General features: G+C 47.0%; 3 protein-coding genes across 5 annotated transcripts; 1 reads left to right on the plus strand and 2 right to left on the minus strand.

Annotated features, from left to right (window-relative positions):
• Positions 1-30,885: 30,885 nt before the first annotated feature.
• LOC123051544 (uncharacterized) lies at positions 30,886-35,184 on the minus strand. The gene is made up of 3 exons (XM_044474444.1): positions 34,832-35,184; positions 34,387-34,524; positions 30,886-31,207 (listed from the first exon to the last, which is right to left on the minus strand). Exons 1-3 carry the CDS (start codon positions 34,849-34,851, stop codon positions 31,027-31,029), a joined length of 339 nt encoding a protein of 112 aa, XP_044330379.1. The 5' UTR covers positions 34,852-35,184; the 3' UTR covers positions 30,886-31,026.
• A 2,187-nt stretch (positions 35,185-37,371) lies between these two features.
• On the minus strand, positions 37,372-50,567 carry LOC123051545 (serine/threonine-protein kinase AtPK2/AtPK19). Of its 3 annotated transcripts, XR_006424198.1 has the most exons (9): positions 50,357-50,567; positions 48,355-49,303; positions 48,190-48,272; positions 47,989-48,109; positions 47,730-47,903; positions 47,532-47,636; positions 47,057-47,386; positions 46,342-46,491; positions 45,604-46,268 (listed from the first exon to the last, which is right to left on the minus strand). XR_006424198.1 is itself a non-coding variant. In XM_044474446.1 (7 exons), exons 2-7 carry the CDS (start codon positions 49,012-49,014, stop codon positions 37,385-37,387), a joined length of 1,419 nt encoding a protein of 472 aa, XP_044330381.1. In that variant the 5' UTR covers positions 49,015-49,303; positions 50,357-50,567; the 3' UTR covers positions 37,372-37,384. The 3 variants fall into 3 exon arrangements, 2 of the variants coding, with proteins under 2 accessions (XP_044330381.1, XP_044330380.1); XM_044474446.1 differs by lacking the exons at positions 45,604-46,268; positions 46,342-46,491; positions 47,057-47,386 and adding an exon at positions 37,372-37,660; XM_044474445.1 differs by lacking the exons at positions 45,604-46,268; positions 46,342-46,491 and having other exon boundaries at positions 46,895-47,386.
• On the plus strand, positions 39,115-42,181 carry LOC123051546 (uncharacterized). The gene is made up of 2 exons (XM_044474447.1): positions 39,115-40,456; positions 41,778-42,181. The coding sequence occupies exons 1-2, from the start codon at positions 39,205-39,207 to the stop codon at positions 41,786-41,788; spliced, it is 1,263 nt and encodes a 420-aa protein (XP_044330382.1). The 5' UTR covers positions 39,115-39,204; the 3' UTR covers positions 41,789-42,181.
• Positions 50,568-71,845: the final 21,278 nt, after the last annotated feature.

The following is a 71,845-nucleotide window of genomic DNA, read 5'->3' on the forward strand; positions in this document are numbered from 1 at the left end:
CGGTGTCGAGGATTCAATCAATCCCGTATGCAATTCCCTTTGTCAATCGGTATGTTACTTGCCCGAGATTCGATCGTCGGTATCCCAATACCTTGTTCAATCTCGTTACCGGCAAGTCTCTTTACTCGTACCACAATGCATGATCCCGTGACTAACTCCTTAGTCACATTGAGCTCATTATGATGATGCATTACCGAGTGGGCCCAGAGATACCTCTCCGTCACACGGAGTGACAAATCCCAGTCTCGATCCGTGCCAACCCAACAGACACTTTCGGAGATACCCGTAGTGCACCTTTATAGTCACCCAGTTACGTTGTGACGTTTGGCACACCCAAAGCACTCCTACGGTATCCGGGAGTTGCACGATCTCATGGTCTAAGGAAAAGATACTTGACATTGGAAAAGCTCTAGCAAACGAAACTACACGATCTTTTATGCTATGCTTAGGATTGGGTCCTGTCCATCACATCATTCTCCTAATGATGTGATCCCGTTATCAACGACATCCAATGTCCATAGTCAGGAAACCATGACTATCTTTTGATCAACGAGCTAGTCAACTAGAGGCTTACTAGGGACACGTTGTGGTCTATGTATTCACACATGTATTACGATTTCCGGACAATACAATTATAGCATGAACAATAGACGATTACCATGAACAAAGAAATATAATAATAACCATTTTTTATTGCCTCTAGGGCATATTTCCAACAAGGACACCAGCCGATTCTTCTGGAGGTCGAAGGTGTTGCCTACAACGAGGCCTATCCAACGCAGGACTTCTTTGTCATTACCAAAGTCTACAGTAACGAATTTGACTAGGTTGCTCTCGAGGAAGTCCTTAAAGTCCTGGCACTCAACGTCGGCATGGCATATGTGGTAGACCAAGCATAAGTCATGCACGCAAACCTGGATCACGGCGGGCTTCTTCCTCTCTTCATCCTTTAGATCCTTCTCTCGTCCCAGGACTGTGGTGTACTCAACATCTAGCCCAGCGACCCACTCATCATCTGAGTCTTCGAACATGCGTCTGAAGCGAGAAAGGCATCCTTTCACCGTCGCGGAAGAATGGGTGTAGATGACGTCGAACTCATCGCCGGTGATGATTTAACCTTGTACTCACCGCCGATTGGGGAGATTTGGGACGCCATGGATTTGGGAGGAGGGTTAGGATTAGTGGAACTGCCGTAATGTGAATGGACGGGACGACTAGGAGCGAACCGCCGTAGTATTGAAGGACGTGCGGGGATGAGTAGGTGCAAACTGCCAGCATGCGAACGGCAGGGTAGTGGCTTTCCATTCTCCCATGATACGGGCTTCCGAGAGCCCTTGGATCTGAGATCGAACGGTTGCATGGCGTGATTCTAGACCTATGGGTGAATATCCGATCCTGGAGGGTTATTCTGCAAATTTTCAACAACTTAGCATGCGGCCGTTTGATCTCAGATCCAAGGGCTGCCAGCAGCCCGTATCGTGGTCGCGCCTACCACGACCGTCGCGTCGCTCGTGCAGTCGCGCCCTTGGAGATTTAACACGGTGCGTTAGGCTATCTGATGTTGGCATGTCATACATAGTCATCACTTAGTCACTCATACTACAACAAGGTTTTGGCTATAAGGTTGGCTATAAGTGTATTTTTTTTACTTCTCTCTATCTCTTTCTTCGTACTCCCTCCGTCCCATAATATAAGAACGTTTTTGACACTAGTGTAGTGCCAAAAATGTTCTTATATTATGGGACACAGGGAGTACTAGTATTTATTGCATTTGCGAAGGAGTGACCTCTTCCGATGAAATGGTGTTGCTAAGTTTGCTTCATTTAATTAGCTATAGACTCAAAATTGTCTTTTCACCTAGGTACACGCGCTTAGCACCGTTTCTTCCTTGGGTCACCAAATTAGTCTCTCTCTTCTTGATTAACTTGCCACATCAGATTTTATGCGTATGTGGCAAGCTTAAGCACCTGTAGGAGCAAGTAAGTACAATAGTGCGCTTTACATGGCATTTTTGCATATGTGGAGGAAAGAGAGGCAAGGAAAAAGTGGAGAAGTGGGCTCTCATGCAAGAGCCAGCCTCTAATACATGGTGGAGCATTGGGAGAGGCACCTGTATGGAGGTGGTCAGGAATCAGGAGACTCACGCCGGTCGTAGCGCCGCAGTTAAAATGATAATGGCAAGTCAAATCACGGGGCCCCACCTGTCCAGCAGTAACTCGCTATCGAGTCACACAGCCCTACGTTTGCAGCAGCATACTCCCTCGTCTTCTCGCGTCTCTGTCGAACCGACTAGGCGGAACTGCCCCGCCTACCGCGCAGGAAAAGCCCGCGCAGTATACTCCCTCCGTCTAGGTGACCAAGGTGGAGAGGAAAACGAGAGAACTTAATGTTTAGTATTTGCTAAGGCTGGTTGTAATGGTACTAGCCTTAGCAATTTTGATGAGGTGTCATAGAATTAAATGAAGAAAGAGAGAGAGTTGAGTACTATGTGTCATACATGGCAATAAATAAAGTACTACATGATACTAATATATGATACATGGCGCAGGAGTACTAAGTATTATTAATACAGTTTTGCTAGAACTCATCTAGATGAGATATAATTTGGTCTCATTCATCTTTTATAGCCATTGGATGTGATGCTATATAAGATGCGTGTGTGCTGACGTGGGTTGTATTTGTTCTTGTGCAACGAACTGACCACTGCATGTCATGTTTGATAGTCTCAAGTCATTAAAAGCATACAAGCCCCACATCTCTTCTTGGTTGATTCCTCTATTTATGTCAAAAAATAAGAAACAACGTGAGAGTTAATGCACCACGCCTATGTGTTTACTATTTGGTTTTCGTAAGATGACTTAATACTCACCTAGACGGAGGGAGTATTCGATTTGACAGCGGGCGGCGCAGTTCCCGATACGGCTTTAATGCAGACGAGGGAGGGAGTAGCGGTTCCCGATATGTTGAACGGCCAATGCATCCTCCTTCAATTAATGCATGAGGGAAGTAATGGGAGGAGGTCCGGGAAAAGAGGCTGCACGATGTGAATGCAACGCAGTTTGCCCTCATTGCCCTCATATAAAGGCGCCCCTCCATTCCAATGCATCTACCACATCGTACGCACCTAAGCATTTGCCTAAGCACCTACACTAAGCGCAAAAGAGCTCACTCCAGACCCATGGCGGCGATGCGCGTGAGCGGCCAGCGGCTGCGCCAGATGGTCCACGACGCCGGCCTGCGGCATGGCGCCGAGGATCGTCTCCAGACGGTGTTGGAGACCGGCTGGTGGATGGCCACCGTCGACGCCAACTACGACTCTCAGTTGGACCAGATGATCGTTGCCACCAGCAACAAGTTCACCGTCCTCAAGAAGCTCGCGGACGACATCGCCGTACTCCTCCAGCCCGCGCGCCCGGGCTCCTCATTGCCTGCCACCCTAATCGGCCTCCATGGCCGGAACCTCTTTCAAGCACTGGTGGCCCTGCGACTGCCCGCCGACGCCACGAAGAATGTCCACCTGGAGGTCGCGCTCGCCGCGAGGCGCCTCGCCCTGCAAGAATTCGTCGACCTACACATCCACGTGTACGAGCAAATCGTGTACATAGGTATCTACAAGGCCAGTGAGGACGCTACGACGTTGGCCTTCCTCAACCGGCTGGAAGCCTTGGATGCCTTTGCTGAGAAGCACCTCGACCTCGCCACAAAAGCCGCCGCTCCTTAGCCGCCGGTCGGTGGCCCGGCGCACTAAGTTGAGGAGGAGGAGGTCGTACGTTCGTGGATCCATCTTTCTTCTTGCCTTCTGTAACCACCACTGCGATCGCATCATCGTGGCCTTAATTCTTATTGTGCTGTTGCATTCTCGTTCCAGTCAATACCGACATGTGCGATCCCTTTGCTTAATTATATGCATCACTGTAACTAGTACTCCATCCGTCAATTTATAAGTTGTGCTTACCTTTTCCATCAACTTCGTGCAACGCGCGGGCATCTTGCTAGAAACACTAGAATATGTCTATATAATCCGTATGTGATAGTCCATTTGAAATCTCAAAAAAGACAAATATTTAGGTACGGAGGGAGTAATATATTAGGAGTATATCAAAACAATAGTGATTTCTTTCAAGTTTGTGAACAAATACTACTATTCTACTACTTTGGATCCGTCGCAACGCACGGGCACATTGCTGGTAAAAGGAAAAGGCCTGCCGCGTTCGCGTCGCACCCCCACACGCCCGGGAATCGGGAGTACAACACGGCCCGTCCGGCATGACACATAGCTTAGGGAAGGCGTGTTGCCTAGCATTTTCACTTTCATGTGGGACCGCCGTTGAGCAAACCGACACCCCGCCCGCCGCCGGGTTGGAAAACAGAAACGAGGGGAAGATCTAGCTGTAGCACGGAAGCCAAGAAATTTGGTGTCAGACGGGGCTCGTTGATAGAGTAGGAGCATTCCGTACTAGTACTACTCCTACTAGTACCAAGTTTGTACTCCTAATACTATATTACTAGTACTACCACTATACAACTAGTAGGTACGTGCACGGCACAACATCGTAGGAACAAAAAACGGGAAGATCTTGTTTTGGGTGATTTATCTTTTTTTCAATCAACGTAGTATGAATAATATGATGTGGGGGGCACCCATGAAGCTTATGTGGCTTGGTTGCATGGCTACGGAAGGTTAGAGAAAAATAAATAGATAATGTGTTTAGAGTGCACTCCACTAAATAGATATACTTTGGATCCATTGCAACGGACCGGCACATCTATATCTATACCCCCTATATAGTGTGTGAAAAACTTTGAAAGTTGGTCGTTGGATGAAGCCAATCCGACGGTACAAAGATGGCAAATCCGAGCACTACTGGCCGTTGGATATCATCCACCAGATTCTGCCACATGTATAATCTAGAAGACTCCATGGTTGAACTTAATTCATGACTAACTTTGCCACAACTAAGCTTAGGCAAAGTTATTAGTTCTTCAAAATGAGAGCCACAAGTTGGCAAGCCTAAGGGAATCTTGCCACATTTTTGTGTGTATGTCATGTGGGGCCTTAGTGTGGCTTGCCTAAGGTGTGGCTTGAACCAAACACTCACCTAAGTTAATCAAACTTGCCTAACCTTACATTCCACCAGATTTTGCCACATGTTAGAATCCAGAAAGCTCCACATGTAGAAGCATAATGCACAAACCACCAGAATCTCATGCGTGCAATGCACGTGTACCTTACTAGTACTAGTTGGTAGTAGTAAGAAACAAATTCCAGTTTTGGCACGAGCTCGTACTGCGGGAGCACCACAAGGCCTGCCGCAGGAGTTACATTTCCCTCTCGGGGCCCACGGGACCGAACTTCAGTGGCTTAGTGCCCGGCCTATGAGTCAATGACATGCGGACCTTAAATGCGGCTGGCCCACATGTCATTCTCATGGTGGTGGCGTGGTTCGCGACTCACTCGTTCGAGATGAACCGGCCGGTGGTGGCGTGGCCGTGGCGAGGGTGCCACAGCTGGGCGTCGGGGCGTTACGAGGCGTAGATGGCCACACCGGCGGGTACTACCTGTAGTACATAAGTACTCCAGCTGAGGATTGATGCCCGGGACGAAATGTGTCACAGCCGCTGGATGAAAATTCGATGGTGCGGGAGTACGGATCGGAGCACAGCAGCGGAGCAGGCAAACCGCGTCCAATCGGGTGTGTCTGTGGTAGAAAGTTGATGGTCGCCGCAGTTCAGCTGGCCCGCATGTCATGCACACAAAGGCAGAGGAGCGGTGGGGCCGAGAGGGATGAGGGGCACGTCGGGGGGATGAGGATCCCCTGACGCGAACAATCCTACCATTCTGTCACTGACATGTGGGACCCATAAGCGTGGGTCCCACCTGTCAGCGAAGGAAAGGCAGGGCAAGGCAGTGATAGCCACGTCAGAGGATCCATGTCCACGTCGGGGGACGTCGTGCCGTGGGTTGGAGCGGCGTCGTGGGAATCGCGTGTGGGTGTGGCAGTGGTAGAAACAAGAAACGTGATGGTCGCCGTGGTTCAACTTCCATGGACAAGCTGTCATGTCTGCTGACACATGTATATCAAAACTAGAGTGTTTATATTTCAAGCACGTGAACAAGTATTATTCTACTACTTTGGATCCATTGCAACGCACGGGCCAGCACATTGGTAGTAGTAGTGTCCATCTCTATCTCTAGAGGCCTTCCCTCGTTCATCCTTTTCTCTCACAAGATAAACTACTCATACAAATGCATCTTGATGTTCCGTGGAACGCACGAGGATGTTTCCTTGGGGGTCTCTCCAGCGCGGCGTGGCCGTAGTTGCAAGTTGACGCCCCTTGAGATGCCGACGTTGAGGGGCACTCGGATTTCCTCCGATGAGCAGGTAAGATGAGTTTGATCACGTAGTAAATGCATTCTAAAGACTACTTCCGTGTCCATTTCCTAATTCTCCCCCTGCCCACTGTTTCACAGGTTAGGCTCGGTGCGAGTGGAGATTGGCTTGCATATGTACGGGAGGGTACCAACATCAATTTGCACAACATTTACAACGGTGACACCGTTCCCGTAGAACCTTTGTCCAACATTGGGATCAGCCATGCAACGGGCCACCGCATGAATTGGTACGATGGAACCACGGTGAGATTGAATAAGATAGCACGAACCTTGCACATGGCGGTCAAAGGCGGACCATGCTGTCTGCGGCCGATTTGTTGCCGTACGAGTAGGAAGACGCTGTGCTCCTTTCTAACCGCATCTTCGCGGTGACAAACCAGGGGACTTATTTTGTATGGGACACATCCTACGATATACTCCCTCTCTCCCAGTTTATTTGTTTTGAATCTTTTCGTTTTATAAGTTTCAAATTCAAATTTAGAGCTCCCCATCACATGTTGAGATTACAATGTCCATTAAATCGTTGCGTGCATGTATAGTAAAGAAACAAATCTCGAGTTTGGCACGAGTTCGTGCTGCGGGAGCACCACAAGCCCTGGCGCAGGAGTTACATTTCCCTCTCAGGGCCGTCGGGACTGAGCTTCAGCGCCTTACTACACCTACCTTTGAGTCAATAACATGTGGACCCGATAGGTGACTGGTCCACATGTAATGCTCCCGTAGGCAGAGGGGCAGTGGGGCCAAGAGGGGTGAGCCGCAGGTCGGGGGACGTGTGGTTTCATGGGTTCGAGCGGCGTCGTGGGAATCGCGGGTGGCTGTGGTAGAAACTTGATGCTCGCCGCATTTTAGGTGGCCCACATGTCATGCACACAAAGGCAGAGGGGCGGTGCGGCCGAGAGGGGTGAGGCGCACGTCGGGGGGCGTGGTGCCGTGGGTTGGAGAGGCGTCGTGGGAATCGCGAGATGAAACGTGATGGTCGCCGTAGTTGAACTTCCATGGACAAGCTGTCATGTCTACGGACACATGCACTGCATACCGATCACTGGAAGGAGTAGCAGAGAAAGCTATATATGCGGATAAATAGTTCCTTATAGTCAAGCGGACCCATGCTACTACTCTGTTCCAAAGACATGCACACCATCGAAATAGTCCATCTATATCAATATACACCGAGAGGGAATAATTTTTTTACAAGAGAGGAAATAGTTCATCCATCCATAATGCCCTCCTGCTGGTGCAGCCTTTTCTTCTTCTTCTTCTTCTTCTTGTTCTCATTCTCTGTGGGAGACGGCTTCGCAACAAGCTCTTTGGACCTTGCAGCTATCTCGAAACTCACACGGGCATCGAGGGCAGCATATTTTATCCGCTCGTACGTCAAGGGATAATTCTCCCATCCAGACGACCTTAATGCCACCGTCTCGTCACCCTTCTGAAGATTTGTACCGAGCACAAAATTTGCTACGTCGAATAGGGATGGTGTCTGTTTATCACAATCTTCTACAGGAATTTTGATTCTGGTTTGTAGGTCAGCGATGCTTTTCAAATCAAGGTTGTACGGCTCCAGCTTCTGTTTGTCCCCTTCGATGGCTGCCCCACAGAAGTATACGTCCTCCCGAGACAAGAAATCGTGAAGCTCACCTGGTATGGAGGGCGAGTGTATGATGTGGTACACCAAAACATCATCTTCGAGGCACAGCTGAAGGACGGCGGCGCGCTGGATCTTCCCAGGGGCACGCTCCGTGTACTCTGCGTCGAGACCGATGACCCTCGTCTCTACCTTTTCGAGGGAGTTGGATACATTGTTGATCCACTGCCGAACAACCCTTGGGTGGACGGTGACGGTGGCAACTATGCGCATCGAGCCTTCGACGAGGACATGTTGGACGCTAAAAACCTGCATCTCGATCTCTTTCGCCATTTGGAACCGCTGGAACGGAGGGCTATGGTTTGGAGAATTAGGATTAGATGGCTAGTCTAACTGAAGTAGTAGATGATTATTAAAGAGGTTAAAACAATGTGAACGCAGTGGGGTTTGGATGCAAATGAAGACGAAGGGGAGGTGAAGAAGCCGAGGAGAATCGGTTCCCGATGGAGAAGTAAATGGGAGAAGTGGCGTGCAGGCAGTTGATTAGACGGCTAGGTAGACTAAACGAAAAGGCTATGCGGGTAGACTGATGAGTCGTACCTGTTCGTGTACGTGCCCATCCTTCCTGATAGGTGGGACCTATGCAAACAGATAAAAAATGTGTCGTAGTTTTTTTTGAGCGCGTGAGTGGGAGACACAACATTCTCTGGTTAAGGAATACTCCCTCCGTTTAGGTGAGTATAAGTCACCTTATGAAAATCAGGTTTTCCCAAAACCTTTAGGCGTGGAGCATTAACTTCCTGCTCGATCCCCTCCCAGCCTCGTTAGCCAGCGTTCTCTTCCTCTGCTGCCGCGTTCTACCTTTCCATTTTTCCTCTTCTCAAGTGTGGAACGATCTGCATGCCGTCCTTGATGCACCAGAACGACCACTGCATGCATCGCGGCAGGGCGTTGATTGGGCATGCACGAGAATTTGGTTCTGCTCGCAATATGGATGATACCTGAACGATGAAGTGAACAGGCATGCTAGCACGGGAGACCTATTTCCGCTATACAATACTGGAGTACTCATGTTCCTACTACTAGTAGTAGTAGTAGTACAACTGTGGTACACTTGATGGTCAAAATACTATTCATCCGGTCCTCACAGTGAAGTGACAACACCCTGCGCCTGACACTAGTCCAGGCGGCGTGTTCGGGTTACCAAAGTCAGCCTCACCCTGTGCACTGTGCAGTCTGTCACCGCCGCTGTACAGCACATTGGCGCCTCGCCTCGTCTCCCTCTCCGCTCCCATAGCACCACTCCATCTCCATCTCCTTCTCCGTCTCCGTCTCCATCTCACTGTGCCCCCGTGTACCGTCGCCTCACTCGCCTCCCCCAGTACCACTATTCCCTCGCTAGCCGCTCCAGCACCGACATCCTTCTCCCCCGTAAATCAAGCCCCCTTCCAAACTCCACCATGGCCGAACGCGAACCGCGCAGCATCCATATGAGCCGCGATTGGAGCAATCTCCCCAGTGACATCCTCGACCTCTGTTGTTCGTGTATGGATATGTTGAGCGCCCTGCGGCTGGCTGCATGCTCGAGGGACATGCACACGGCCATCGTCGAAGCGAGGCCTAAGCTTTTCAAGACACCCTGCTTGCTGCTATCTGGTCTTGCGAGATTGGCTCACCATGATACGGAGGCGTGCATGATGCCCCTCGACTTCAATCCGATCTCCATTAGCCGAAACTTCTTTGCAGGTATGTAGTGGGTCGCCGTACATCATTTCCCTCGACATCGATCCGATCACCATCGCCCGAAACTTCTTGGCAGGTATGTACTGGGTCGGCATGAACTCCCACTGGATGGCTGCCTTCAGAGAAGACGGTAAAAAGTTGGTGCTCGTGAACTTCCAGACCTCCCATGAGATTATCCTTCCTCCGTTGGATTATATAGAGTATTACCATCGCGGTCCAAGTCATCTAGATTACTACGTCAGTTGGACGGACCTTGTTTTGCAGAAGATTGTAATCTGCCAAGTGCCCACACGACATGCGAATTACGCAGACTTCAAGCTAATTGCCTTGTTCGACCGCGGACTCGCCTATCTTTACGCCGGTGCCTTCTTTAGCTGGAGACAACTCGGCTCGCAGTGGATCATCGTCAAAGCTGATACACACTTCTGTGATGCTATTGAACACAATGGCATCATCTACGCGATCGACAAAGCAGATGGCACCACGTATTGCTGGGACGGCGCGTGTAAGTTGTTTCCGTCTCATGTTAATGATGACGCCATGACACTGTTTGAACTTTTTGTGATGATTGGCATATCCCTGTTTGAGCAGAATTTGAGTAGAACTATGGCAATGTATTAGAGACGCCGTAAATCAGCTATATTTGGAATGAGTTAATTCATGCGATTGTGACCATGTCATTACAGCCAATTTGTACCCTGAATAATCAAACGGTTAGGAATATATGGATATTATCCTTATTTTACAGTAATCTATATACTACTACTAAATATGAGTGTGTATCAATGGCCATGTTAGTTTCCTCATTTTCATGATGTAGAAACATGCACCACACTGTTGGTTTCATCTAACCATACATTAGGGAAGTAAATGTGCATATGGAGAACTCTATATTTGGAAGTAGTGAAATCCTGCAATGCTTACCATGTGTACATACCTATATTCGCCCTTCAGCAATCAATGGCTAGAATAATATCCTCACAAAATTTTTGCCCACAGAACACGAGTATATAACAATGCATGGTCTGTTAGTTACCTTGAAGAATTTGTTTGTGAGGACAGAACATGATTACTCCCTCCGTTCCCAAATATTTGTCTTTCTAGAGATTTTAACAAGTGACTACATACGGAGCAAAATGAGTGAATCTACACTCTAAAATATGTCTACATACATCCGTATGTTGTGTCTATTTGAAATGCCTAGAAAGACAAATATTTGGGAACGGAGGGAGTACATAACATGCATGACATGGTAGTTTCCTGTGAAGAATCGATTGCGAGATAACATGAGTATAACCATGCATGGCACTTCTATATTTTCGAACCCAGTATACATTTCCCTGTATTTTCCTCCCAGTTCCAACAGGGACATATCAATGATGTTTCTTGCATTATCCTACTCATACTCTGAACAATGCTGATCTTACATTAACAATGCCTGTCCTTTTTGATATGATGCAGTGTCCCTACAGTTACTGCCCTTTGTAATCACACCACCTTTGCCAAAAACAGGGAAGCACAACTGGTTCCTCGCTCGATCAGACGACGGCAAAAGACTGATGATCATTCGGACACATGAGCCGGAAAAGTTATATTGCAAAAACCCCACTGTATACAAGCACCGTGTAATACGTGAGTATCCGGACAGTGGCTGTTACGTCTATGAGCAGGATACCAGCTTGTTGGGGCCTTTAGGATTTTTTAGTTGGAGGCGGGTAAACAGCCTTGGTTCACACTCTCTGTTTCTCGGACTCAATTATCCGATTAACCAGGAGATCACCGTTGGCAAGGACCTTGATGGCAGAGAGGCTCTGTTTGCTATGGAAAACTGTGTCTACACGGCGAGCCCTAGGAGTTCGGGAGCAAACTCCCCTGATTGTCAACGATACAGCCTGCAGCCAAAAGAAGGTGAGAATGACAAAGGCATCCGGATTAACTTTGATCCTTGGATGTCTCAATTACGACAGGCAGTGATGTGGTTCAAGCCTTCAGGTTGATAGGTAATTGGGCTGTTGCATCGAAAGGGTGGAGTACTGGTGTCTCCGGATCACTGGTCGCTGAAGCGGGGCTGCAAATTATGATGGTGTTGGATCATCTCTTCGAATGACTTTGTTGTCTTTGCTGCTGGTTCTGGATGGGTAGTTCTTTCTTTTGTTATGCATATTCCTTGTCATTTGGTCATCCTCGTCTATGTCACTCTTACTATGTAATAGTTGCTTCTGTTTAGAATGTCATTCTCGTCTGGATCACGAGAGTCTGAGCGCTGCAGATGGGTGCGTTTTGGTGGTGTAGCAAGACTTCTTATGAACTATCATGTCTTGCTGTTTATGTCAGTAGTAGTCACTAGTCAGTGTTTGAATGTTGTATATATCGTTGTTTCGAACTGTTTATTGTCTCGAACTACTGGTGGGCTAAATGAGGGCATCACCATTCTCCAGTGTTCAGAGTATATCTCCTTTTTTCAAGTTATATAATTTGAGCTCAGTGTCTTTTCGATGATGTACACTTGTTTGGGCCAGTGAGGTGTCGTTGAATATGGGCCGAGTAGTAACGCAATGCCAAACAGGTCAATTATGACTCTCAGGCCGGGCTCTCAAAAGATCCTGAAAAAAAGGCCGGGCTCTCCAAAAAAGAAAGAATAAGGACTCTTAGGCCGACATGTGGGCGCCACCGGTGTTTTCGTGCGCTTGCGCGCCGAGAGCATATTGGCGCGTGCTCGAAATTCATGCTACCTTTTCATCCCCAGTCTCCCGCCCCTCCCCCACCTCTGGAATCTCGATTCCTACTCCAGTTCCCCCAAATCCCCCTCCTGTACTCCCTGTACTCAAGCGCACTATCATGTCGCCGGTCAACGCGGATCTCCGAGCCGGAGATCCTGAGGTCCGTCCTGCCTTCGGTCGCTGCGTGCTGTCGCTCAACAGTGGCATGGCGGCGCTTGACGACCAGTTTGCCGGCAAAGTGCTGATGGTAACCATCAACGGCGACCGGCCTCCCGTCTCGCCGGACGACCTTGTCAAAGCTCTTGGCATTGCGCACGGCATCCAAATAAGTGACTTGCTCGTCGAAGTCTGTCCGCCACCGGCTGATTTCTTCGTCAGGTTCCGGACAACTTTCGACTGCAGTCGTGTGTTCGAATCTTCCCGGCGTTTGTTCTGCGATGGCGCGCTGGTGAGCTTTGATCGGTGGCACCCAGGATGGGGCTCGGTGCCCTCTGAGCTTGAGTTTTTAACAAAGCTTACCTTCCACGGCATGCCTCGACGTGCTTGGAACAGCGAGTCCATGAACGAGCTTATCAACGACCTTGGAGGTGAGCTCGTAAGTATGTTTGTTCCTCCAGACAGCTGGGCTCTGACGGTTATGGCATGGATGAAGAAGCCGTCCACCATACCGAAGGTGATTGGTGTTGAGATACCGGTGCAGGAACCGGGGTTGTACTATTCGTCGCCACCAAGGCCGCCGCGGACCACGTTAGGGATGTACCTGTATCGAGTGTTCGTGCATGTCGAAGAAGTGGTCAATCCATCAATCGAAGTCCTGCCGCCGCCGCTGGTGCCAGGGTCCGTCGACGACGTCCATTACAGGAGTCAACGTCAGACTTTCCCCGTGTTGCTCGGAACGATGGATGGCACAGGGCCTACTCCATCGCGCGGCGGAGGCCACTGCTTCTTTGGGAGAAGAGGCAGGGCTGGCTGCCTGGATGTGCTCTAATTTGAGGTAACAACTGAATCTTGTCAGATACTAGTTAAATCCGAGCTATGGGTGTGAAGCACTGATATGCCAGTACATTTGATTGTGACCTATTCTAATTTTGTACCTGAACTTTTTTTAGAAAGGGCTGTACGTCAACTTAATGTGCTAGCAGAACTTATTGTGTTATCTGTCTGTTTTCTTTGCACAACATTCAAGATATTTCCCCGTCATTGATAAAGACGATGAACCGTTATGTACGACTTCGTTGGTTTCAACATAGCCCTTCCCGTAGCGATCCACTGCTTCCATCCTGATTGTGCCGCCTGCGTGAAATTTTTGTATGCAAGTTCAGTGTGCTATGATGTTCATATGATTGTGTCAACTATATAAGTTTTTACTGAGCATCAGCAATGCATATGGCTGAAAGATGTATTTACGAGCATCGACCGATGGGTCTCTCTCTATCTCTCTCTCTCTCTCTCACACACACACACACGCACACACACGCGCACACGCACAAGTGGGACCCGTTGAATTATTTATTTGCTCGTGACAGCTTTTAATTAGGTTCCACTGTAATCTAACTTTTTTAAGTTATTAATTGAGCTCAGTGACTTCAAAAAGTTGTACAGAAGCCTTGTTTGGGCCTTTCCGGCGTCGCTGAATGTGGGCTGGGTAACCATGTTAGGTTGTACTGTACTACACAGGCCTTTTTTTCAACATCAGCAATGCAACTGGGCCGACAGTTGTACACAATATCCGGGTCAACTTGTTATTCTCCGCCCCGCTGGGCTGCAAACTTTCCTAGGAGGTATGCATTAGGCTTAACAAGAAAATGGGCTTTAAGAAATAATAAATGGGATGTAATTATAATAACTGGACAGTTACTATGCACCGAACACGTAACTAGTTTGAAAAATATATTATTTTTGGAATTTGAAAATTTTAATTTCATTACTTGTTGCACGCGTAATATTTCGTTGGATTTTAACGTAATACAACTTTATTTTGAAATTATATTTAACCTGACTAGAAATTTCGGATAAAAATATTTCGGATCCCATCAAAATGTGGGAATTTTTTTTGAATTCTGTTTTGAGCGGTTGTTTGAAATTATTAATCCTTGTCCTAGCTAGAAGTTGGGCTGTACTTTTAACAAACTGTAAATGGGCTGTAGTAAATTCCATTAGAATTAAAAAATGGGTCGTACATTCTTACAAATCGCAAATGGGCTATATGTTCTCTGCCAAATCCGAGTTGTGGGCCTACCAAGGGCTTTGTCAACTTAGTCAATATAAACGATTCTAGCTGCAGTGATCGTACGATGTCCATCCAACAGCCGTAGTGCTTCTTCAACCTCTGGTCTTCTTGCTCCAGCCGCCCAAAGCAGCGCCGGCCGTGTCGCGTGCTCCTGCCTCCCGTGGCCGGTTGTGATGCCGCGGAGGCCTCACCGCCCCATACTACTCCCACCGCTGGCCAGGCCATCCCTCTACTCGCCCACACCCCCTGTTATTCTGCGGCGACGGCAGCCTCACACCGCAGCCGAACCAGTGAACCCTCGTACTCCTCTCCGCGCGGGCTTCCACTGCTGCGTCTTCCCCGGCTCCGCGTCGTCCCCTTCCTAGGCCTCGCCGTCATCCAGACCGCCGCCCTGGTGCTCTCGGCGCGGCGTGGTCAACATGGTCAACGACCGACTTCCATCGGAAGAGTACTGTACATGGAGAGGCTGACAGCTGGGTCCAGGCGGCCTCAAGGAAGTGCCTCCTTATTACGCGCAAAATAATTATTCCTCCACCTGACAGCAGGGACCCACCGGACGGGCCACCTTATTTCGCGAAAAAAAATGTTTCCCCCTGACTGCTGGGACCCACCGGACGGGCCAGCGTATTTCGCGAAAAAAAACGTTCCCCCCGCTGTCAGCTCGGACCCACCGGAAGTGCCTCCTTATTACGCACAAAAAATGAATACTCCCCCTGCTAGCTGGGACCCACCATGGTGGGAGGCTGACTTGTGGGCCTACTAAGTTGACTGGGACGGGGGCCTTTGTCAACTTTAGTCAATATGAACGATTCTAGCTCCAGTGACCGTACGATGTCCATCCAACGGCCGTAGTGCTTCTTCAACCTCTGGTCTTCTTGCTCCAGCCGCCCAAAGCAGCGCCGGTCGTGCCGCATGCTCCTGCCTCCCGTGGCCGGCTGTGCTGCCGCGGAGGCCTCACCGGCCCCTACTATTCCCACCGCTGGCCAGGCCCTTGCGGCGACGGCAGCCTCACACCGCAGCCGAACCAGTGAACCCTCGTACTCCTCTCCGCGCGGGCTTCCACTGCCGCGTCTTCCCCGGCTCCCCGTCGTCCCCTTCCTAGGCCTCGCCGTCGTCCACCGCCCTGGTGCTCTCGGCGCGGCGTGGTCAACGTGGTCAAGGAACGACTTCCATCGGACGTGGACTGTACGTGGAGAGGCTGACAGCTGGGTCCACGGCCGCAGCAAGGAAGTGCCTCCTTATTACGCGGAAAATAATGATTCCTCCACCTGACAGCTGGGACCCACCGGACGGGCCACTGTATTTCGCGAAAAAAACGTTTCCCCCTGACTGCTGGGACCCACCAGCTACATCTTCGCACGCAAGGAAGTGCGTCCGGGCAAAAAAACATGATTCGCCCCCCTGACTGCTGGGACCCACCAGCTACATCTTCGCAGGCAAGGAAGTGCCTGACAGTCGGGACCCACCTGGTCGAAGCGTACGTAGCGTTGTCATTCTGGTCGCGAACGTGTACGTACATATATACTGGTGGATGTAGAGGCGCGCACGTGTCGTAGTAGAGGCGCGTACGTGTCGTAGTAGAGGCGCGCACGTAGCATGTACACGTACGTACAGCGGCCAGGGTGCAAGAAAGAAAATACGGCCACGTATGTGTACATACGGGCGGGGTCTCGAACGCCTACTCGCGCATACGTACGGCCAGGGCTCGTGTACATGGCTGGGTCGGAATGGAGAAACAGCGTCGTCGTCGTGTTCATGGGGAGGCAACGGAATGCGTCATGTTCATGGGGAGGCAACGGAATGCGTCGTGTTCATCGGGAGGCAACGGAACGCGTGGGAGCCAACCGGCTGGATCGGAACGGAATGCGTGGTCGTGTTCATCGAGAGGGCTTGGACGGAACAGGCGATGGAAACGAGGCTTGGCGTACCGCACAACGGAGGAAACGGACCTCCTACGTTCGGAACAGGGTCCTGTTGATCGGGAGGGGTCTGGCATACCGCAAAACGGAGGAAACGGACCTCCTACGGTCGAAACGGGGGTCCTGTTGATCGGGAGGGGTGTGGCGTACCGCAAAACGGACGAAACGGACCTCCTACGGTCGAAACGGGGGTCCTGTTGATCAGGAGAGGTGTGGCGTACCGCAAAACGTTCGAAACGGACCTCCTACGGTCGAAACGGGGGTCCTGTTCATCGGGAGGGGTGTGGCGTACCGCAAAACGGGACTCCACGGGATACTGTTCATCTCCACCGTCGACCTCCTCCGGCCTCCACGGGCTACCGTCGACCTCCTCCAGCCTCCACGGGCTCCTATTCATCCAGCCTCCACCGCGCGCTACTCCACCGGCTACTGTTCAACCACCCCTCCACGGGCACCCCTCCACCGTCTACTGTTCATCCAGCCCTCCACACCACGGGGTCCTGTTCAACCACCCCTCCACGGGCACCCCTCCACCGTCTAGTGTTCATCCAGCCCTCCACCACACCACGGGGTCCTGTTCATCCAGAGGCAACGCCACCGCTCACTGTTCATCCAACCCCCCCCCCCCCCCGCAACGCTCACTGTTCATCCAATCGATCGGCTTCAGTTAGCAGCAGTAGCGAAGGAATCGCTCGATCGGGTTCAGTTAACAGCCATCGATCGATCCCTCGGGTTCAGTAACGCGTAGCCTACAGTGCAATCGCTCGGGTTCAGTTAGAGCCCAACGCCTCACTCGGGTTCAGTTAGAGCCAACGCCTCACACACACGCGCGTACGTGTACGAGAGAAACGCGCATCGCTCGGCCCCCGACCGCCCACCGTAACCGGGAACTCCCCAAAATTTTCCTCCCCCTCGCTTCTACCATGGTTTTTTCCGTCATGGACGGCCCAAAGAATGTCATGCAGCTCCGGCCCGCCCAGGACGAAAAGCCCATTTTCTGTCATGATTTTTTGTCATAGAAGTAGGAGCCCACCACATCTATGATGATACCGGGTTTTGTCACAATTATCGTCATAGAAGTGTCATATGTATGACAGAAAAAAAATCCGTTCGGCCCAAAATGTCACAGATGTGTCTTTTTTTGTAGTTTTGTGTGCCAAATCTATGTGGATGACATTATCTTCGGCTGCACTGACAAGAAATACAGTGATGAATTTGGACATATGATGCAAAAGCAATATCAGATGTCCATGATGGGTGAGCTGAAATTCTTCCTCGGTCTTCAAATCCATCAGCAGAGCAACGGCATCTTCATATCACAAGAAAAATACCTCAAAGATTGCCTGAAGAAGTTTGGAATGCAAGACTGCAAAGGATACACGACGCCAATGCCAACCAAAAGTCATCTGGGCCCCGACGAGAATGGGAAAGAGTTTGATCAAAAGGTATACCGCTCCATGATTGGTTCTTTACTCTATTTATGTGCATCTAAGCCAGATATAATGCTTAGCGTTTGCATGTGTGCCTGATTCCAAGCGGCACTAAAGGAATCGCATCAGTTAGCTGTGAAGCGAATTCTTCGATATTTGGCTTACACCCCAAGACTAGGATTATGGTATCCAAAGGGCTTAGAGTTTGATCTAGTTGGATTCTTAGATGATGATTATGCTGGTGACAAGGTTGATCGCAAGTCTACATCAGGCACATGTCACTTTCTTGGATGATCTCTTGTCTGTTGGTCTTTAAAGAAGCAGAACTGTGTATCCCTCTCTACTGCTGAATCTAAATACATTGTTGTTGGGTCTTGCTGCGCTCAGCTTCTATGGATGAAGCAAACTCTCAAGGACTATGGCATCCACCTGAAGCATGTGCCTCTCTACTGCGACAATGAAAGCACCATCAAGATTGCCAACAATCCAGTTCAGCACTCGAAGACAAAGCACATTCAGATCCATCATCACTTTCTCAGAGATCATGTCATGAAGGAAGATATTGATATCATTCACGTCGACACTGAAGAGCAATTGGCAGATATCTTCACATAGCCTTTGGATGAGAAAAGGTTTTGCAAGTTGCGGTGTGAGCTAAATATCTTAGAATCCTCAAATGTCATGTAATTGGACACACATCCTAACGCTTATGCATGTTGATGACTTAGATGTGCAACACACAAAGTAACGTATATCTTCAATCAATGAAGACATACACTCTAAGTGTGAATACATTAACGCGAATTGACTTCGGAGCGCGACGATAATTGTGCGCCGTGTCTGGGTCTAATACTTCCTATACGATGGGTAACGCACCACCAAAATCGTTTTGAAGTGTTTCATTTGGCGTCATAATGGCATAGTCTTCGCATTTGAATTATCTTCAACATTGATTTGACTTCAAGGTTTATCTTCGCATATTGAGTATACACGCATGTTCTGCCCTCTACAACATTCACTTATAGCTATGTCTTCACACTTGAATTTTTTTGATCTAAGTGAATATGATCGGACCCTAACCCTCTCTGTGCTTCTACCCCAAATTCTATCTATCCAAGTCATTTGAACTCTGTTGAAACCTGTCAAATGTCTTCTCTGAGTCCTTGTCAGCAAAAGACACAGAGACAAACATTTAAATCTGTTTTAATGCCATATCCTCTTTGCCTGAATACCGGAGAAGCCGGAACGACCACCCGACAATCCAGGCGTGCGTGGGAACATGGAACAACTTCCAATAAGTTGCATGCAGGCCACGTGTCCTTCAGATGTGAACCGCCAGGGGCACCTGCGTAATTATGTTGTGTTGTCCCTTTCCTTATAAATACACACACCACGGTCATTATCTCTTCTTCCACCTCGCCACCTCTCGCACAAACCCTAACGCCTCCGCTAGTTCGCGTCGACCCCAGAGACCAAGCGCTTAGCTGTCGCGACTTCTTCGACGCTATCCTCACGCCGGCCGCGAACCTCGTCCTCTCCGCCGCAGCCGTAGGTGTCTTCCGCCACCGAGTTAGGGAGCGGGAGATTGAACTGCTCGGCTTCTAACTCTGCCTCGTCTAGCAGTTCGTCTGCGGTAATTAAATCTCACTTTTTACTGCCTTTTCAATCCGTCAAATCCATCCACTTCAACCAAAAGTGGTTTCTACACTTCCAAATCTGGATCTGTCTTTATCTGCATCTCATATCATGCTAAGAATATTCGCTTATGCTTCATAACTAGTTAGATTCCTCACTTGTACTTATTCATGGATTCGTACAAATCTGGAACCAACTCTCTTCAAATAAGTGAAAGTCTTCGCTGTATGAGGTCAATGTCTTCAAACTGATTTATCTTCAAAATCGTCTGAGAATGCATATGACCTCTTCCCCTTCCCTCGCACCTCTAATGCTGTCACAGGTACATGTCCGTGGGAGAATCCCTTGGTTCTCATAGTCTGTATTCATTTGCAGAGTTCTTACAACATCATATTCACTCTCCTAAAGCCAGTTCTTGTCTGACAAGTAGAAGGAAGCCTTTCACTGTTCTGAAGCCATTCAGTCTGAATATCATGGCCACAGAAAAATCTGTCAGGAAAGGTGGCAGGCAACGCAGAGGCAACACAGCTCTAGATTTGCCTCTGGATCTGTATGAATTGTACAAGTCAGACCCCGAGGAAGATTACGGTCAGCGCAAGACCCGAATCCAATTGGTTCGAAGATATTGGGCTAAACAGTGGTTCAAGTACAACTTCGTAACCCCTGAATATGCAGAGAAGAATGCTATCAAGCGCCCATGGGGAGACATTCTGTATAGGAATCTGCAGCCAAAGTCGAAGCCTGAAGCCATTGCCCAAGGCTTCTACCCATGCATGGTCCGAGGACCGAAGCCTGAGAATGCTGACCCATCATCTATGTTATGGTGTCGCGAAGACAATCTGTTCAAGCGCAATTATCAGTTTGCAAAGGAGTCAGCTGTGAAGAACAAGAATGAGCTTGGACTCAACTTCAACCCTGGTCCATCTGCTCCAAGGCCGGATGGCACGCGCGATGCCAATCCAAATGTCATCGGCCCCTTCACCAGCTTGGATGGGCTTCTCTCTCACATAGCTGCCCAGAGGGCCACTGTGGAGCAATCAGCTGACGACGCAGACTCCGAAGATGCGCCGGCTCCTCAGATGCAAAAGAAAAAGAAGTCAAAAGCTTCGAAGCATTCTGTCACACCAAAAGCTTCGACTGTGAAGCCGTTGACCACTGCACCTCCTGAACCCAGTGTCCAGTCTGAAGATTTGTCTCATGTCTCCAAGAAGGTCGAGAAGTCCAAGAAAACCAAGAAGCCCAAGAAGATTTCTGGGCATGAACTGACTCTTCCTGCCGTTCTGCGCAATGAGGAAGACACCATTGATCTGTCCAGTGATGAAGATCTTGGTGATGAAACACTTGAGATGCTGATCAAGAGCAAGCAAGAGACGGAGATCTTCAATGATCTACCCCTCTTTGATGTTAACATTCTAAACAACTTCATCGATGAGTGGTTCGATGACCAAAGCATCACTATTGATGATCTTCAGTTGCAAGCCATTGCCAATGAACTGGCCTTGGCTCAGAAAATCGTTGAGCTGAAAAACAAGATTGATTATGAGAAGGCTCATTTCAAGAAGAATAAGGTCAAGCTCAGTGTGGCTGATGTGCAGATCTTCAAGAAGATGATGCATGATCTTAAAGAAGAGTTCCACAAGAAGCGTGATGAAGCCAAAGGCTCACGCGAGCGCATGAAGTACTTCGCGGAGAAATGTGTTCAAGCCCACAATAAGGCTGAGAAGCGCAAAGCTCTTGGGCGTCCTGGCATCGACCCCAGGATGGCTGCCAAGCAAAAGAAGAAGTCTGATGCGGCCTAACCTAAAGAACCAAGGCAGGAAGAACCTCGCATTGTCTTCCCTGCCAGTATGACAGGCTCGAAGCCTAAGGTCACCTCAGCAGCTTCAGAGCTGAAGAAGGCAAGGGCAGCTGAAGCCGAAGCCAGGAAACGCAAGCACAAGGATGCATCTGATGATGCCCGTCCAAGAAGAAATTGAAGATAAAGTCTTCAAAGAAAGAGCGTGATACAGCCTCTGAGCCCCTCATTGTTGAACCCATTTCTGTTGCTCTTCCAGCCTCCACCAACCAAGAGCGTCGTCTTGTGATCCATGAGCCTGCTTCCACAGAGGCCCCTAAAGATGGAGAAGTTCCAGCTATTGACCCCATCACAACTGAAGACATTGGTCATGAAGACAATGTTAATGATGATGTAGTCCTTCCTCAGCTTGAGCCCCAGTCGGTATCATCGCCTGCTCCAACGAGCAGTGAACTTATCAGCATTGGTCGTCCATTGACGCCAATTGCTCAGGATGACTCATGGGCCGAGCGCCCACAACAAGACACCCCAGTACATGATGAGACACCAAGAACACCACCACCTCAAGTCACCACTCCGGTGCTTGACGATGACAACTACATGGTGCAGACCACTCCCTCACCAACAGCGTCGCCCACATTTCGCAGGCTTCGCAAAGGCCCCAGGCCACAGGTCGCCATGTCGAGCATTCCGAAAGGGGAAGTGCAACAAAGCTTAGTCGCACGTCAAGTGTTTCCTGAAGCCACCCCTACTATGAATGTCTCTGAGTCTGAAGCCAAACAGGTCCGAGTCAAATAGCAATGATTCAAAGCACTTCTTTTTCCATTGCACTATTTCAAAAACCTAAGGACTCGATCGTATGGATATGGAAAATACAGGAGTTCCGATCCTAGCGGGAAAAGGAGGGAAACGAATTGTTAGTTCGCCTCACCTTCCCGAAGCGTGGGTTTGTTTGCTTTACAAATTTGGTTCTCTCTATGCCAACCCCTTCTCTTTTTCGTAAGGCTGAGGTATAGGTAGGGCTAAAAAAGCTGCTGAAGACATTCCGGCTGCATCAACCGATGAAGATAAAAGAGAAAGAGAAGAAGAAAGAGTTGCCACACCCCCAGCTACAGATCAAGTCATTATCGAGGAGAATGTGATTGTGCCCGACCCTCCTGTTATTGATCAAAGGGAGGTAGAAAACACTGATGCTGCCACAAACAACGCCACTGAAGCCAATGACACACTCATGGCTGAAGACAATGTGGAGCCTGAAGCTCATGTAGATGCTGAAGCCACTGGTCCACCTCCAAGGCCTCACACCATTGAACAGGCCTATGATCGTGGTCAGCTTGTCACAGTTAGATGGCCTATTATGGTTCCTCCCACTGCTCCAGGACCACAATATTACTATCGTGTGGAGTAGAGGCCTCAAGTACAGAAGCCCAAGCCACGGCTGCCAAGGCTTCCAGGTGTTGCGACTACACCGGGTTCTTTCAGCGTGCACAGCTTCAGAGCCCACAACACCTTCTTTGACAGTGCCAAAAATCCCTACTCGAAGCCAAAGATCTCATCCGATCTTTTTTGGATCCATCAACAGTGAAGCTACTACTCCTGCATTTTGTACAATCAAGGGCGAATCTTTCCCCACATGCGTCTGGATAGTGAAGCTATTGCTGGGCTACCCTGTCTTGAAGAAGCTCTTGACTGCTTCAGGGATGTTGGTCTTCTGCCGTTTGTAACAGACAAAGAGCACTGGAATGAAGAGCTTTTGCTGCAGTTCTATGCCACACTTCATATTCGCAGCTACAACAGGGATCCAAAGACATGGATCCTTGAGTGGATGTCAGGTGATGTACATCACGAAGCCAAAGCTCAAGACATTATCGAGCTTACTTCCCTGCCCACTCCAAGTGAGTTATACAAGCCTGGTTGTCAGCGTCATCGAGATGAACTGCAGAGTATCTTTCAGAGGCCCGAACCCAATATGAGTCAGATGCTCAGTATGATGAAGCCATTTCCTCAAGATGCTGAATATCCAAAGGAATTCTTCGTCCAGGACCTTGAGTACTTGCCACGCACAGTATACCACATTCTGAGGCGTACTCTATGGTCAATCAAGGGACATTCTTCTGAAGCCAAACTTGAAGGAGCCATGAAGACTTTGGTATTTTATATCATCAATGGCATCAGATTCAACACCCAGGTTTTCTTCATCGGGACTCTAGCTGCTTCTGGGATTGATCTGTTTGGCCTGAAGTTCTATGCTCCATGGGTGATGCGCCTGATCAAGCTCCATTCTTCTGTTGACTATCAGCCCTCAGCACACAACCATCTTGTTTTTCTGCCTGAGGTTGATCTGTCCATTGAAGCCATCTACCTCGAGCCTGCCAAGAAGCCTCTACATTTTCAGAATGCTGAACACCAAAGCTTCTCGCAACCTATGGAGGGAATTCTTGTTCCCAATGCTGCTACACCCGCTTATCCTCTGGCTGGCAATATGAGAGTGCCACATCGTGCCAACGCCGAAGCCACTGCAAGTATGGTTGCCCAAAGGCCTCGAAAGCGTTCTCGTGTACTCAGTGACCGAGAGCTTCTTGTTGCCTTGCATCAGAAGCAGGATAAGCATCATGACTGGCTAAAGCGTCAGATGTAGAGTATCTTGGTGGATGTCAATCGCATTCGAAACTTGGGCACCAAGAACTCGTTTGTTGCCCATGAAGCCTGTCGGCGGTCCTAGAAAAGTCTCACACTGCTATGTCCTGAAGACGATCTTCGCGAAGATGGCTTCACTGAAGATTTCAAGTTTGATTCCAGGCCTCCACAAAATGCAAGCTAGCGTCACACGCCGTCTATTGAAGACTCTGAACATTCGTCTTCGGCTGCAACTGTTGTTGCGAGAGTCGTCGATGAAGAAGACGACGCCACTTCACCAACCATGGTTGCACTGCATCTCGACACTGCTCCAGGCCCGTCTACACCACCGAACTCCAACGTCGACAAAGCTCCATCATCTACTCCTGATGGGAACGAGTAGATACTCTATGTCTTCAAATCTTTTTTGGTCATTACTGACAAAAGGAGGAGAAGCTTATGAGTTGATAGTCTTCAAGCGGGTCCTTATGGGTGGTTGCACTATTTTTGCTAAGTCTACAACTCTCGTCTTTTGAAACATTTGGTTATTTGAGTTGTAACACTTAAACTCGATGGTCGTTTGCTACTTTTTCTGCTACCTTCTGATGCGATGATAAATTCCGCATGAAGCCATTCCGCAGACGTCCATTTATCATTTTGCATGTCATTATCTTTGTTATCTCCTTATATGCATGATGAATTGTCTTCATAAGCTGAAGAGGTACTCCACAAAGTAAAACCTGCCATGTGCATTTGCATTCAAAACCAAACTACTATATGCACATCTTCAGGGGGAGCCTTTTACTGCTTATGAAGACAAACCCTTAATCCTTAACTTTCACATACTTTTATTCCCGTTGAAAACTTCAACCAGTTTTTCATCAATCACCAAAAAGGGGGAGATTGTAAGTGCATCTAGTGCCACCCCTAGTTGGTTTTGGAGTACTGACGACAAACTTGATTGAGGGACTAATGTGTTTGTGAGAATTGTAGGATAACACAGGTAGTAGTCCCATATTGATTTGGTTTACCTACCAGAGATGACCCCTAAAAATGTGTGAAGACATTGAAGACAATGGTGGTCTGTGAAGATAATCACAGTGAAGATTATGACATGAGAAGACATTCACATGAAGACTATGGAGTACGAAGACATAGTTGTTTCGTATTTTTTCTTTTCTTCTTTGTTGAGTCATAGGAACCACCGTATTGTTAAGTGGGATCCAAGTGAACAAGGTTAGAGTGATTGATGTGATGCTCAACCAAATCCTATGTCTTCGAGTGAAGACAATGAGAGCAAATCTTATCCAGAGTTGGATGAGTCAGCTTTACTTGTAGCCCAAGTCAAGCTGCCGCGTGTGTTTAAAATCTGACCGTTGGACACGTGTCAGTTCCTTAGTGACCCAGGGTCATTTCGGACAAATCAGGTCGGGTTGCCTCCTGGCTATAAATAGCCCACCCCCTACACCATAAATTGGTGGCTGCTCAGAGTTAGTGCACGGCTTTTGTCGTTTGAGAGCAACCCACCTCCGAAGCATTTGAGAGAGAGATCCTTGCGAGGACAAAACCCAAAACACCCAGAGCCAAAGAGTGTTAGGCATCACTGAAGTCTTTCTGTCCGCGTGATCTGAAGACTTATTACACTTGAGGACTGTGAATCCTCCAGCCGGTTAGGCGTCACGTTCTGAGCATCCAAGAGCCATTGTGGATTGCCAGTGAACAAAGTCTGTGAATGTTTGGAAGTCTACCTTGAAGACTTGCCAGAGTGATTGGGCGAGGACTGTGTGTTCTTAGCTCAAGGGGAATAAGGTGAAGACGCGGTCTTCTGAGTTGAATCTCAGCCTCCCTAACCAGACGTACAGTTGTCACAACAACTGGAACTGGTCTACCAAATCCTTGTCCTCTCCAAGCAACTGGTTATATCATTCCCATCTCTTTACTTTACAGTTTGTCTTCGTGAAGTCATTGCCTGCTTGCATGATCTGATTATCTTCACTGTGTGAAGACTGTTGTTGTTTGGCTTTATACTATCTTCCATCCTGATCCATACTACCTAGCTGTTGATAGTCTTTGTACTTTCACTTCATTGCTTACTTGACTATGGCTTGTCTAGTGTAGTCTACCTTCCGCTGCATATCAATAGGTTCATTTCTACTGTTTGTCTTCAAAGCCCTCGTGTTTTGAAGACTTTCATAAAAATCGCCTATTCACCCCCCCCCCCTCTAGTCGATAACTAGCACTTTCAAGAAGGTGATCCATTTTGGTACTGGTTTCCCTTTGGAATCCCATATTTTTTGTGTATTAGTTTGGTTCTATCACCTGGTAATTAAGCATTGCATAGGTTGTATACTCACCATAGCATCTTTAGGCTCATGTATATATTCTGGAAAACCAAAATTGCTAAGAAAAGACATAAAAATGACAATAGTGAGTTTTTGCAGTCTGTATTAGTGGAGGAACTAACTTGGGGTGGACTTTGCCCTCCCGCCTTCCCAGACTGACCAAAATTTCCCATTTGTCCCTCCATAAATACAACCCCTAAAGCATCACATAGACCAGGTATTGTTTATTTAAATGTTTGTCATAGCAACAACTTTATGTACTTCGTTTGTATCCAATGACCGACCATGACCGCTTATAGAATCCCCAACTTCCGTCTATACTTCGTATATATTTGCAATATCTAGATTGCAAATCGTACTTCTTGCTTGTTCTTCGATTGATTGCAAAGAATAAACTTTGGTGGTCAGGTTGATCATTTCCGGCATGGTCAATAACAACTCTGGAGTTGGTTTAGTGACTGCATAGGCACAATGTCATTGCATGTTGTAGTCGGATCATCAAAGTCGACTCCACCTAAATCAAAAGAGCACCTCACATCATAAGATCGGGATGCCCTTATACCTACCATAACCCTTCTCCAAGGATACACATAGTTGATGTATCAAGCAACATCCCATTCTACCCTCAAAAGAAAAAGCAACATCCGATTCATATGTAGATTACCTGGAGACTCCAGTAGGAGAAGAACCATTTGTTGCTCAAGTTGTTTGGTATAACTCTCGTCAATGATCCTACTTGAGTTGGGGGCATGTCCTTATGGATATCATCGTCATTTGGGATTGAAAGCATGTCATTAGAGATGTATTCATCACTAATATATCGTACGATCAAACAACATGAGAATCATTGCTATCATGTTACTCCACAATCATGTGAGTCGCGCATGGGGTGGGGATGAGTTGTGGAAGCACCAAGGAGCGGCAATGGTAGAGAAAAAGATGATCGACACAACACACGATGTGCCTGAGAGAAGAATGGAGAAGATGGAAGTTGAGACGACACGAATCAAGATGAGGTTGGAGATTGTTTTGGCCGAGAAATTGATCATTAACTACATTCAAAAACACAATAACCGATGCAGAAGCAGTGGCGGAGACCAACAAATGGGAGGGGGTGCGCTCCATGTCAGATGAACAATTGACCATGTCATCAGTTCACAAATTGTCCATGTCATAGCACGGGGATTGGAGGGCGCACCACGTACGACTGTCGACACTACAAAGTCCCCTTTTGACAGTATAAACATATTCTTTACCTTCTGTCACCACGGTGACGAAACTTTTTTTTAGTCATGATATATAGTCCTCTCTTTCCTCTTTTTTTTAAGGGGTCCCCTTTTTCCTCTCGGCTGCATATGTTTTCCTGTTGTGTGTGATAGTCCAAAATGTAGTTACTGTCTGCCAAAAAGAAAAGAAAATGGTGGTTATTATTAACAAAAAAAGGTTTAAAAAAGAAAGAACCGGGTGTCTTGAAAAGAAAAACTACTACTAGAACGCAAGAAACCACCCCACCCTCCAGCACACCCCTGCTTCTTGTGTTTGGAGTCGGCGGAGGCGTAAAGCGAACGAGAGGAACCCTAAGCCTAAGGAAGAAGAACGCCCAGAATCGCAAGGTACGCTCACCAAATCTACCGAAATTTCCACACCCGGTAGTGCATGGGAGGAGTGCGCGGCGGTGGTGATTCCTGATAGACTTCTCCTAACCTAATCCCCAATTATTTGCAGGCCGGCGGCGATGGCAGCGGTTCGATGCGCGGCGGGGAGGCTCGGTGGCTCCCTGTTCCAGCGAGCTCAGACGGCGGTCACCTCACCTGCGATCGCGAAGGAGCGGCGCCGGCTCGTGCCACGGCTCATGCACACCAAGGCGCGATATCTTAAACCAAAATTGTCATCTCTTACCTCTTTTTCGCAGCACAAATACCTCACGACATCAAGGATCTAGTGAGCGATAATCGTACTATTATTTGCAATCAAAACAGAAACTTGTTCTAATTGGGTCTGTCTTCTATCAGACACGAAGAGAGAAAGATTAGTTACCCAAAGTAGCATCAATGCATCATACTTATTTAACCTGATCTTTGGCTAGCAGGCAACATATATATCTAAGCGGAGTAGCATGTTTTATTTCATCTACCACTTAACTTGTAGCAAGAGGACTGCAAAGCATATAATTAAGCAACCTTACTTCCTGGTTGATCTGAGGATGGCTTTTGCTCATCCCTGTAGAAATTAATAGCAACACATAATCTTCTTAATTTGCCTCTGCTCTCTTGCTATCTTGAACCATCCCCTCTTCTGCTTGCTCCACTTCGTTGTATACTACTCCCTCCGTTCCGAAATACCTGACGCTGGGGTTTTTTTCCGACCAGGTGAAAAAGCAGCAAAATGACCAGGTTACCCTTCAGTTTTGAATTCTCTCCTCGTCTTCACCCAGGTCGTCTTCCAGATCCGCCCGCCTCCGTTGCCCCCCACCTCTGGATCCTCCACCTCCATCGCCCCCACCTCCGTCGCCCCCCACCTCCAGATCCTCCACCTCCACCTCCATCGCCTCCCATCTCGCCCAACAGATCCCCTTCCATCCTCCCCATCTTCCTGGGCCAGCAGATCCCCCACCTCGTCATCCCAAGGCCAGCGCCCTGCTGCAGATTGCCGCCACCCTCCCAGGGCCTCGCCAGCTCCACCGCCAGGTACTGCAGATCGCCGCTGACTTCAGGTCCTGGTCGTTCAACAGGTCCAAAAAGGGGCAATTCAGTTGCAAATTTAGCATGACAAAATTCAGTACTGGAGCATGATGTTGCATGATGTTGGGAGGATTCAAAAAATCAGCACTGCATTGGAGTAAAAGTGCAGTACTCCAATGATGTTGGAGTATCATTAACAAAAAATCAATAGTACTGAAACAATTGCATGATGTTGGAGTATCATTAACAAAATAACATGATGTTGGAGTACAGCTGCATGATGAAGTACTACAGGGGCAGAATCACTTTTACAACATCATGCAACATCATTTTCATGACAAGAGTACTATTGCATGATGTTGGAGTACTATAGTGCTTGATGTTGCATGAACTTATACCGTGGCAGTACCTGAACAGGCTCCAGGTCCAGCAGGTGGAGCTCCAAGCTCCATTGCACCAACTTCAGAACAGGCAGCAACTGAAAAAGGAAATAGACATAGTCAGGGCAGAGGCATGGATTTTGATCTCAACTGCACTCCAGCCGAAGAAGAAGACATACTCCAAGATGATATGAACATGGAAGAGGAAGAGGGCATCCATCCCAGTCAAGATGCAGTTGGTGAGCTCCAGTACTCCCGCCATGAACAATCAATAGTTCATTTGTACCCCTATAATGGAGTAGCTAGCAAGTGTTGAGCAATTAAAAAATCCATTTGGCATTAACAATGTTTAACAACAAAGTTTGGTATTAAACGTGTGTGAAAATTGATTTTCTAAACCCACACATTCCCTGGGACTTGATGCCATATTCAAGTTCTAAGATCAGGTCATAAATTGTTTCCTAGACCATGGCTAATGTTGATAAAAAAGGCCAATGAATGAATTTCATGTCTTAAAATAAGAGTATTAGCTAACGGAGCACTTGATCACGTCAGGTCTTCCTCTGGGATTTGCCGGTCATAAGACTGAACTTCAAATATATACCGGTGATCACACAAATATTGCAGTAAGCACCTTACTCATCTGTAGCAGCAGCAGATGAGTGAAGCACATTTTATTACACCAAGCACCCTATTATCCTGTGAGAACTTGGCTTATTATGTTGTACCAACAGATGAACGAAGCACATTTTATCTACCTCGGCAGTCGGCACTCATCTTCTCCAACGCTACGGCTGCTTCGCTGTCCGAAGAGAGCTTAACAAAGCCATATCCTTTGGACCTCCCTGTCACAGGATGGCATATCACTTTCACTGACAGGCACATCAAGCGGTCAAAGCAGAGGACATCCCAAATTGATTCAGTCAAACAACAGATCCAACAGCAAGAAGCTGGAACAGACTGATTATAACTACCTTGGGTAACATCGCCGTGCTGAGAGAACGCGTCCTTGCACTGACAAAAAATGCATTGTGATAGCAAAATCAGCAAGCAGGATAACTCAGAAATTGGATGAAATTTACATTTAGATGAAATTGGACAGAGTGTTTGCGCCAAATTTCAATTGACAAAAAATGCATTGTGCTAGCGAAATTAGCAAGCAGGATAACTGAGAAGGAGTACATACGAGGGCATCTTAATAAATAGGTTCACAAATCGGATATCTGGGAGGAAGTCTTGGCAGATCTCAAACGCAGATTCAGGTTCAGGCATCAAACATATTGTCCTTGCACTGAACACCAGGCATCCTGAACCATAAGTCAGCAGTAATCTCGATTTGTTCAATGTTCACACGGATTGCTCCTAACATATACTCCCTCCGTTCCAAATTACTCGCCGTAGTTTTAGTTCATTTGAACTAAAACCACAACGAGTAATTTGGAACGGAGGGAGTACATTCAGTTAAAACTGCACAAAGTGTTTGCACGAAATTTGACTAGACAAAATATTGCATTATTGCTGGAGGTATGATTCTCAAACTAGCATGAAGCAAAGGATCACGAACACCAGGAGTATGCAAGACGAGAGTGAGATGTACAAATCTTCCCTCCGACGAACAGCTTTGAGCCTGAGGAGAAGGCGGCGCTTCGGTTCAGCAGTATCCCGGCTGCAACCCTAGCATGACTGCATGAGGCGCCGCCTTTCTTCCCCAATTGAGCATCGCCTATGCCACGAACCCTAGAAATAATCCCCAAAATATTAGACCTCTCCGATCCCCTTTCCCAAATCAGATCACCACAAGAAAATTTGACATTGACTAGTAAGAGTAGCTCATTTAGCAAGTTTCTGAAAATGAACAGTAACTCTAGTTTCTGAAAAGGAACAGTAAGAGTAGCTCATTTAGCAAGTTTCTGAAAATGTAACTCTAGTTTCTGAAAATGAACAGTAAGAGTAGCTCATTTAGCAAGTTTATGAAAATGAACAGTAACTCTAGTGTTTCTGAAAATGAACAGTAGCTCATTTATCATTTGATCAATTTATCATGTGATCTTGATCAATTTATCATTTGAGCATGGACTAATATTTTTTATCATGTGAAAATGAACAGTAACTCTAGTGTTTCCTACGAGGCCTATACATGGCAACTGCATTGGCAAGGTGATGTTCTTGACGGCCGTTGCTAGGCCAAGGTGGGATCGTGAAGGAAACGTGACCTTCTCTGGGAAAATCGGTATCTGGCCATTCGTGAAAGAAGTTCCTGCTCAGAGGAGAAGTGATAACAGGCCCAGAGGTACAATAGAGACAAAGTCAACAAAGGTGGACAGAAAAGTGATGAGGGAGTTCCTAATAGAGAAGGTCTTGCCAGGGATACAAGCAGTTTGGCCTGAAAGTGATGCTGGACAGACCATCTACATTCAACAGGATAATGCTAAGCCCCATATCTTGCCAAATGACCCAGAATTTCTAGCGGTTGTCGCAAAAACTAGACTTGACATCAGAATAATACAACAACCTGCCAACAGTCCTGATTTGAATGTGCTTGACCTTGGGTTTTTCAACTCGCTGCAATCCCTGACGGATTTCTGAGTCCTAAAACACTACAAGACCTTATTAATGGTGTTTTGGAGGAATTTGAAGGCTATGAGGTTTACAAGCTCAACAGAATTTTTCTAACTCTGCAAACGTGCATGATTGAGATCCTGAACCATGCAGGGGGCAATGGGTATAAAATACCACATGTGAACAAGGAAAGGCTCGAGGGTCTTGGGCAGCTACCTCCAAGACTGTCGTGCCCTCAAGAGGTTTACGCAAATGCCCTACACAACTTAGGGCTAATGGAGAGGGTTCAATAATGGAAGAGGCCTGAGATGCTTGTTGCCAAGAGACTTGAGATGCTTGTTGCCAAGAGACCTGAGGATGCTTGTTGTCAAGAGAACTAAGATGCTTGTTGCCAAGAGACCTGAGATGCTTGTTGTCAAGAGACCTGAGATGCTTGTTGCCAAGAGACCTGAGATGCTTGTTGCCAAGAGACCTGAGATGCTTGTTGTCAAGAGACCTGAGATGCTTGTTGCCAAGAGACCTGAGATGCTTGTTGTCAAGAGACCTGAGATGCTTGTTGTCAAGAGACCTGAGATGCTTGTTGCCAAGAGACCCGAGATGCTTGTTGTCAAGAGACCTGAGATGCTTGTTGTCATGAGACCTGAGATGAGGCTTGTGGAGTATGCTTGTTGCATCCTTGTGATTCTTTATGTGGAGTATGATTATAATCCATATTTGAGTATGGTTGCAAAGGCTTGTGTGCAGTGGATTTTTTTACTCCATATGTTTGCATCGGCTTGTTTGCATCGGTTTGTGTGCAGTGAATTCTCCAAAGGAGAGAGAAGAGAGCAAGAAGATACTCCTACAGAAATTGGTACTGGAATTGCTACTGGAAATCAGCTTGCTCGCTACTCCTAATTAACTGAAAAAGTTTCAATTTAATACTCCTGCTGCAGTGCTATACTACTCCTAATTTAGTACTCCTGCTGCAGTGCTATACTACTGCTATCCTCCCTAATTAACAGAAAAGCTTTCAGTTTTTAATTAACTAAAAACTTGCTAAAACCTGAAGAAATTGTAAGCAATCAAGAATTTGAACAAGTACAGTATGAAATACTCCTATCTACTCCTAGCATTTCCTAGCAAGAAATTTCAGCAAGCAGTGCAAACAAGAAATTTCAGCAAGTACAATTTCAGACCGCCGCATGGACCGCTAGCTATGGGGCATTACTATGGGATACTTATGGCAGCAAGCAGTCCTCTGAAAAATCTCTCTGAGAGTAGCTTAGTTGCTCTAAGACATGTTAAATTCAATTAAATACTGGCAGCAAGCAGGCACCAACAAATTTACTCCTAGCATTTCCTGTAGTACTCCAAATAAATTTGTTGCTCTAACACATGTTAAATTCAGTTAAATTTGGGGTTGATGTACACATAAGAACTACTCCTAGCATTTCATGTAGTACTCCAAATAAATTTGATATGTGAACAAACAGGTGCCTCTCCAAATAAATGGAAGCACAAATATAACTAGTGTCGTGTGTTCTTTGTACTCCAAAGTAGGTATACTCCAAGTCTCCAGGTATAGTTGTGCATGATGAAATCCTATCATTGGTTCTTACTTTGTGTTGACTGAATGAAATGGCAAGCTACTACTGTATTGTAGAGGAGGCCCTCAGATCTCTAACTCTCTTTTTTTACTGTGTGGTTTAATTAGTTTCTCTCTAGTTTCGTTTAATTAGTTTATTTAACAGAAAAAGGTTTCTATTAGTTTAATTAATACAAAAAGGTTTTAGTTAATTTAATTAAAGAAACTGGAAGGTTTGAGTTAATTTAAATTAACTGTCAAAAGAGAAGAGAAGATCTACACTACTCCAAATCTTGAACTCACTTTTTTTTTATTTGAGAAGAGAAGAGCAGAGCAAGCACTGCTACTGCTCCAAGCTAATCTGACTGCAAATCAGAAACTCCAAATCTGATTATTCAGGTACTCCAAATACCGGATATGTTTGCTATTCCAAATTTTGCAACCACTACTCCAAAACAATACTGAAACTACAGCACAACAATTGCAGTTTTGAAGTAAAGCTTCAGTTAATTTTAAAATTTAAATTAAAGTTTCAGTTAAAATGGAGAGAAACAACAGTAAGTACTGTTGGAGTACTCACTAAGTACTGTAAGATGAGTACAGTACAGTACTGCTGCAAGAGGAGTACAATACTCCATTAGCTCATTGCAAATTTAACCAAAACTACAGTAGCACATATGTTGGTGAGGAAACAACAGTACTATTGCAAGATGAGTAGTAAAATCAGTCCTACTGTGAACCCTACTAAGCTCACAGATGTTGGAGTACAGTAGAAAGAGCCTCGCTTAACTCCAAACAAGACTCCAAACCATGCAATTCCACATCAGCATATGATACTCCTCTGAATGAATGACTGAAGCAGCAGGCATCGGGCACCACGAGCATGGCATCAGCGTCGGGCACCATAAGCACCACCGTCAGTGTCGCCCTATAAGCACAACAGAGGATTGGAACTCTGAATTGAACGGCAACTGAAGCAAAACAATCGACCATCGACAGTAAACCTCTGAAGAAATGTTGGAGTGCTGCTGCTGCTTGGTTGATTACAGAGAGCTTGGTAAGCCATTAAGGCCTCACATCTGACATTAGCATCCGTAACATTTCCTAGCACTACCCCTAGCAGTACACAAGATCACAAGAATCTCCATTTGCTAGCCCTACTCCTAGCACTACTCCTAGCATCTGACATTAAGTTTTCACGGAGAAGAGACAGTAAGAGGAAGATAGAGCAATACCTCAAGGAGTCATCATCCATGGACGCACAGCCGGGCCACCATGTCCATCCTCTCGCCACCTGACGCAGCAGCTGCTCCTCAAGGAGTCGCTCATGGAGGCCGCGCGCAAGGAGGAGGACGGCGGCAGCCGTGGCGACGACAAGCTGCCGCAGGTGGTGTTCGACCGCATCCTTCGGCGTCAGATGGTGTACGACGCGCTCAAGCGCGGGGGCCGGGCGGAGGTGCCGTCGTGGGTCCAGCTGCTCACCATCCTCCTTTCCTTCGGCACGTCGGCGCTCGGCATCGCCTACTGCTCCTCGTCACAGCCGCACAGATGCAGCAGCTCCCCATAGCCGCATAGATCCGGCAGCTCCCCACAGCCGCACAGATCCGGCAGCTCCTCACCGCCACAGTTCCTCTTCCCGCAGCTCCTCCTACTCGAGCAGCTCCTCCGGCGGTAAAAACTGAATCTTGGGACGACGAAGCAGGGACGACGCGAGAGAAAGAGGGCAGCGGCGACGCGGTTAAGGGAGATGCAGCGACGCAGGCGAGGGAGATGCGGCTGCTACGCAGGCGAGGGAGATACGCGGCGACGCGGGCGAGGGAGATGTGGCGGCGCCATGGGCGAGGGAGATGCGGTGGGAGAGAAGCAGAGAGCGATACGGGCGAGGGAGACTGAGAGAGAGACTGAGAGCGATGCGGTTGAGGGTTAAAATGGAAAACGCGAATATTTCGTAGCGTTACGAGATTTCAACGTGCAGACGTAAAACGTCATGTATTTCGGAACGGAGGGAGTAGTCAATAATTTACTCTTTCCTAAGCACACTGGCGACTTGCTCAACCAGGAATCGGTGAAATGCTTGCAAGAAGTTATTTCAAATAATCCATTGAACAGGGGCTCTTAATTAGCAACCAAACAGATATATTGGCTGCATCTGTATATTATAATGCATCATATGCGTTCTTTATCGATATCGAACCTCATCTGACAATAATATTCTTGTTATTACCAATCACAGTCAGCAATTACTTAATGATATAAAGTTGATCATAAATCATCTTTGTGTTTCCAGCCTTCTCGTGACGTTATGCGCGAGATCCAGCAGAAGAAAGAGGAGCTGTATGACGTGATATCAAAGGCGGATAGGAAAGTCATGGCTAGTGACTGGCGTAACATATGGCTACTACGGCATCTTGCTGTACAAGTCAATCCAAGACCACATGACTCACGATGGTACACTATCAAACACATGCACATATGTAAATTATTTATCTATTTCTTCCATTCCAGTTTGGCATATAATCTCATCTGAGCTACCTGCAGGGGCCGGTTGAGCCGTGCAAGGAGGATTGACAATGTGGTAGAGACAGTTGGGGTTATTTCATTAACATGGATGCTTGCTACTTATTGGGTAGATAAGAAGCAAGTCCCGACTGTTAACGAGGAAAATCAATGAAGACAACACTTTGTTTGACGGAGAATCAAAGATGACGTCTGGTGGATATCAGCTTGTTTTTAGCTTATGACCTGTTAGCCACTATGCTACCTTTGTGATCCTTTGTGACAGGGTATGTTATTATCTCCTTTTTAGTAGCTTGCATGAAACCGGGTTATTCTGGCTGTTTGGCGGCTGCATGAATCAGGGTTCAGATAGGAGGTTGAGAAAGAAAGAGAGAAGCGCTCGGTGGTGGTGGTGCTGCCTATCTGCTGCAGATTTATCGAGTAGCTGCTGATTGCTGAATGGATTTATCCAGGGAGTGGAGTGCTGCGTAGTAGCTGCTGATTGCTGAATCTGCTGCTTTGCTTCGTGTTTGGTGCTGCCCCTACTCCTGGAACTTCCAAGAAGGGAGAGATACAAAGAGAGTGCTGGAAATAAAAACTACTCCCTCTGTCCCATATAAGAACGTTTTTCAAACTGTTTTAGCTTGAAAAAACGTACTTATATTATGGGACTGAGGGAGTAGAGTAGACAAGCAGTAAGCTGTAGAATATTTATTGATGATGTAAACTGCTATTAGCCCAAAATTAACTCATACGTTAAAATTAACCGTAACACTCCCTACTCAGTGGTTGATCTTGTGAGCATACTTCATCTATGTAAAGATTCCAACGGATTTGTCGTGCGGGTTGGTCGTCCGTCTTAGTGCCTGAACATTGGTCAAAACTCTAGATAGGTCTACCTTGAGAGCCGGCTCATTGCCGCAGCCAGTTTTGCACTATGGTTTTCCTTTCTTGTTTCTGAGTTTCAGATTCATCAGTCACAGGGCTACAATGCAACCCCGAACAGAATCATGGTTTTTCCTAGTTTTACTTTTGCATACGACGTGAGTTGAGCATGTCCTGGGGACATGTTATGGTAGTACTATCAATCAATTTGTAATGACAGATATTGCAGTTGCTTTCTGTCTCCAACTTCTCATTGCCGCAAGTAATGCAAGATGCAGAAGAATCGATATACATCATACAGGCCATAGCTTCTCATTGCCGCAAGTAATGCAAGATGCAGAAGAATCGATATACCATAGAACACAGTGGTTCAGTGAATGAACTAGAGCTCGAGGGCGGCTTTCAGGTCACGGAGGAACGGCGCGGGCCTGACGTAGGTGAACCCCGCGAAGTTGCCTTGCCCGCCGCCGGCAGTGACGGGGGTGGCCGCCGGGGAGTCCAGCACGGGTGTGTTGTTCCGGCACACGTCGAAATTGGCGATGCAGGTCAGGCCAGATGCTCGCCTGGATCTCCCGGGCGTCCATCTTCCTCCAGTTGATCGGCTTGAACCACTTGTGCTTCTTTATCTCGTCGCTGCCGCCGGGTCCGGTTCCCAGCCGCTTGCCGGCTTCTTTGTGCAGCAACTGAAATATTGTTATTTTTTTCAGACAAAAACAAGCTGGAAAACATGCCCTTTTCAGCAGCGAGTGAGCTTCACTAGTCAAAAACGGAGGAAGCTTCAACTTCTTCTTCACAATCATCTGCTGAACTTTGTCTTTTTTTCTTTTTTCTTTTCGAAAAAATCCAATCTATTCATCTTCAATCATAAGAGTACAACGAACACCAGAAATAATAAAAATTGCATTCAAATCCATAGACCACTTAGCGACGACTACATGCACTGAAACGAGCCGAAGTCGCGCCGCCGTCATCGCCCCTTCCTTGCCGTAGCCGGGCAAAACCTGTTGTAGTGGACAGTCGGAAAGTTGTCGTGCTAAGACCCAATAGGACCATCGCACTATAACAGTAACCGCGGCCGATGAAGAGTAACGTAGATCGGAAGGATCCAACCTGAAGACACACGAACGACGAACATATCCGAGCAAATCCACTAAGGACAGATCCGTCGGAGACACACCTTCACACGCTCACCGACGATGCTAGATGCACCAGCGGAACGGGGGCTAGAGAGGGAGAACCTTCTTCCATATTTAGGGAGCCGCCATTGTCTCGTCTTCCTAAGCAGGCACGAACCCTAACAAATCACTAAGACACATCTAAAAACGGAGCCCTTCACCGGCAAGAGTCGGGATCCACCGCGCCCCATGACCCTAAGGCCACCGGAGACGAGGCGGACCGGCGGGAGGCAGAGAAACCCTAATTAGGGAGGATGCGGCTTGGTTAAGAGCGTCTCCCGTCCATTGCTAAACTTTGTCTCCCGACAAACAGGGGCTGCAAAGAGTAGGAACTATAAGCCACGACACGTTTGCATAAAATAAATCTCCGACGATAAGCTTGACATCCCATGCAAATATGCAACTCAACTTGCCCATTAGCATTTCAAATAGGAAAATCGATTGATGCGAAGATGTGCTTATGACCGAGGCACTAACAATACGGTTTGGTCTTATTTTGGCAACTATAATTGGGTGTAATCGTATAAAGGTGAACTCCGACAACATCGAAGTAATAGAGACAATGAATAATGGAGATCGCCCTTATGGTTATCAGCGGCAGTTTTTGATGATATATATCACTTTGCGTGTGATTTTTCGCACATTATTTTTGAACATGCTCCTAGAAAGACTAATTGTGCTGCTCATGATCTAACCAAATTAGTTAGAAGTAAGATGAGTGTGGGGTGCATAAAAGATCCACCCGTAGAAAATGTTGATACCCTTGTAAAAGATATTATGGTGATTACCTTATACTAATAAAGATTACTTTGATATACAGTAAAAAAACGCCTTTGAAAATCATCATGCATTTATATTTAAAAAAAAGAAAGAGAGATTTTGCATGTGTTTCACGGTCATCGTACAGGATGCGGGGAGTTTGTACATTTGCCAAAAGGCCCATCAAAATGTCCAAATTCCAGTCTTTCTAGGAGCATGTTTCTAGCCGCTCCCTTCCTCTTCCCCAAATCCCGTGCTAAACCAAAATAGGGTTTCTCGCCACCGGCGGCGGGATGGGCCGCAACTCACCGGAGCACCGCCGTCGGTGCCCTCCCCGTCCCCCTCCGCGGCGGCATGGCCCCCAGGATATGGCCTCGCTGCCGATCCCCGACGAGCTGCTCGCTGAAATCTTCGTTCGCCTGCCCACCCCAACCGACCTCGTCCGCGCCTCCGCCGCCTGCGTCTCCTTCCGCCGCGTCGTCGCCGACCGCTCCTTCCTCAGGCAGTTCCGCAAGCTCCACGCCCCGCCCCTCCTCGGCTTCCTCGGTCCGCATACCGGCTTCGACCCCGCGGAGCGGCCTCACCCCTCCGCATCTGCGGCCACCGCCGTCGCCCTCGCCGCCGACTTCTCCTTCTCGTTCCTTCCGGCCCCCGACCCCGCTCACCGCCGGGTTGTCTGGGACGTCCGCGACGGCCGGGTCCTCCTCCGCGGAATGCCCCTGGAAAATTCTCATGGAGTCGTTTTCACAGAGACGGTGGTGTGCGACCCTTTGCACCGGAGGTACCTCATGCTTCCCTCAATCCCTGACGACCTTGCAGCTAGCGTGGAGGGGCTACGCCCACGTTCATGCGAGATTTTCCTTGTTCCCGAAGGCGGCGATGAGTCAACAACTGCTGAAGAGACGTCATTCAGAGTGATCTGGGTGGGGCACTATGAAGATAAGCTCATCACCTATGTCTTCTCTTCTAGCACCAGACATTGGCAAGCCATTCGATCCCTTACCTGGACCGATTTGTCAGCTGGCTTGCTATCATCGACAGAGACGACACTCTTCTGCCGGCGCCAATACGTGTATGGCTGCTTTTACTGGCTTCCAAATTCGAAGCACGGAATAAAAATGTTGGTGCTCAACACCCGCAAGATGGAGTTCTCCATTGCTGAACCTCCAGCTGAACCCAAAGTTTGTTACAGACATATAACTATGGTGGAGGCAGGAGAAGGCAGGCCCGGGCTGGTCGTCCTTACATACGGCCCACGTGGCCACATTTATACCATTTGGAGAAACAATAATGGGAGTTCCAGCCAATGGCAAAAGGATAAGGTAATCCCGCCCTCACCGGGATCTGGGTATGTGCTCAGACATTCAATGGGGACACATTTGCTTTTGAATCACTGGGGACTATCCTTCGACGAAGAATTATGCCCAGACTTGTGCACGTTGGACATGAAAACATTACAGATTGAGAGAGTGTGTGCTTCCACAGCGCAAAGCTTCGCATATAGCAACTATCCACCATCGTTGTCATCACCTACAGTATCAAATGGTAAACTCTCTGTTGCTTGAACTTCACTCTTCTCACATAGCTTGTCTGATGCTTGATAGTTGGCTATATTCACTAATTCTCATTTACACGTTTCATTGTTGTTAATTCTTTTGTGCTTGTGATAGAGCTGATCAGGCTTAGGAACATTATTGTGATTTGTTTGTTAGTCTGTCCTAAATGCTACTTTAATAGGACACAAGAAAAGATGTTGAACACGACAAGTACAATTTTGGAGGCATCATGAATTCATAAAAAACACTAGATCACGATGATCATTTTGGCAAAAATTGTTGTTGTGGTCAAGCTAATCGAGAAGGAATACAAGTCTAAAATTATTTTCACCTCCGGATTGCTTCAACTTGGAAACAATCATTGCAGGTAGCAGGAGTTTATTTATCTCTTTTGATAGATATAATGAGACAGAGAAGTCGCGTTTTGTTCATCTTTACACCTACAAATCCATTTATCATATTGACTCCACATAAATATAAGTAGGCATAGCTGGTATATATGGTTGCAAATAAACACCCAAGCAATTTTTACCACTAATGCATCTCCTGTGTATATTGTGAGGATAATTGAAGGGGTGAGCTTGATTAATTTCTCAAGGGTGTTGCCATGCAAATAGCGAAAATTGATGTGCTCGGGAACTATTTGATTTGAAATAAGACTGTCAAGATAAATTAGATGCAGGGCAACCATGTTTTTACATAGTTAAAAGTTTTGAACTTGTTGCCTATCCTTCAAGGCGCATGCTGAATGCAAGTAGGTTTTTGATTGTCACTACCTAGACCTTAGTTTCTATTCCTTGACTTGACTTAGAAACTTGGTACGCTACTAGGTAATTTATTAAGTCCTGCAGCGAGAAGCCACCATTTCTTTTATGACCTTTTAAGTTCTGCTGTGATTCATTTCTAAATGATTGTATGCCTTTGTGTTGCTATGTATTTACTCTTGTACTGCAAATTACAATGTTAAAAAAACAGAATTGAGTGTTTGAGGTCAATACTGCTAACTGGAACATTGGGGAAAAGAGTTCCAGACGATTTTCCATGCATCATGTTGTGTTGTTTGGTTTAAGACCTACTCCCTCCGTTCCATAATATAAGAGCGTAACACTACACTAGTGTAAAAGATGCTCCTATATTATGGGATGGAGGGAATAGTATTTTATCTCAGCTATTCTGCTAGCTTCTTCATTTGTTTCCTCCTAAGCAATTTTCCAACTTGTTACCCAATATAAAGACCCAATGTTTATTCCTTTTAGCTAACAAGTTTCTGAAGATCTGAATGTTTGTTGTGCATAATTTCGACAAATTAGACGGTTATTGAGGAGGTAATGGAACAAGGCGCGGAGACGCTGTAAGCTGAAGGGCGCGTAGATGGCCATCACGATGAGAGTACTGCCGATGATGCGGATGCTGGAGGTCAGGCTGATGTGTTGAGGGTTGGAGATGGTGCCTATTAAGGCTGTGCTGCAACTTGAAAATAGGCTCGTGGTATGTATGTAGTAGGGTGCTTTTGGTTGTAATATGGTATGTATGTGTTGATGGTGTGACTGCTACATAAGGTGGTGAGAGCATAATCGATGTTTATTTTCTGTGCAAGTAGTATGCTGATTAAGGCTCTGTACTTATGTTCCTCAAAAAAATTAGTGAGGTATTTGGAATTAATGTAAAAAGCCAAGATGTTTTGTTAAAAGTCAATTTGCTCTGTTCTGCTAAATTGTGTTGAATCAGATTGCTAGTTTATTTGAATATCAGTACGTTGTTTCACAAATCAGAGCCAAGCTCGATGACAGTGGTAGTGTGTGTTTCGAATGTGCATCATGTCTTAAAAGAGATGCCATTTTACCTATCCTGTTTTAGAATGCTCAGGTCATGCTTTGTGCTGGTGACATACAGATTATGATAATCCAGCTTTTCTAGCATGTTTTTGCCTATTCAACATGGCTCCCTGGAGGACTTTCCCTACCCTATTAGGTAATTTTTGAATTCCTGCAAGACGAAGGTACCGTTTCTTTTTATGGCTCTTAAGTTTTCCATGATTCATCCCCTTGTCTTCACCTGCCATTGTTTGGGCCATGTATTCCAACCTGTACTGAAATTCACAACGAGAAACGCATGAAAGCAAGTATTTGATGTTATTTATATTTCTGTCGAGGTAAATATTATTATGTCAATAGTAGGCAAGAAGAGTTCTGGAGGTTGATTCTCCATGCGTTGTATGTGCTTTGATTTGAGCCCTAGTATGGTCTAAATGCTGTCCAAATGGTTCAGGGAAACTTTTGAGAGATCCATGTATGATGTATCAATAGGACTCTATGTAGGAAGAGTTATGAAGGTTCATTCTCCAGATAATTTTGAAACAATTCCACAAATTGAAGCGCAGATAGATAACTAATCTGGGAAACTTTTAGCTAACGGGAACCACTGGTTTGAGAGATTCATAGCTTCAAAATTTGACTGAATTTTAACAGAAATTTCAAAGTTCCCAGACGTATTACTCCCTCCATTCCCTTATACAAGGCCACTTCATATTTTTATGTCTAACTTTGACCATTAATTTTACCAACAAAAAGTGAGCTATATGCCACAAAAAGTATTTCATTGGATGCACATTTCAAAAAACTTTCAGATGATATATTTTGTATGACATATAATCCATCTTTGGTTGACCAAAAATACAAGTCAAATTTTGACACGAAAAACGAAGTGGCCTAGTATAAGGGAATGGAGGGAGTACAAAAAATCCCAGAAAATGAAGAATGCATATATGACTAATCTGAGAAAGTTTCAGCTCACGTGGATCATTGGTTTGAGAAATTTATGCTTCTCAACTTTCAACTTCAAAATCTGACTGGATTTGGTTAGGAAGTTCAAAGTTTCCAGAAAAAAAAAAGTGAAAACAATTCAGAAATTGAAGAATACATATATCACTAATCTGCGGAAGTTTCAGTTCACTTGGATTGGTTTGAGATATTCATTCTTCTAGACTTTCAGCTTCAAAATTTAATCTGAAGAAAGGTTTGCTTTCTACTAAATTTGGTTGTTGAATGATAATTACAAATACGATTTTCTGTAATTTTAACTTGTTTCTTCTCTTTCTCCCCTTAGTTTAGTTTGATTACCTCTTGTAATCCCTCTTATTACTTGTACATTCTCTCTCTTTATCAATAAAGTTTTGATATGCTGTGGGGGTTTCCCCTACAGTTCCCAGTAAAAAAAAAAGATAATTACAAATACGACAGGTGGGTCCATGGTACAGTGAAATAGGGGTTCAACTCCAATCACTTACATTTTCTATTAATTAAACAGAAAATGTAATGTGAGCTCCAGCATGGGCAGAGAGGTGCTGCCCGACAGTTCCAATGGGATACAAAGCTTTTAGTCGAGCAATTCTCTGGAGTTACAACACACATCAGTTTTTCCAGAACATACAACACACCACTGCATCAAGCAGTGAAACTAACCACTTTCAAAAAAAAAAAGCAGTGAAACTAACTAAACATAAATCTTGCCCAATTGTAACATGGGCAGAATCAAAACATGAAAATCATGTTAAGACCAATTCTAATAAACATGTGGAAGCCAGAGCCACAGGCCATGGAGATCACACTGAATGCAGAAACAATTGTTACCATTCAGGTAGCAACGTGGGCAACAGCCACAATAAAAGCCATTCACAAAGAGCTACGAGTCATTCAAACGACAACGGTAATGAACGCTCGAGTAAATAGCATAAAACTATGCTAGGGTTTCAAAAAACCACCGGTTTTTAATTTTTCTCAGATAACTACCAAATGGGTGGTCGGCTATTTCAAAAAACCCTAAAGACCGTGCGATTTAGAATTGATCCGGTTTCTGACAGGCCGGGCCCACCCCTAAACAAACCGGCTATTTGACCGTTAACTGAGGTCTGTGGCCCACATGTCAGCCATGTCAGATCGAGGGGGAACTGCTCCCTCTGCCGCCCGCCCACGCGTCGCCGACGATCACTGGGGCTCAACCCTGGCCATTCCTCCGGCCCACCTCCTTTTCCCCCGACCTCTCTACGCCCACCACCGGACCAGCGTCCGCCTCGTGCTGGTGGCGCTTACCGAAGATGCGAAGCAGTGACCCCTGGCGGGCAACAGCTCCAGGACAGGCGGCGGCAACTCCAGGCGTGTCACCCCATGGTGGCGCGGCGGCGACCGCAGGCGGACCACTGTGGCAGAAAGAGTGACCCCAGGCGGCGACCCATGGCGGCGCGCGCGGGGCGACACCCGGCGGAGCGCCATGGCGGCGCGGCGGAGACCCCATGCGGCGCCATGGCCGGGCGGCGGTGACCCATGGCGGCGCGCGCGGGGCGACACCGGGCGGAGCGCCATGGCGGCGCGGCGGAGACCCCATGCGGCGCCATGGCCGGGCGGCGGTGACCCATGGCGGCGCGCGCGGGGCGACACCGGGCGGAGCGCCATGGCGGCGCGGCGGAGACCCCATGCGGCGCCATGGCCGGGCGGCGGTGACCCATGGCGGCGCGCGCGGGGCGACACCCGGCGGAGCGCCATGGCGGCGCGGCGGAGACCCCATGCGGCGCCATGGCCGGGCGGCGGTGACCCATGGCGGCGCGCGCGGGGCGACACCAGGCGGAGCGCCATGGCGGCGCGGCGGAGACCCCATGCGGCGCCATGGCCGGGCGGGGGTGACCCCAGGCGGCACGCGCGGGGCGACACCAGGCGGAGCGCCATGGCGGCGCGGCGGAGACCCCATGCGGCGCCATGGCCGGGCGGGGGTGACCCCAGGCGGCACGGCGCTGACCCCAGGCGGAGCGCCGTGGCGGCGCCATGGCCGGGCGGGGGTGACCCCAGGCGGCACGGCGCTGACCCCAGGCGGAGCGCCGTGGCAGCGCGGCGACAGCGACTCCAAAGACCCGATTGCTTTTAAAAAATTATTATAGGGACCTGATTGCTTTTTAAAAATATTTGGAGGGGTTATTCTGTAAAAAAATCGATGAAAGATACACTGACCTGTGGGCCCGGCATGCCAGTTAACGGTCAAACACACAGTCAAAGAGACATGTTGTTTAGGTGCGGGCCCGACCTGTCATTAACATGTTTAATTTTTAAACAACGTGCATTTGGGGTTTTTTGAAACAGCCGACCACCCATTTGGTAGTTATCTGAAAAAAATTAAAAACCGGTAGTTTTTTAAAACCATAGCCTGTAAAGTAGTACTCGTTTTATGCTATTTACTCTGAACGCTCCATCTGTACTGCCTTAACAAATAAATAGGTCACTCAAACAGTCAAATGATCGATGATGCTCTAGCTGCTAAGTGCTACTTAACGAACGCTCCATCAGGACTGCCTTAAGAAATAAATGGGTCTTTGCTAGAAAGATCAGGTGCTCTGTTGTACCTCCAAATGTGACCTGCTGCGCCCCCACAGACCTCCAAAGAAGGTTTGTCCAAGACCCACATTCTCTTGGAAGCCAACGGCTGCAGTTTATGACTGTCACCTCTTGCAGCAGCACCGCTCGCCCAAGGGCCAGCTTCAGGAACCCAACCTGGTTTGTCCCCCCGGTGAACTGATCGAACACCACCTTCTTGACACGCGACTGACTGCACGCATCCGATCAGACCGACCCCCTGCCAGAAGGTGGAGTTGAGCTTGTCCATGGTCTTGGCTTCACCGTGGTCATCGTAGTAGCCGGTGTCATTGTCGGACTGCAAAACCAATGCTGCCTTTGTGATCCTTTGTGACAGGGTATGTTATTATCTCTTTTTTAGTAGTAGCTTGCATGAAACCGTGGGTTATTCTGGCTGTTTGGCAGCTGCATAAATCAGAGTTCAGAGAGGGGGTTGAGAAAGAAAGAGAGAAGCGCTCGGTGCAGATTTATCGACTACCTGCTGATTGTTGAATCGATTTGTCCAGGGAGTGGAGAGCTGCTTTGCTGAATCTGCGTATCTGCGTAGTACCTGCGTATCTGCGTAGTACCTGCTGATTGCTGAATCTGCTGCTTTGCTTGGTGTTTGGTGCTGCCCCTGCTCCTCGAACTTCGAAGGGAGAGATACAAAGAGAGTGTTGGAAATAAGTAGGAGCAGTAGACTAGACAAGCAGTAAGCTCTAGAATATTTATTGATGATGTAAACTGCTATTAGCCCCATATAATTAACGCATACGTTAAATTTAACCGTAACTATTAGTCAAAACTCTAGGTAGATCTACCTTGAGAGCCGACTCATGGCCGCAGCCAGTTTTGCACTACGGTTTTCCTTTCTTGTTTCTGAGTTTCAGATTCATCAGTCACAGGGCTGCAATGCAACTCTTGAGCATATCCTGGGGACATGCCCCATCCGGAATTACTTACTTGTCACATAAATGGATGTATCTACTAGATACATCCATTTCTGCAACAAGTAATTCCGGACGGAGGGAGTACTATCAGCCAATTTGTAATTGCAGATATTGTAGTTGCTCTCTGTTTCCAACTTCTCATTGCCGCAAGTAAAGCAGATGCAGAAGGATCGATATACATCGTACAGGCCATAGAACACAGCAGTTCAGTGAATGAACTAGATCAAAATTGCGCGCACCCATTTCGGGTGCACTAGAGCGAACCTTGCAGCCTAGCTAGCTAGAGCTTGAGGGCGGCTTCAGGTCATGGAGGAACGGCGCGGGCCTGACATAGGTGAACCCCGCAAAGTTGCCTTGCCCGCCGCCAGCAGTGACGGGGGTGGCGGCCGGGGAGTCCAGCACGGGCGTGTTGGTCCAGCACACGTCGAAGTTGGCGATGCAGGTCAGGCCGGCCACGTCGGGCCGGAAGCTCGGCTGGATCTCCCGGGCGTCCAGCTTCCTCCAGTTGATCGGCTTGAACCACTTGTGCCTCTTTATCTCGTCGCTGCCGCCGGGTCCGGTTCCCAGCCGCTTGCCGGCTTCTTTATGCAGCAACTGAAATATTGTTATTTTTTCAGATTAAATAGTTAAGCGGCCAATTTGCTCTCATGCTGTTTTTGTTTTGTTTGGAAAGACCTCTACATGGTACTATGAGTTACTCCTGTAAGAATAATGAAATCAAACAAACTGGAAAACGTACTCCTTTCAGCAGCGAGTGGGCTTCGCTAGTCAAAAACGGAGGAAGCTTCAACTTCTCCTTCACTATCTTCTGCTGAACTTTGTCTCTGTTCCCGACAAACGGGGGCTGCAAAGAGTAGGAAGTTATAAGCCATTAAACGTCTGCACAGAAAACCTCTCGGATGATAAGCTTGACATCCCATGCAAATATGCAACTCACCTTGCCCGTCAGCATTTCAAACAGGAGGATTCCTACACTCCACCAATCTGCGGCCTTATCATGCCCCTGGCCCTGAATAATTTCAGGGGCCATATACTCGAGAGTGCCACACATCGAGTTTGATCGGGTGTTCTCACGGAATTCTTTCGCAAGGCCAAAGTCAGTTAGCATGGCCTATAACAGTGGCACAAACAAACAGATGTCAGATAACCGAAGAGGAGACAAAACGGGATTGTTGGCTGCAACAAAGAATTCTTACATGGCCTTCAGCATCCAATAGGATGTTCTCGGGCTTAAGATCTCTATGCATAATCCCATTAGCATGGAGGTGGGCTACAGCAGATATAATCTCAGCTGTGTAGATTCGTGCAAGTTCCTCCCTGTTATATGAAAGGGTTTAGTTTAAAGGCATGTGCAGCTATCTTTTGGCAAACAAAATTACTAACAAGTGAAACAGCACCTAAATAATCCTTGCTTGTAGAGCTGAAAGAATAGATGCCCCCCGTTAACAAAGTCCAGGACAAGGTAAAGTCGATATTTGGTCTGCACAGGCAAACTGTTTGAATATTTGTACCAAGATATGAATGCCAACGTAGAGATGACAATATGTATACGAATGACCTACCTGAAAGGAGTACCTCAGCTGCACTACATAAGGATGGTCAACTTTTGTCAGTATGTCTCTTTCAGCTTTCATGTACTCGGAATGGTTTTTCTCCAGTATCTTGTCCTTCCTCATAACTTTCATTGCATATATTTCTGAAGTACCCTTCTTTCTCACCTGAAAGACTTTGCCAAATGCCCCTTGGCCTACAAGCTTCAAGATTTCAAAGTCATCAAGCCCAACACCCTCATCCTCAGTCACGGCATCACCAAACTCTTCATCACTGAACTGCTCTAGGTTAAGTTCCTTTTCTTCTGTAGTGTGGCCTACAAGTTCTGATGATCCATCTGCTATGTTTAGAGTGAGCTTGCCAAGTCCCAAAGAGCAGCTAACAAGTGATGATGGGCCAACAAGAGAATGTGACCGCTTGAAGATGACCGCAGGATCATTATAAACCTCCTCAGGGGACTCAATGGGAGCTGCAGGGCTGTCTGGATCAACAACACAAAGTTCTGTTGCTGTCTCGACTGGACTGGAACCAAAAACATCAGAAAAATCATATTCAGCATTTTCAGAGGAGACAACACCCGGGGGATCCATGGGGAGAATTGTCTTTGTAGTAAAGAGCTTGGGTCCTTGTGCAAGCTTTACTGCCAGAGAGGATGTCTGAGAAAAAACCATCTATCAAAGGCCAATGCAGCCGAGTATGGCAGCTCCAGGGCAAGTCTCCAACTTACTGAAACTAATGACTCCTGCTACATTGCATTCTCAAGTAGGCTCGCTCCACAATTTCCAAGGATGTAAAATGATGTACTGGTGTGAAGAGAGAGGCCTTGAACAAGTTGAAGTTTCCACTATGAATTGCCCAAGTATCCTGCGAAAAGGCAGATCAAAACGATGCTGCTGTTCCCTGCTGAATATGACTTGCTTGATGTCAGTGTTGTTCTTCCTGGACTCGTGAAGCAGAAATCTAAAACGGACACAGAACAGATAAATCATCAGTCTCATCTAGTATTGGAAGAAATCTAAAAAGGAAAGCAACATTTGCAGGACAAGTATTGGATAGGGATACCCTGTGCAAACGACCAATATCTTCTGTAGGGGAATCTATAAGAACATGGTACAAACGGTTACTGTAGTCAGTTCTAAGAATATTTATCTTGCTAGGATTTAAACCTTCGCTGACACCAGAAGCAACCATGTGTTGCAGGAAAACTGTCTCTCGACATTGACAAAACTAAAGGACAATCAGTTGACTACTGGCAGGATCTCAGTTCGCATCACTGACTGTCAGCACCTCTCACTGGCCTCATTTGAAGCTCCCACACAGCAATCAGCAAGGAAGAAGCCAGCAGATGACTCTGCGGCTTCATCATTTACAGAAATCTAAGCTGCATCACTGCATCATCAGCAGTTCGAGCATCTTGCACGCCCTCAAACATCCTGAACAGTGTGCATAGTGTACTAAACTCCTAGCACAGGGAACCTAAAGCTTTGCAATCTAGCAATGAGACAGGATTTCTCGAAAGTTACTTCCAGATTCTTAGAGCACAAAGGCATACTACGTGCTTTCTGAAAGCAGGAGAGTGTGCCTTTAGACCAAAATTGTACTTCCAAATTCTAGCATCCTAGCCACGCTATGTTCTTCAACACCTCGAACCAGCCTAGCATCGACATTCCTTTGCTCAACAACCAATCAACGAGCAATGGATTCCCGATATAGATCGAACTCCACCCCACTAACACAGCAAGATTAAAACCGCACGCTACTCTTTCCCCGCTAGACCACATCGAAATCGCTGCGACCAAGCCATCACCAGCAGAAACCACGAGATCCACACTACGGAACGAGAGGGAAGCGAGAGAGTGAGCCAGTCCAGCGGACAAACCCAGATCGAGGAACCGAAGCGCGGGGCTCTAATCTATCTGCTCTCTCGCTTCCCGCGAGCGCTGCGTCCGTCAGTAAACCGTAATTCAGATAAGGGGTAGGATCGAAACGCGGGGCGGGGGTCGGGTAGCTCACCTTCCGTGGTCCGCGGGTTCCGCTGACGGGCAACCGGTGCCGGCGACGCCCCGGCGAGCTTCGCTCCGCGGGCGGGTGAGCGCGGTTGGTGGAGCGAAGTGTGCGGGTCTGGACTCTGGAGGAGGGGAAAGGCGAGGGGCGACGGTGGGACAGCGCGGTCGCCGCGTCCGGTCAACTAACTACGCGGGCTGAGGGCCTGGGTGAGGCCCACTTGCAGTGGGTGGTTATGGTCAGATCAGCCGCGGCGCCAGGTGGGTCCCCCTTACAAGGGGAAAAGAGGATTTCCCGCGAATTGGATATGCTTGAGTTGTCACTGCCAACATGGGTAAAGCTAAAGCATATCCATTGTCTCGAATTCCAGCCGTTGGATCCGAGATGAGCGATCCGGAACTGAGGCACACACACCCTTTCCCGTGCGATTTTACGATGTTGCCACTTGTCATCTCCCCGCCTTGTCTTGGGGCACTCATTTACAACTTCTCACCTCCTCCGTTGCTCGTGCGTGCAGGCACACGAATGGCATGGTCTTCAGTCTTCACGGATTGTGTATGTGGCTTTCACTCGTCCTCAAGGCATTGCCAAGACGGTGCCATGCTCTAGCGTGCGCGCTTGCCAACCAATCACCAGGGTGATGCCGAACTCTGGCTCTCCTTTCTCCATATCACTGCGCGAGTGGGGTTGTAGTGTGCTCGCCAGCTTGGTTTTTCTCAGGGCATGGCCAATGCCCCAGCATGGACAGATGCCCAAGCACGCCACGTAGGTTCGGATAGCTGAGCTTAGCAAAAGGTGTAGCTTGCAGAGATAGATGGGATCCTGCAGAAGAGGTCAGCTCTCCCCTGACAAAAGTACAGCCGCTGTCAATGAAGGAGGGTTGGACATCACCGTGCTAACTTTGACAGGACAAGCCTACTCTGGTGAATACAAAAAGGCTACCAACCCTGAGGACAATACCACTGCCTCCATTGAATGAGGCAAATTTGACAATTTTAACCTTGGGACGAAATCATTTCACAGAATGAACTGGGTGCGAAACTATTTCACTCCCCTGACCCTTTTGTGTAGCGCCCGCCACGCCGGCGCCACACCCTACTGTGCAGCGCCTAGCGCGGCGACGTTGCACTCCTGTCCACCGTGGCAGCCCCTGGGCCCGCACCCAGCAGTGCAGCGCCTCCGAGCTAGGCGCCACACATGTAAAGTGCAGCGCCTAGCCGTCGGGCGCAACACTGTGACTTAGATCCAGCCGCGCCAGCCCTCTCCTCCCCCACCCACCCCATTGCCAATTACAGAACAGAACAGGGCGGCGGCCCTCTCCACTCCCCCTCTCAAGCCCCTCTCCCAAATCCTTCAGATCTGACGATTTGGTCCGTGCATTTCTTCACCAATCCATCCTAGAAGGTACTCTCCTCCGATCCCCTTCTTTCTATCCATAGAAAATATGATATTTTGAAGATTTGGGGAATCCTTGTTTGATTTGGTTAGATTTGAATCTTGCATGTATTAGAACTTTGCATGTACTACAACCCTTGTTTGTTTGATTTGTGGAACCCTAGTTTAGTTTATGGAAAAGTTATTTGTATGAAGTTATTGTATGAAGTAGGCTTAGTTTATGGAAAAGTTATTTGTATGAAGTAGGCCTAGTTATTTGTGGAACCCTAGTTTATTAGTTTTGTTTGATTTGATATGGTTGGATACATAGATTGATATGGTTGCATCTAGTAGGCCTACTTTAGTTTTTTTGAATTGAAAAGATAATCGTGTTGACAAGAATGCTTTGTTGAAATTGTTAGGATGGTTTGGCTTCTCGATGATCACTGGGACAAACAACACCGGTCGTATGCTATGTCGGTGGAGCAGCGGGTAATACTGAAAGTGGACGGTGTTATGAATTTCGTATTTTTTTCAAACACAAATGCCCCATATGTAATGTTATGATTTGTTTGTTTGTAGGAGCTTGCACCTCTGAAGCTTCGGTCTCACGGGGTCACCCTTGGATGGATGCGCTATGATGAGCGGTACACACCGCATGTAAGGGAGGCAGGACTTCTCCCTTTCATTCAGTTGGTCAGCCGGTCGACACCACCCAACAATGCTGCAGCACTCACCGCGCTTATTGATCATTGGAGGCCGGAGACACACACTTTCCATCTTCGGACCGGGGAGATGACCGTGACGCTCCAGGATATTGCTATGATCACCGGTCTTCCTATCGATGGGAATCCTTTATGTATGAACACCGATTCTGATGGGTGGCGCGCGCAGATGCATGCCCTTATCGGTATGGTTCCTCCGGAGCCTCGGGAACCAGAAGCAGAAGACAAGAAGAAGGAAAGAGTCACAGCCGGCGCTACTTTCACATGGATATCATCGAACTTCAGTACTTGCCCTGAGGATGCTAATGAGGACACGGTGAAGACATATGCTCGTGTCTACATGTGGTACGTGATATCCAGGACTATGTTTGCTGATGGCACAGGCAAGAATGCTCCATGGATGTGGCTGAAGGCGTTGACCGTCTTCGATAGCAAATGGAGTTGGGGTTCGGCGACACTGGCTTACTTGTATCGACAGGTATGAAGTTGTTTCCTTTTCACTTCATTGATACATTATCAATGCGCTCTTGCGGCAAATTTGACCATGTTCTCTTTTATGTGCAGTTGGACGAAGCCTGTTGTAGGCACACTGGAGGTATTGGTGGTTGTCTGCTCGCACTTTCCATATGGAGCTGGGAGCGTTTGCCGGTTGGACGACCGAAGACCGTGAAGTACGAGGATTGGGACGACAAAGACGACCCACTACGGCTCCCCACTTGGGCTCACAAGTGGGATGTGTTAAATGAGACGACGGATGATCCCTCGGTCATGTACAAGTTGTACAAGAGCGAGCTGGACGCGATCACGCCTGAGCAGGTGAACCGACATTGCATAAGTGATTATCATGCTTGTATCGTAACTCGATATCAATTTTGCATTCTATCCCATTTTGCAGGTGGAATGGGAGCCGTATGGAAAAGGAGAGAGTTTTGGTAACCCTATGGAGTTCAGGCTGAATCCGATGTGCACTAGGGATAGGGATCTCTGGCATATGCGGTGCCCACTGATATGCAACTGGGCGGTTGAGCTTCACCTGCCACATCGGGTGTTCCGCCAGTTTGGTTTGTTCCAGCCACACCCGCCGGAGTGGGAGGACACGGACAAGTTGCTACACGCGTAAGATATAATTAACCTTGAGCACTTAGCAGCTTCTCGACGGTTTCGATGATGCTAATATTCTGTTTCTAACTTGCAGGTTGGATAGGAAAAAGCAGCGGAAGATCAAGGATTGGGCCAACCATCACAGGAAGTATGTCGTACAGTTCGCGCTTAGTGTGGAGCAAGCAAGGGCTGGAAAACGAGCCCAGCTTCGTGAGCACTGCCCGATCGCGTTCAACAACTATCTCACATGGTTTCTTGCAAGTACCCGCGTGGAGGTATGCAAGCCGGCGTATGCTGAGGAGATTCTGGAAGAACCCACCGTTTTTGATGAGGTAGCCCAGCACCAGTACAACGCATTAGTCAGGAAAGGCAACTCAGTGATCCCTTCAGCTCCAATGATGAACTTTGTGGTTTGCCCTTTTTGCTTTTCCATTCGCACTATTCACATCTTCGCTTGCCTAACACTTTGATACCGTTTCTGTTCATAGCGTGCCCAGATCAAGAAAGCAGCTGATGAGACCGAGACTATTCTGGAAACAACCCCGGCTGGCAAAAGCGATGGGGAAGGTGCACTTCGAGCATTCATTAAGGTTCACATCTCCTTCAAACTAGCACTTAACATATGTTGCTACGTTCCATGTCTCATTCACTTGTACATGTTGCAGCGCCAGGGCCAAAAGTTAAGGCGGCTATCAAACCTTTTCGGTTGTCGTGACCCCGAGTATGTATCACCAGAACGGTCTAGGTCGGCGACACCATCAGATCCCGCTTCAGGGCAGGGCCATGGTGAACCTTTGGAGGATGAGGATGTGGGTGTGGTCACCCAAGAGGTATGGCATGACGATATATATCCATTTGTTGATGCATTGCTAACTATATCCTCACACACGGTCTTTCCATATCTTCTTTTCATGCATAGGTTGCTGATGATATGACCGTGGGGACGTACCAGGCTTGGTCTGCATACGAGTTGAAGCCTAGGAAGGGAATCAACAAGTACACACCTGAAGACTTCACCCAAAGAGGCCAAAGAGGCAAAAGGACGGTCGGCACCTCGCGGATGGCGGCTTTGGATGACTATTTGGATGACGATGTAGATGACGTGGAGGAACCGGAGCCGGAGCCGGAGCGGGTTCCTCTTCCTAGGAAGGTGAAGAAGATAAGCGTCAAGAGGGGGGGAGGAGCCAGCAAGCGCGGAAAGCACTAGTCATCGTCCTTTATTTATAATGTTGAACTTAGAGTGGTGGTAGCTCTTAGTAATGTGGAATTTGTTATGTCGTTGAACTTGGAGTGGTGGTAGCTCTATGTTAAACTTGAACTTATTGTGATGGTCCTTTCTAAGAAATGATGTCTTTGTTGAACACTTTTTGAACCTTACTGTTTATTATACGAAATGTTGAACTGTGGCTGAAAATGACCCAGTCCGAATGACAAAAAAATACTAAGTGTTTGTGCGGCGCCTAGCTGGGAGGCGCCACACTCTACAGTGCAGCGCCTAGCTGCTAGGCGTTGCAATGTACAGTGTGGCGCCCCCGGGCTAGGCGCTGCACAAACACTTAGCGAAAATTTTGGCCCAAACTGAAGGCCTACCTTCTGTTGCTCTCTGGATAGCTACAGACTTGTGCAGCGCCTAGCCTGGAGGCGCCACACTGTACAGTGCAGTGCCTAGCTGCTAGGCGTTGCATTGTACAGTGTGGCGCCTACGGGCTAGGCGCTGCACAAACACTTAGCGAAATTTTTGGCCCAAACTGAAGGCCTACCTTCTATTGCTCTGTGGATAGCTACAGACTTGTGCAGCGCCTAGCCTGGAGGCGCCGCACTGTACAGTGCAACGCCTAGCGTCTAGGCGCTGCACTGTACAGTGTGGCGCCTCCAAGCTAGGCGCCACACATGTCTGTAACTTGCCATACCTTCTGTTGCTCTCTAGATAGCTACAGACCTGTGCAGCGCCTAGCTTGGAGGCGCCACACTGTATAGTGCAACGCCCTCGAGCTAGGCGTTGCACTTGGACTTAGTGAATTTTTTAGCATATGCAAACATAGTAAGATGATGTGAAGTAGGATTGATACAGAGCAAGCAAACAACTGTGAAGAGAACATATGCACGAAGTACTTCATGACACATAGTAGTTCATAACACATAGTACTTCACGACACATAGTAGTTCTTACAACCAAATCGAGGAGGAGACATAGTAGTTCACGACACATAGTAGTTCTTATAACCAAATCGAGGAGGAGACATAGTAGTTCACGACACATAGTAGTTCACAACCAAATCGAGGAGGAGACATAGTAGTTCATGACACATAGTAGTTCACAACCAAATCGAAGAGGATGACATAGCTCTATTTGAAGGAAATATGCCCTAGAGGCAATAATAAAGTATTATTTATTTCCTTATATCATGATAAATGTTTATTATTCATGCTAGAATTGTATTAACCGGAAACATAATACATGTGTGAATACATAGACAAACAGAGTGTCACTAGTATGCCTCTACTTGACTAGCTCGTTAATCAAAGATGGTTATGTTTCCTAGCCATAGACATGAGTTGTCATTTGATTAACGGGATCACCTCATTAGGAGAATGACGTGATTGACTTGACCCATTCCGTTAGCTTAGCACTCGATCGTTTAGTATGTTGCTATTGCTTTCTTCATGACTTATACATGTTCCTATGACTATGAGATTATGCAACTCCCGTTTACCGGAGGAACACTTTGTGTGCTACCAAACGTCACAACGTAACTGGGTGATTATAAAGGTGCTCTACAGGTGTCTCCAAAGGTACTTGTTGGGTTGGCGTATTTCGAGATTAGGATTTGTCACTCCGATTGTCGGAGAGGTATCTCTGGGCCCACTCGGTAATGCACATCACTATAAGCCTTGCAAGCATTGTAACTAATGAGTTAGTTGCGGGATGATGTATTACGGAACGAGTAAAGAGACTTGCCGGTAACGAGATTGAACTAGGTATCGAGATACCGACGATCGAATCTCGGGCAAGTAACATACCGATGACAAAGGGAACAACGTATGTTGTTATGCGGTCTGACCGATAAAGATCTTCGTAGAATATGTGGGAACCAATATGAGCATCCAGGTTCCGCTATTGGCTATTGACCGGAGAGGTGTCTCGGTCATGTCTACATAGTTCTCGAACCCGTAGGGTCCGCACGCTTAACGTTACGATGACAGTTTTATTATGAGTTTATGTATGTTGATGTACCGAAGGAGTTCGGAGTCCCGGATGAGATCGGGGACAAGACGAGGAGTCTCGAAATGGCCGAGACGTAAAGATCGATATATTGGACGACTATATTCAGACTTCGGAAAGGTTCCGAGTGATTCGGGTATTTTTCGGAGTACCGGAGAGTTACGGGAATTCGTATTGGGCCTTAATGGGCCATACGGGAAAGGAGAGAAAGGCCCCAAAGGGAGGCCGCACCCCTCCCCATGGACTAGTCCGAATTGGACTAGGGAGGGGGGCGCCCCCTTCCTTCTTTCTCCTTCTCCCTTCCCTTCTCCTATTCCAACAAGGAAAGGAGGAATCCTACTCCCGGTGGGAGTAGGACTCCCCCCTTGGCGCGCCTCTCCCCTTGGTCGGCCGCCTCCCCCTTGATCCTTTATATACGGGGGCAGGGGGCACCCCATAGACACAACAATTGATCATTGATCTCTTAGCCGTGTACGGTGCCCCCTCCACCATATTACACCTCGATAATATCGTAGCGGTGCTTAGGCGAAGCCCTGCGTCGGTAGAACATCATCATCGTCACCACGCCGTCGTGCTGACGAAACTCTCCCTCAACACTCGGCTGGATCGGAGTTCGAGGGACGTCATCGAGCTGAACGTGTGCTGAACTCGGAGGTGCCGTGCGTTTGGTACTTGATCGGTCGGATCGTGAAGACGTACGACTACATCAACCGCGTTGTGTTAACGCTTCCGCTATCGGTCTACGAGGGTACGTGGACAACACTCTTCCCTCTCGTTGCTATGCATCACCATGATCTTGCTTGTGCGTAGGAATTTTTTTGAAATTACTACGTTCCCCAACAGTGGCATCCGAGCCTGGTTTTATGCGTTGATGTTATGCACGAGTAGAACACAAGTGAGTTGTAGGCGATATAAGTCATACTGCTTACCAGCATGTCATACTTTGGTTCGGCGGTATTGTGAGATGAAGCGGCCTGGACCGACATTACGCGTACGCTTACGCGAGACTGGTTTCACCGTTGCGAGCACCCGTTGCTTAAAGGTGACTGGCGGGTGTCTGTCTCTCTCACTTTAGTTGAACCGAGTGTGGCTATGCCCGGTCCTTGCGAAGGTTAAAACAGCACCAACTTGACAAATTATCGTTGTGGTTTTGATGCGTAGGTAAGAACGGTTCTTGCTAAGCCCGTAGCAGCCACGTAAAACTTGCAACAACAAAGTAGAGGACGTCTAACTTGTTTTTGCAGGGCATGTTGTGATGTGATATGGTCAAAACATGATGCTATATTTTATTGTATGAGATGATCATGTTTTGTAACCGAGTTATCGGCAACTGGCAGGAGCCATATGGTTGTCGTTTTATTGTATGCAATGCAATCGCCATGTAATTGTTTTACTTTATCACTAAGCGGTAGCGATAGTCGTAAAAGCAATAGTTGGCGAGACGACAACGATACTATGATGGAGATCAAGGTGTCGCGCCGGTGACGATGGTGATCATAACGGTGCTTCGGAGATGGAGATCACAAGCACAAGATGATGATGGCCATATCATATCACTTATATTGATTGCATGTGATGTTTATCTTTTATGCATCTTATCTTGCTTTGATTGACGATAGCATTATAAGATGATCTCTTACTAAAATTTCAAGATAAAAGTGTTCTCCCTGAGTATGCACCGTTGCGAAAGTTCTTCGTGCTGAGACACCATGTGATGATCGGGTGTGATAGGCTCTACGTTCAAATACAACGGGTGCAAAACAGTTGCACACGCGGAATACTCAGGTTAAACTTGACGAGCCTAGCATATGCAGATATGGCCTCGGAACACGGAGACCGAAAGGTTGAGCGTGAATCATATAGTAGATATGATCAACATAGTGATGTTCACCATTGAAACTACTCCATCTCACGTGATGATCGGACATGGTTTAGTTGATATGGATCACGTGATCACTTAGAGGATTAGAGGGATGTCTATCTAAGTGGGAGTTCTTAAATAATATGATTAATTGAACTTAAATTTATCATGAACTTAGTCCTGATAGTATTTTGCAAATTATGTTGTAGATCAATAGCTCGCGTTGTTGCTTCCCTGTGTTTATTTTTGATATGTTCCTAGAGAAAAATTATGTTGAAAAATGTTAGTAGCCAAGATGCGGATTGGATCCGTGATCTGAGGATTATCCTCATTGCTGCACAGAAGAATTATGTCCTTGATGCACCGCTAGGTGACAGACCTATTGCAGGAGCAGATGCAGACGTTATGAACGTTTGGCTAGCTCAATATGATGACTACTTGATAGTTTAGTGCACCATGCTTAACGGCTTAGAATCGGGACTTCAAAGACGTTTTGAACGTCATGGACCATATGAGATGTTCCAGGAGTTGAAGTTAATATTTCAAGCAAATGCCCGAGTTGAGAGATATGAAGTCTCCAACAAGTTCTATAGCTAAAAGATGGAGGAGAATAGCTCAAGCAGTGAGCATGTGCTCAGATTGTCTGGGTACTACAATCGCTTGAATCAAGTGGGAGTTAATCTTCCAGATAAAATAATGATTGACAGAATTCTCTAGTCACCATCACCAAGTTAGTAGAACTTCGTGATGAACTATAGTATGCAAGGGATGACGAAAGTAATTCCCGAGCTCTTCGTGATGCTGAAATCGACGAAGGTAGAAATCAAGAAAAACATCAAGTGTTGATGGTTGACGAGACCACTAGTTTCAAGAAAAGGGCAAAGGGAAGAAGGGGAACTTCAAGAAGAACGGCAAGCAAGTTGCTGCTCAAGTGAAGAAGCCTAAGTCTGGTCCTAAGCCTGAGACTAAGTGCTTCTACTGCAAAGGGACTGGTCACTGGAAGCGGAACTACCCCAACTATTTGGTGGATAAGAAGGATGGCAAAGTGAACAAAGGTATATTGGATATACATGTTATTGATGTGTACTTTACTAGTGTTTATAGCAACCCCTCGGTATTTGATATTGGTTCAGTTGCTAAGAGTAGTAACTCAAAACGGGAGTTGCAGAATAAACAGAGACTAGTAAAAGCCGAGGTGACGATGTGTGTTGGAAGTAGTTCCAAGATTGATATGATCATCATCGCACACTCCCTATACTTTCGGATTAGTGTTGAAACTAAATAAGTGTTATTTGGTGTTTGCGTTGAGCATGAATATGATTTGATCATGTTTGTTGCAATACGGTTATTCATTTAAATTAGAGAAAAATTGTTGTTCTGTTTACATGAATAAAACCTTCTATGGTCATACACCCAATAAAATGGTTTGTTGGATCTCGATCGTAGTGATACACATATTCATAATAATGAAGCCAAAAGATGCAAAGTTAATAATGATAGTGCAACTTATTTGTGGCACTGCCGTTTAGGTCATATTGGTGTAAAGCGCATGAAGAAACTCCATGCTGATGGGATTTTGGAATCACTTGGTTATGAATCACTTGATGCTTGCGAACCGTGCCTCATGGGCAAGATGACTAAAACGCCGTTCTCCGTAACTATGGAGAGAGCAACAGATTTATTGGAAATCATACATACAGATGTATGTGGTCCGATGAATATTGAGGCTCGTAGCAGGTATCATTATTTTCTGACCTTCACAGATGATTTGAGCAGATATGGGTATATCTACTTAATGAAACAGAAGTCTGAAACATTTGAAAAGTTCATATAATTTCAGAGTGAAGCGGAAAATCATCGTAACAAGAAAATAAAGTTTCTACGATCTGATCGTGGAGAAGAGTATTTGAGTTACGAGTTTGGCCTTCAGTAAAAACAATGTGAAATAATTTCACTACTCACGCCACCTGGAACACCACAGTGTAATGGTGTGTCCGAACATCATAACCGTACTTTATTAGATATGGTGCAATACATGATGTCTCTTACCGATCTACCACTATCGTTTTGGGGTTATGCATTAGAGACAGCTGCATTCACGTTAAATAGGGTACCATCTAAATCCGTTGAGACGACATCTTATGAACTGTGGTTTGGCAAGAAACCAAAGTTGTCGTTTCTTAAAGTTTGGGGTTGCAATGCTTATGTGGAAAAGTTTCATCCTGATAAACTCAAACCCAAATCGGAGAAATGTGTCTTCATAGGATACCCAAAAGGAGACAGTTGGGTACACCTTCTATCACAGATCCGAAGGCAAGACATTCGTTGCTAAGAATGGATCCTTTCTAGAGAAGGAGTTTCTCTCGAAAGAAGTGAGTGGGAGGAAAGTAGAACTTGATGAGGTAATTGTACCTGCTCCCTTATTGGAAAGTAGTTCATCGCAGAAACCAGTTTCAGTGACGCCTATGCCAATTAGTGAGGAAGTTAATGATGATGATCATGGAACTTCAGATCAAGTTATTACTGAACCTCGTAGGTCAACCAGAGTAAGATCCGCACTAGAGTGGTACGGTAATCCTGTTCTGGAGGTTATGTTACTAGACCATGGCGAACCTACGAACTATGAAGAAGCGATGGTGAGCCCAGATTCCGCGAAATGGCTTGAGGCCATGAAATCTGAGATAAGATCCATATATGAGAACAAAGTATGGACTTTGATTGACTTGTCCAATGATCGGCGAGCCATTGAGATTAAATGGATCTTCAAGAGGAAGACAGACAGTGATAGTAGTGTTACTGTCTACAAAGCTAGAATTGTCGCAAAAAGGTTTTCGACAAGTTCAAGGTGTTGACTACGATGAGAGTTTCTCACTCGTATCTATGCTTAAGTCTGTCTGAATCATGTTAGCAATTGCCGCATTTTATGAAATATGGCAAATGGATAAACAAACTGCATTCCTTAATGGATTTATTAAAGAAGAGTTGTATATGATGCAACCAAGAGGTTTTGTCAATCCTAAAAATGCTAACAAAATATGCAAGCTCCAGCGATCCATCTATGGACTGGTGCAAGCATCTCGGAGTTGGAATATACGCTTTGATAAGTTGATCAAAGGATATAGTTTTATACAGACTTGCGGTGAAGCCTGTATTTACAAGAAAGTGAGTGGGAGCACTACAACATTTCTGATAAGTATATGTGAATGACATATTGTTGATCGGAAATAATGTAGAATTATTCTGCAAAGCATAAAGGAGTGTTTGAAAGGAGTTTTTCAAAGAAAGACCTCGGTGAAGCTGCTTACATATTAAGCATCAAGATCTATAGAGATAGATCAAGACGCTTGATAAGTTTTTTCAATGAGTATATACCTTAACAAGATTTTGAAGTGGTTCAAAATGGAACAGTCAAAGAAAGAGTTTCTTGCCTATGTTACAAGGTGTGAAATTGAGTAAGACTCAAAGCCCGACCACGGCAGAAGATAGAAAAAGAATGAAAGTCATTCCCTATGCCTCGGGCATAGGTTCTATAAAGTATGCCATGTTGTGTACCAGATCTATTGTATACCTTACACTGATTTTGGCAAGAGAGTACAATAGTGATCTAGGAGTAGATCACTGGACAGCGATCAAAATTATCCTTAGTGGAATAAGGATATGTTTCTCGATTATGGAAGTGACAAAAGGTTCATCGTAAAGGGTCACGTCGATGCAAGTTTTGACACTAATCTAGATGACTCTAAGTCTCGGTCTAGATACATATTGAAAGTGGGAGCAATTAGCTAGAGTAGCTCCGTGCAGAGCATTGTAGACATAGAAATTTGCAAAATACTTACGGATCTGAATGTGACAGACCCGTTGACTAAAATTATCTCACAAGCAAAACATGATCACACCTTAGTACTCTTTGGGTGTTAATCACATAGCGATGTGAACTAGATTACTGACTCTAGTAAACCCTTTGGGTGTTGGTCACATGGCGATGTGAACTATGGGTGTTAATCACATGGTGATGTGAACTATTGATGTTAAAACACATGGCGATGTGAACTAGATTATTGACTCTAGTGCAAGTGGGAGACTGGAGGAAATATGCCCTAGAGGCAATAATAAAGTGTTATTTATTTCCTTATATCATGATAAATGTTTATTATTCATGCTAGAATTGTATTAACCGGAAACATAATACATGTGTGAATACATAGACAAACAGAGTGTCAGTAGTATGCCTCTACTTGACTAGCTCGTTAATCAAAGATGGTTATGTTTCCTAGCCATAGACATGAGTTGTCATTTGATTAACGGGATCACCTCATTAGGAGAATGACGTGATTGACTTGACCCATTCCGTTAGCTTAGCACTCGATCGTTTAGTATGTTGCTATTGCTTTCTTCATGACTTATACATGTTCCTATGACTATGAGATTATGCAACTCCCGTTTACCGGAGGAACACTTTGTGTGCTACCAAACGTCACAACGTAACTGGGTGATTATAAAGGTGCTCTACAGGTGTCTCCAAAGGTACTTGTTGGGTTGGCGTATTTCGAGATTAGGATTTGTCACTCCGATTGTCGGAGAGGTATCTCTGGGCCCACTCGGTAATGCACATCACTATAAGCCTTGCAAGCATTGTAACTAATGAGTTAGTTGCGGGATGATGTATTACGAAACGAGTAAAGAGACTTGCCGGTAACGAGATTGAACTAGGTATCGAGATACCGACGATCGAATCTCGGGCAAGTAACATACCGATGACAAAGGGAACAACGTATGTTGTTATGCGGTCTGACCGATAAAGATCTTCGTAGAATATGTGGGAACCAATATGAGCATCCAGGTTCCGCTATTGGTTATTGACCGGAGAGGTGTCTCGGTCATGTCTACATAGTTCTCGAACCCGTAGGGTCCGCACGCTTAACGTTACGATGACAGTTTTATTATGAGTTTATGTATGTTGATGTACCGAAGGAGTTCGGAGTCCCGGATGAGATCGGGGACATGACGAGGAGTCTCGAAATGGCCGAGACGTAAAGATCGATATATTGGACGACTATATTCAGACTTCGGGAAGGTTCCGAGTGATTCGGGTATTTTTCGGAGTACCGGAGAGTTACGGGAATTCGTATTGGGCCTTAATGGGCCATACGGGAAAGGAGAGAAAGGCCCCAAAGGGAGGCCGCACCCCTCCTCATGGACTAGTCCGAATTGGACTAGGGAGGGGGGCGCCCCCTTCCTTCTTTCTCCTTCTCCCTTCCCTTCTCCTATTCCAACAAGGAAAGGAGGAATCCTACTCCCGGTGGGAGTAGGACTCCCCCCTTGGCGCGCCTCTCCCCTTGGCCGGCCGCCTCCCCCTTGCTCCTTTATATACGGGGGCAGGGGGCACCCCATAGACACAACAATTGATCATTGATCTCTTAGCCGTGTATGGTGCCCCCCTCCACCATATTACACCTCGATAATATCGTAGCGGTGCTTAGGCGAAGCCCTGCGTCGGTAGAACATCATCATCGTCACCACGCCGTCGTGCTGACGAAACTCTCCCTCAACACTTGGCTGGATCGGAGTTCGAGGGACGTCATCGAGCTGAACGTGTGCTGAACTCGGAGGTGCCGTGCGTTTGGTACTTGATCGGTCGGATCGTGAAGACGTACGACTACATCAACCGCGTTGTGTTAACGCTTCCGCTATCGGTCTACGAGGGTACGTGGACAACGCTCCCCTCTCGTTGCTATGCATCACCATGATCTTGTGTGTGCGTAGGAATTTTTTTGAAATTACTACGTTCCCCAACACTATTGCGTAGAGCAAGGCCCCTTTCCCTTCTTCTTCTTCCTCTCTTCTTCCTCTTCCTCCTCCCTTTTTCTTATGAGGTGAGCCTCCTTAACCACCCTCTCCATGAATATCTGATTCTCCCTCTCTTCTTTTTCATCTGCAATTGCCCAAAGCTTCATGGTTCTTTCTTCAAAATCCTTTAGACGCTTCTTCTGTGCCTCCTCACATTTCCTCACCAACGCTTGCTCCCTAGCGCGCATCGCATTTGACGCTCTCTCTTTTTCCTTCCTCTCCTTCTCAAGATCCTCTTCCTTCTTCTTCTTTAGCTTGGCTGCATCCTCCTCTCTAAGCTTCTTCGCAGCCTTCTCCCACCATCCCGCCATCTCATCTTCGCCATCCGCCTTCATCGTTGGTTTGTTGGGTTGGGAAGCCGCCATACCTACAATGAGTGAAACATAATGGTTAGTAAGGACAATAAGAACAAATGGAAGCACATATGAAAAAGAAGAACATATGAAAAACAAGAACATATGATACATTATAGTTAGTGAGGAACATACGGAAACGGTCCATCTAGGTATCCAAACATTCCTCTATAATGAACTTGCCCTTGTCCATCACCACGGCCAAGTCCACCACCAAGGCCAAGACCATCACCAAGGCCTAGACCATCACCACGGCCATTACCACCACCACGAGCTCTACCACCACCACGGCCTAGACCACCACCACGAGCTCTACCACCACCACCACAGCCTCTTATAAGTCCTAGTTGCCGACCTCTTTGTTGCCTAGATCCTCTTTGGCTAACACTTGGTTGGCTTGGCACTTGTTGGCTACCACTTGGTTGCCTTGGCACTTGTTGGCTACCACTAGGTTGGCTACCACTTGGTTGGCTTAGCACTTGTTGGCTACCACTAGGTTGGCTACCACCTGGTTGGCTACCACTAGGTTGGCTACCACTTGGTTGGCTCCCTTGTGTAGCTCCTTGTTGGCTTGTGCTTGCATCATTTTTCTTGGACCTTTTCCTTGGTTTCGTACATTTTCTTTTGTTGTGGCCATGACCTTTGCACTCCCCACAACGGGAGCTCTCACGAGGCTCTTGGAATTGGTCGTTGCCCACTTCGCGGCGGCCACCATGGCCCCATCCGTCCATGTCGCCTCTAAGACGTTTTGTCTTACGTCTACCCCGTTTAACAACCTTCAACTCCGGATCCGGCCATAGTTGAACTCCATGATACTCCGGCCATTGTGATTGGTCAAAGTATGGATGAAAGCGGGGAGCCCATGTTTTCTTGACCGTCATGATTGAGAACTCCGACTCCCTCACGGTGCGTTGGTGATTGATGTCCACATTCCTAACGCGACCGGCGGTATACAAGTGTGAGCATGGGAGATGAAGCAACAATGGCCTCCCGCAAGTGCAATCACATTGTGTTAACGACACCTTGAAAGCCCGACCTCCATGTTGCCGGCCATCGTTTGTGGTTCCTCCTGGCTCTTTCACTTCGTACTTACACTCTTCGTTGTCATATAATATAGCTTCTTCTGAGTCCGCCTTCCGTGATTGAAATACCAACCATTCATCAACTTTGGGTGGGAACTTGTACTTGTACTTCCGTGGGTTCTCACCCGCTATCTGTGCATCGGTTTCCATCGAGTACTTTACAAAGTACGCATTCATCTTGTCAAATGTGTATTGAACTATTGCCGTCACGGGTAATCCACGTGCACCTTTGAGCACCCTATTGAAGCATTCGACCATATTGCTTGTCATTTGACCGTATCTCCGGCCATCTTCATCAAAAGCACGTGCCCACTTGTTCCGGTATTGAATGTGCCTATTGAGAAAGTCTTGACCCCCGGGATCAAGTTTTTTGTGTGCGAGCAATTTGGTGTACAAAGTGGCGAAGCGCTTATCGGAGAAAGCGAGACAACAATCTTGAAGATCATCGGCCAACTCCTTAAGGCCACATGCCCTATAGAAGTTTGAACAAAAGTGCCTCATGCACCATCGATGGTGCAACGGAGCATGCCCGGGAATGTCAATCTCCACCGCGTTAAGAATTCCTGGATGCCGTTCCGATATGACACCTTCGTCCTCAAAAGATGCAGAAACCACTCCCAGTTGCCATTGTTTTCCACCTCAACCAAAGAAAATGCCAATGGCAACACCCGGTTATTGGCATCACTTGCTATCGCAACCAACAAGGTGCCCTTGTATTGTCCGGTCAAGAACGTGCCATCAATTGCGATGACCGGCCTACAATGTTCGAAAGCCCTCACACATTGCTCGAACGCCCAAAAAGCACGGCCAAATACTCTGACTTTCCTTCCTTCATGAACCGTTGTTTGGTGCACATGAGGCTCGGCCACATGAACCATGCCCGGGTTTGTCGCGGCCATGGCTAACAACAACCTAGGGATTCGGTTGTATGCTTCCTCCCATGTACCATACAACATCTTAAATGTGGCTTGCTTCGCCTTCCATGCCTTGCCGTACTTCACCTTGTAATGAAAGATGGCTTTCACAAGGTCAATGACATGTTGGACGCTCATTGTTGGAAGTGTGGATATTGAGTTGGAGAGCCTGTAAGCGATGAACTCGGACGTGAGTTGTTTGTGGTCTTGGGACACAATCTTGCCATCCATCCTTTTGCCTTGGCACATGTGAGTTGGCACACAACTCACTACATGCCAAGTTGGACCTCCTTTCCATGGTCTTGCACGCACAATCCACGGACATATTTCATCTTCACATGCACATGCAACCGTGTAGCGCACATTGACGTCCGAGTTCACCACCTTGTGTGGACAATAATGCGTAATCGAGTAGTTGTCGAGCCACATCTTCAATTCCAACAAGGTGTCGAACTTAGAACCTTTAGCAATCCGGTTCTTGTCGTCTCCCAAATCACGGTGAGAGCTTGGCCTAACCCGAAGAGGTACACATTGGCCACCATCTACCACGGCTTCATCCGCGAGACTAACATCCTTGAACAATGTAGTCCGATGATCCCGACCAAATACCTTCTCGAAAGCTTCGGCCTCCTTCACCGTGAACCCCTCCGCATCAACTTGTTCATCAAGACCATTGTCATCTGAGTCCGATGCATATGCACGGGAAAAAGGGATGGAATGGTCCATTGTCTCTTGCAAATGATATTTGTTGAGATCACCCACATTGTTGTCATGAGATCAACTTCATTGTCATCGTCCGCATACTCATCATTGTCCTCTTGCAAAGCTTCATCTTGGTTGTTTGTAAACGGGCTCAATGTTGGTCTCACTTCTTGGGTCAAAAGAGGTTCAACAATTTCATCTCGCTTCAAGGGTGGGGGCTACTAGCAACCAAAGGGGAGGGGTTCCGGTTCAAGTTCAAATGCAAACTTGAATCAACCTTCTTCGTTGCAAATAACTCAAGAGCCTTGTCTAGTGATTCGACCACCGTCTCCTTGTATGCAACCCAACATTGCTCCGAGTTGACACGCATTGTCTTCCAACGGATGTGCATTCCAAAACCAACATTATGCCTTCCCTCCAACTCAATGATATCACTAGGGTCCATCCCATTCAAAATCTTTCCTAACTTGTTGCAAGAGCTCCGCATAGCTAGGACTACTATCAAACACGTCTATATTGCCTTTCAAAAAGGCGTCTTTGTCCCCATGATGAACAAACACACATGTTCTTCCCATCCCTATAAGCATTCAAAGAACACAAGGTAACATTGCTTCCATGAGTACCAATCCAAGGATTAACACAGAATACAAACCCTAATATATATATCAAACAACAACCCTAACCCTAACCATAACCCTAACCCTAACCATAACCATAACCCTAGCCCTAAACCTAACCCTAGCACCAACATAAGAACACCCATGAGAATAACCCTAGCATACTAACAAGCTAATCATAGAAATTGGCAAACAAACATCTCACATCTCCATGCAAATCTCTAGATCCAAACAAAACTAGGGTTTCCCCAAACTAGCAACAAATGAGCAATGGGAGAACTTTACTTGGATCAAAACAAGGGAATCGGAGAATATTACCTTGAGGGAGGGTTTGACTTCAAAATCCACGGACAAATTCTTCAAATTTGCAATATTTGGGAGAGGATTTGAGAGGGGGAGAGAGTGGGAGAGGGGGCAAAGCTCGGGGAGAGAGTGGGAGAGTGTGTGGTATGGGGGGGTGGGGGAGGGGGGGCCAGCCAAGTGGCTGGATAAGTCACAGTGCAGCGCCTACGCGCTAGGCGCTGCACATTACATGTGTGGCGCCTAGCTCGGAGGCGCTGCACTGCTGGGTGCGGGCCCAGGGGCTGCCACGGTGGACAGGAGTGCAACGCCGCCGCGCTAGGCGCTGCACAGTAGGGTGTGGCGCCGGCGTGGCGGGCGCTACACAAAAGGGTCAGGGGAGTGAAATAGTTTCGCACCCAGTTCATTCTGTGAAATGATTTCGTCCCGAGGTCAAAATTGTCAAATTTGCCATTGAATGAAGGTAGAATTAGATAGTGGCTTTTGAAAGCTGAATAAAACTGTTGCTTATTGATGATTTGGTGCGGCATACAAGAGTATATAAGAGGGTACAAACCGACTTGGGGTAGGGGTACAAAACTGACTTGGACTAGAAGTCGTATACCATAATGACTACTCTAACATCCCCCCGCAGTATCAACGGCAGGCTCGACGACATTGAGACTGAAACAGATATCTTGAAACGGCTTAGTAGGCAGTGCCTTGGTGAAAATGTCAGCAAACTGAGCCGTAGAGGGAACATGAAGCACCCGAACCTGACCAAGAGCAACCTTTTCACGAACAAAATGGATATCAATCTCAATATGCTTTGTGCGTCGGTGTTGAACTGGATTGCTGGTCATGTAGACTGCTGATATGTTGTCACAGTAGACAATAGTGGCCTGCTCAATAGGCCTGTGTAGCTCGGAGAGTAACTGCCGAATCCAGATGTATCTGCAACGGCATGTGCCACAGCGCGATACTCAGCCTCGGCCGACGAACGTGAGACTGTAACCTGTCTTTTCGAAGACCAAGAAATCAAATTTTTACCAAGAAAAACACAAAAACCGGAAGTGGACCTTCGAGTGTCAGGACAACCAGCCCAGTCTGCATCAGAGTATGCGGTAAGCGAGTTTGGAGAAGAATTATTGAGGTGGAGACCATGATTGAGAGTTCCTTTTAAATACCGAAGAATGCGTTTAACATGATTATAGTGAGGAACCCGGGGATCATGCATATAGAGACATGCTTGTTGAACAGCAAAAGAGATTTCAGGACGAGTAATGGTGAGATATTGGAGAGCACCTGTTAGGCTACGATAGAGAGTAGGATCGGAAAAGGGTTCACCGGTAGCCGAAAGTTTAAAACTAGTATCGACAGGAGTGCGAGATGATTGACAGTCAAGCATACCAGCACGATTAAGAAGATCAAGAATATACTGGCGTTGGGAAAGAAAAAGGCTGGAGGAATCGCGAACAACAGCAATGCCTAAGAAATGATGAAGGAGTCCTAGGTCAGTCATAGAAAATTCAGATCTAAGAAGAGAGACAATATGATCTAAGAACTTTTGAGAGGAGGCGGTAAGAATGATATCATCTACATAGAGAAGTAAATAGGCAGTGTCAGAAGTTTGATGATACACAAAAAGAGAGGTGTCGGAGAGAGATGGAGTGAAGCCTATTGTTTGAATGAAGGAGGAGAAGCGTTGAAACCAAGCTCGTGGGACCTGTTTAAGACCGTAGAGAGATTTCTGAAGAAGACATACATGAGTTGGAAAGGATGGATTTTCAAAACCCAGAGGCTGCTGGCAGTAGACAGTTTCTTGAAGGGAACCATGGAGGAAAGCATTTTTAACATCAAGTTGGTGAATGGGCCATGAAGAGGAGACAGCAACACTAAGAACGGTGCGAATGCTGCTAGGTTTAACAACAGGAGAGAAGGTTTCTTCGTAATCAATTCCTTGTTGCTGAGAAAAGACACGACAAACCCACCTGGCTTTATATCGTGAGAGGCTCCCATCGGAGTGGAACTTTTGGCGAAAAATCCATTTGCCAGAAACAATATTTGTATTGGGAGGACGAGGAACAAGTTGCCAGGTGTTGTTTTGAAGTAAAGCATTATATTCTTCTTGCATGGCAGCGGCCCAATTGGGATCAAGTAGAGCAGTTTTGTAATTCTTTGGAAGAGAAGTAAGAGATACAGAGGTATGAAGGTTTAGGCGGTCTTGGGGTTGATGAAATCCTGATTTGGCCCTAGTACGCATGCGATGATCATTAATCGGGGCTGCTGTAGGAATAGCACGAGGGGGTAAGGTGGGTACTGGTGAGTCCGGCGCAGCGGAAGAGTCGGACGAAGGAGTAGGGCTGGGTGGTGGAGTGGGAGCAGGGCTGGGTGGTGGAGTGGGAGTAGGGGCCGGGGGTGTTGGGGAGGGAGCAGGGGCCGGGGGTGTTGGGGACGTCTCGGGTGGGGTGAGTGTATGGTTGGGATTGGCTATGGTGGGTGTTAATGGTGGTGGTGATAAGTTGTGTTCGGCAGGTAGGGGAGTATATAGTTGAAAAGGACGGGGAGAGGGGGTGTTTGCGGAGCTAGGGGTGTTGGATGGTGTAGTAGTGCGTTGTGAGAAAGGAAAAATGTGCTCAGCAAACGTGACATGACGAGAGACATGAACGTGTCTGGTGTGAAGGTCGAGACAGCGATAGCCTTTGTGCTCGTCAGAGAAGCCGAGAAAAGCACATGGGATAGAGCGTGGTGACAATTTATTTGCAGAAGTGGCGTAGGCATTGGGAAAACAGAGACAGTCGAAAACACGAACCGCGGAGTAGTCGGGGTGGGAAAGAAAGAGGGAATAATAGGGAGTAGTGTTGGGTTTAGTTTTAGAAGGTCGAATATTTAGAAGGAAGGTGGCCATGTGTAGGGCTTCAGCCCAAAACTTGGGAGGCATAGATGATTGAATGAGGAGAGTGCGAACTATATCATTGAGGGTGCGAAGAGAGCGTTCTGCTTTACCATTTTGAGGGGATGTGTAGGGACATGAGAACCTAAGCAGGATGCCATGTTGTAAGAAGAAAGTACGATTTTTAATGTTATCAAACTCGCGACCATTGTCACATTGGATAAAGCGAATTGGGAGGAAGAAGTGAACAGACACATAGCGTTGAAAATTAAGGAAAAGAGAATGGACCTCGGATTTGTTGCGTAGAGGAAAAGTCCAGACAAAGTGGGTGAAATCATCTAGGATAACAAGGTAGTATTTAAAACCGAAACACTTGCAATGGGAGAGGTCCATAAATTACAATGTATTAATTCAAAGGGATAAGTGCTACAAGAACTAGAGGAACTAAAGGGAAGACGCACATGTTTGCCTAATTGACAAGACTCGCAAAACACAGAATTATGAGAGTCCCTATTACATGGTATGGT

This window comes from Triticum aestivum, chromosome 2D (genome assembly GCF_018294505.1).
Source record: "Triticum aestivum cultivar Chinese Spring chromosome 2D, IWGSC CS RefSeq v2.1, whole genome shotgun sequence".
Classification (NCBI taxonomy): Eukaryota; Viridiplantae; Streptophyta; class Magnoliopsida; order Poales; family Poaceae; genus Triticum; species Triticum aestivum.

Coding starts and splice junctions, on each gene's coding strand:
- LOC123051544 (XM_044474444.1), bottom strand. CDS start 34,851: ATGGATGATGACTCCTTGAG. Junction 34,525..34,831: donor ATGGATGATGACTCCTTGAG/GTATTGCTCTAT, acceptor TTGTGCTTATAG/GGCGACACTGACGGTGGTGC. Junction 31,208..34,386: donor GGTTTGGAGTCTTGTTTGGA/GTTAAGCGAGGC, acceptor GATTATTTCTAG/GGTTCGTGGCATAGGCGATG.
- LOC123051546 (XM_044474447.1), top strand. CDS start 39,205: ATGGGCCGCAACTCACCGGAGCACCGCCGTCGGTGCCCTCCCCGTCCC.
- LOC123051545 (XM_044474445.1), bottom strand. CDS start 49,014: ATGGTTTTTTCTCAGACATCCTCTCTGGCAGTAAAGCTTGCACAAGGA. Junction 48,273..48,354: donor AGCTGAGGTACTCCTTTCAG/GTAGGTCATTCG, acceptor TTGCCTGTGCAG/ACCAAATATCGACTTTACCT. Junction 48,110..48,189: donor TACAAGCAAGGATTATTTAG/GTGCTGTTTCAC, acceptor TTCATATAACAG/GGAGGAACTTGCACGAATCT.